Source organism: Arachis stenosperma, chromosome 1 (assembly GCF_014773155.1).
Source record: "Arachis stenosperma cultivar V10309 chromosome 1, arast.V10309.gnm1.PFL2, whole genome shotgun sequence".
In the NCBI taxonomy this organism is placed as follows: domain Eukaryota; kingdom Viridiplantae; phylum Streptophyta; class Magnoliopsida; order Fabales; family Fabaceae; genus Arachis; species Arachis stenosperma.
In genome coordinates, this window is record NC_080377.1 from 10001494 (window position 1) to 10071840 (window position 70347).

General features: G+C 32.9%; 7 protein-coding genes and 1 pseudogene across 26 annotated transcripts; 5 read left to right on the forward strand and 3 right to left on the reverse strand.

The window, feature by feature from the left end:
• The first annotated feature begins 18219 nt into the window (after positions 1 to 18219).
• Positions 18220 to 21177, forward strand: LOC130962267 (transcription termination factor MTEF1, chloroplastic). 4 transcript variants are annotated; one of them, XM_057888437.1, is made up of 4 exons: positions 18220 to 18586; positions 19156 to 19386; positions 19465 to 20627; positions 20707 to 21177. In XM_057888437.1, the coding sequence occupies exon 3, from the start codon at positions 19631 to 19633 to the stop codon at positions 20552 to 20554; it is 924 nt and encodes a 307-aa protein (XP_057744420.1). In that variant the 5' UTR covers positions 18220 to 18586; positions 19156 to 19386; positions 19465 to 19630; the 3' UTR covers positions 20555 to 20627; positions 20707 to 21177. The 4 variants fall into 4 exon arrangements, with proteins under 4 accessions (XP_057744420.1, XP_057744427.1, XP_057744437.1 ...); XM_057888444.1 differs by having other exon boundaries at positions 19156 to 19268; XM_057888454.1 differs by having other exon boundaries at positions 19161 to 19386.
• A 314-nt stretch (positions 21178 to 21491) lies between these two features.
• LOC130962259 (uncharacterized) lies at positions 21492 to 25131 on the reverse strand. Its single transcript, XM_057888429.1, has 10 exons — positions 25077 to 25131; positions 24572 to 24688; positions 24164 to 24408; positions 23710 to 23827; positions 23365 to 23445; positions 23154 to 23277; positions 22679 to 23055; positions 22429 to 22559; positions 21980 to 22066; positions 21492 to 21832 (listed from the first exon to the last, which is right to left on the reverse strand). Exons 2-10 carry the CDS (start codon positions 24611 to 24613, stop codon positions 21718 to 21720), a joined length of 1320 nt encoding a protein of 439 aa, XP_057744412.1. The 5' UTR covers positions 24614 to 24688; positions 25077 to 25131; the 3' UTR covers positions 21492 to 21717.
• LOC130962279 (uncharacterized) lies at positions 25119 to 30884 on the forward strand. Of its 14 annotated transcripts, none has more exons than XM_057888478.1 (9): positions 25119 to 25388; positions 25496 to 25550; positions 27588 to 27665; positions 28430 to 28497; positions 28606 to 28812; positions 29338 to 29379; positions 29583 to 29722; positions 30035 to 30187; positions 30556 to 30884. In XM_057888478.1, exons 3-9 carry the CDS (start codon positions 27589 to 27591, stop codon positions 30682 to 30684), a joined length of 816 nt encoding a protein of 271 aa, XP_057744461.1. In that variant the 5' UTR covers positions 25119 to 25388; positions 25496 to 25550; position 27588; the 3' UTR covers positions 30685 to 30884. The 14 variants fall into 14 exon arrangements, 13 of the variants coding, with proteins under 13 accessions (XP_057744461.1, XP_057744485.1, XP_057744501.1 ...); XM_057888502.1 differs by having other exon boundaries at positions 25121 to 25388; positions 28416 to 28497; positions 30556 to 30883; XR_009079779.1 differs by having other exon boundaries at positions 25122 to 25388; positions 29583 to 29742; positions 30050 to 30187; positions 30556 to 30651.
• Positions 30885 to 33176: 2292 nt separating this feature from the next.
• On the forward strand, positions 33177 to 35430 carry LOC130940790 (ribose-phosphate pyrophosphokinase 4-like; annotated as a pseudogene).
• A 4171-nt stretch (positions 35431 to 39601) lies between these two features.
• Positions 39602 to 46848, reverse strand: LOC130961726 (protein MEI2-like 2). 2 transcript variants are annotated; one of them, XM_057887730.1, is made up of 13 exons: positions 46545 to 46848; positions 45149 to 45203; positions 44781 to 44924; positions 44216 to 44682; positions 43497 to 43655; positions 43296 to 43412; positions 43037 to 43188; positions 42514 to 42605; positions 41479 to 42403; positions 41295 to 41379; positions 41144 to 41212; positions 40431 to 40610; positions 39602 to 40237 (listed from the first exon to the last, which is right to left on the reverse strand). In XM_057887730.1, exons 2-13 carry the CDS (start codon positions 45192 to 45194, stop codon positions 40121 to 40123), a joined length of 2553 nt encoding a protein of 850 aa, XP_057743713.1. In that variant the 5' UTR covers positions 45195 to 45203; positions 46545 to 46848; the 3' UTR covers positions 39602 to 40120. The 2 variants fall into 2 exon arrangements, with proteins under 2 accessions (XP_057743713.1, XP_057743705.1); XM_057887722.1 differs by having other exon boundaries at positions 45149 to 45207.
• A 7331-nt stretch (positions 46849 to 54179) lies between these two features.
• Positions 54180 to 59376, forward strand: LOC130964002 (mitogen-activated protein kinase 20-like). Of its 3 annotated transcripts, none has more exons than XM_057889853.1 (10): positions 54180 to 54828; positions 55769 to 56177; positions 56385 to 56512; positions 56653 to 56712; positions 57041 to 57190; positions 57296 to 57451; positions 57552 to 57763; positions 57849 to 57947; positions 58216 to 58352; positions 58465 to 59376. In XM_057889853.1, exons 1-10 carry the CDS (start codon positions 54805 to 54807, stop codon positions 58905 to 58907), a joined length of 1818 nt encoding a protein of 605 aa, XP_057745836.1. In that variant the 5' UTR covers positions 54180 to 54804; the 3' UTR covers positions 58908 to 59376. The 3 variants fall into 3 exon arrangements, with proteins under 3 accessions (XP_057745836.1, XP_057745837.1, XP_057745835.1); XM_057889854.1 differs by having other exon boundaries at positions 54183 to 54879; positions 58216 to 58373; XM_057889852.1 differs by having other exon boundaries at positions 54183 to 54828; positions 58216 to 58373.
• Positions 59377 to 60105: 729 nt separating this feature from the next.
• LOC130964039 (peroxisomal and mitochondrial division factor 1-like) lies at positions 60106 to 62631 on the forward strand. The gene is made up of 2 exons (XM_057889855.1): positions 60106 to 61032; positions 62414 to 62631. The coding sequence occupies exon 1, from the start codon at positions 60282 to 60284 to the stop codon at positions 60963 to 60965; it is 684 nt and encodes a 227-aa protein (XP_057745838.1). The 5' UTR covers positions 60106 to 60281; the 3' UTR covers positions 60966 to 61032; positions 62414 to 62631.
• On the reverse strand, positions 61674 to 63346 carry LOC130974975 (xyloglucan endotransglucosylase protein 1-like). Its single transcript, XM_057899810.1, has 3 exons — positions 63071 to 63346; positions 62401 to 62594; positions 61674 to 62079 (listed from the first exon to the last, which is right to left on the reverse strand). The coding sequence occupies exons 1-3, from the start codon at positions 63344 to 63346 to the stop codon at positions 61674 to 61676; spliced, it is 876 nt and encodes a 291-aa protein (XP_057755793.1).
• Positions 63347 to 70347: the final 7001 nt, after the last annotated feature.

Genomic DNA, 70347 nt, shown 5'->3' on the forward strand with positions numbered 1-70347 from the left:
AATTCTTAGACAAGTCCTAAGCATGCAAAATCTATCCTCAGCCAATGGTTTTGTAAAAATATCTGCTAATTGTTCTTCTGATTTAACAAATTGAATGCAAATATCCCCCTTTTGGACATGTTCTCTTATTGAGTGAAATTTCACTTCAATATGCTTAGTCCTAGAGTGCAAAACTGGATTTTAGAAATATTGATGGCACTCATATTGTCACACATTAAGGGAATATTTTCAGCATTTAATTGTAATCAGCAAGCTGTTTTTTAACCATAAAAGCTGAGAGCAACAAGAAGAAGCAGCTATATACTCAGCCTCTGCAGTGGATAAGGCCACTGTTGGTTGCTTCTTACTTGACCAAACATTTAAGGACTTTCCAAGGAAGCAACATAAACCAGAAGTGCTCCTTCTATCAACTCTGTCACCAGCAAAGTCTGCATCACAGTAACCAACTGCAGAAAAATCATTAGTCTTAGGATACCAAAGACCAAAGTTGGATGTGCCATGAACATATCTAATGATCCTTTTAACCGCAGAAAGATGTGACTCCTTAGGTTTGGATTGGAACCTAGAACACAATCCAACACTTTGCACAATATCGGGTCTAGAGGAGGTTAAGTACATAAGAGAACCAATCATCCCTCTATACCTAGTCTCATCAACATCTTTCTCATTGTCTCCTTTATCCAATTTAGAATTCGGGTGCATGGGAGTCCCATGGTTTTGGCATTTTCAAGACCAAATTTCTTAACTAATTCCTTGGCATACTTTTCTTGATGAATGAAAATACCGTTTTCAGTTTGTTAATCTGTAGCCCAAGGAAAAAATTAAGTTCACCCATCATACTCATGTCAAATTCACTTGTCATGAGCTTTCCAAATTCAGTACAAAGGGATTCATTTGCTGATCCAAAATAATGTCATCAACATATATTTGGACTAGGATAAAAGAATCATTAGAATTCTTGATAAACAGAGTTGTATCAGTGGTGCCTCTTTGAAAACCATTTTCAAAAAAAGAGCTAAGTCTCTCATACCAAGCTCTAGGAGCTTGTCTTAAACCATATAGAGCTTTAGATAATTTAAAAACATGATCAGAATGCTCTTTATTTTCAAAACCAGGAGGCTGCTCCACATATACTTCTCTATCTATCACACCATTTAAAAATGCACATTTCACATCCATTTGATATAATTTAAAACCACAAAATGCAGCATAAGCTAAGAGAAGTCTTATGGCTTCCATTCGGGCAACAGGGGCAAAAGATTCATCAAAGTCGATTCCTTCTTCTTGGTCATATCCTTGTGCCACTAGCCTTGCTTTGTTCCTTGCAATGCTACCATCTTCTCCTAACTTGTTTCGGAATATCCACTTGGTGCCGGTCACTTTCTTTCCACTTGGCCTTGGAACCAACGTCCACACTTGGTTCTTTTCAAACTCAAGAAGCTCATCCTCCATAGCCTTGATCCAAGAGGGGTTACTAAGAGCTTCCTTGACGTTTTGAGGCTCCATTTGTGAGAGGAGGGCAATGTTTGAACCTTCATTTCCCTTTCTAGTGGAAGACCTAGTTTGCACTCCATGAGAGACGTCCCCAATTACAAATTCTTCAGGATAATTCTTCAAGAATCCATTCACGAGGTTTGGTGGACTTGGAGGCAGATTCGGTCACCAATGGATTCTGTATGATGCTGTCTACAGAGTTTCCTTCAGATTCATGAGACAAAATGGAATTGTCTCTTGAATTTTCAGCGTTTGCTGTTCTGGTTCAGCTTGTCCAGAATTTTCTTTTCCATGATTCTGAGCACTTCATCATCCTTTTGAGCTTGATTTCCTGCATCACCATCTTCCAAAATGCTTTGCACCAAGTTAGTGTCACAAAATGTAACATGTATGTATTCTTCAATAATTCTAGCATCTTGATGATAAACTCTATATGCTTTACTAGTTGTGGAATATCCTACAAACAAGCACTCATAAGCCTTTGGATCAAATTTTCCCAAATTTTCTTTGTTATTCAAAACAAAACATTTGCATCCAAAGATGTGCAAGTAATCTAAGTTTGGTGGGTAGCCTTTCCAAAGTTCATAAGGGTTTTTTCAAAAATTTCCTTATGATTGTTCTATTCAGAATGTGGCAAGCCGTGTTAACCGCTTCAGCCCAAAGGAATTTTGGAACATTACTCTCACAAAGCATAGCTTGTCATCTTGTATGCTTCTATTCCTTCTTTCAACAACACATTTTGTTGTGGTGTCCTTGGACAAGAGAAGTTGTGAGATATTCCATATTCCTCACAAAAGGATTCAAACAAATTATTTTCAAATTCAGTTCCATGATCGCTTCTTATAGAAGATATTTTTAAATCCTTTTCATTTTGAATTTTCTTGCAAAAAGGTTCAAAGGCCGAAAAGGCTTCATTTTTGTGAGCAAGAAATAAAACCCAACCAAACCTAGTATAGTCATCCACAATAACTAAACCATAATGTTTACCACCTAGGCTTTGAGTTCTTGTTGGACCGAATAAATCAATGTGTAGCAACTCAAGTGGTCTTTTAGTAGAGATGTCTTCCTTTGGTTTAAAAGAGCTTTTTGTTTGTTTTCCCATTTGGCAAGCATCACAAGTGATGTCTTTGTCAAACTTTATCAAAGGAAGACCTCTTACTAAATTCTTTCTTTACAAGTTTGTTTATTTGAAACATACTTGCATGGCCCAATCTTTTGTGCCATAACCACTTTTCAGAATCTTTAGAGTGGAGACAAGCTACATTTTGATCTTTTAGTTCATCAAGAGTAAGTCCATACATATTATTGAAACGTTTGGCAACAAACATCACTTCATTTGTCTTTTCATTTACAACACAGCATTCAAGCCTTTTGAAAACAACTAAATATCCTAAATCACACAGCTGACGCTCAAAAGATTGTGTTTTAAGCCACATACCAAAAGCACATCATCAATGAAAGTAGATTGCTCATTACCTACTTTTCCAACAGCAATGATTTTACCTTTACCATCATCTCCAAAAGTCACAAAACCTCCATCATACTTATTCAGTTTGATAAAGTAAGTTGACCTTCCAGTCATGTGCCTTGAACATCCACTATCCATGTACCACATGTCCTTTTGTTCTTGGATGCTAGGCAAATCTCATCAAGATTGTTGTTTCCAGCCATGAAACAGTCTTTGTCATCTCCTTCAGATTCTTCTTCTTCATTTGAGTCATTCTCAAGATCTTCCCAAGCTGCCATGAGTACTCTCTTCCTTTCCTTCTTCCCTTTGTCTTCCTTTTTGAGCTTTGGACAGTTTGATTTGAAGTGTCCAGCCTCCTTGCAATGATGGCACGTCACTTTGCTCAAGTCCATCTTGTGCTCCTTTGAACTTGAACCTTTGTATTTGCTCTTGTTCTTCATCATCCTTCTAAATCTCCTAGCAAAAAACAAAAGTTCGTCATCTGAAATATCATCACTAGACTCACTCTCTTTCGGTTCTATTTGTGACTTGAGGGCTATTCCCTTTTTCTTTGAGTCTGTGTTTGTGTGTGTGGCTTCATAGGCAAGGAGTTTTCCTCTCAGCTCATCAGGTTACGGGACTTATGTTGTTACTCTCGGTTAGGACAGTGGCAGTGTTTTCCCACTCTTTTGTGAGGCTTCTAAGGAGTTTTCTCACTAAGGTTTGTTCTGCATAGTTTGTACCCATAGCATCAAGGTTGTTGATTATGAGAATCTCTCAAACGCTTCATCAATGCTTTCTCCATCCTTCATGCTAAACATCTCGTACTCTTTTCGCAGCATATCAATCCTCGTTTCTTTGACTTGTTTGGTGCCTTCATGTGTAACCTGAAGTTTTTCCCAGATTTCTTTGGCTGTCTTGCATCTAGACACCTTCCGGTACTCTTCAAAGCTGATAGCACAGTGAAGAAGGTTGATTGCTTTAGCGTTCAGCTCTATCTTCTTCTTATCATCTTCATTCCATTCAGCTTCTTCTTTTGGAGTCACCACTCCATCAGCACTTGTTTTTGTTGGGATCTTGGACCGCTCACAACGATCTTCCATAGGTTGTAGTCAATGGATTGGATGAAGATCCTTATCCTTTCTTTCCAGTAGGAATAGTTCTTCCCGTTGAAGAAAGGTGGTCGGTTGTTTGACTGACCTTCAGTGAGGGTGTAGGCAACTGTGGTTGTGCCCAAGTTGTTCGCCATTTGATCTTTGCTCCAAGCGGTTAAGCTTGATTCTTGAGACCTTAGCTCTTGATACCAATTGAAGGTTGTGGTAGGCTTAGAGAAGGGGGGTGAATCTATGCCTTCCTTTTACAGTTGCTGTTTTGACTCTTTTTAATCAAAGTTACAAATCTGATTCCAAATGTGGAAGAATTTCACTATAGTTACAGTATTACATACACCAATTTCTCACTCAAGTCTAGCCTAACTTGACATTGGCTATGCTAACACCTACTATTTGCTCTTAGTGCTAACCCAACTAAGAAAGGGATACCAAACAGGTTCAAAATACAAGACACTTAACTAACCTAAAGAAATCTGAAATAACTCTAGGCTTTTCTCTCAAGTGTATCTCTCAACCTTTTCACTCATGGCTTTTTCTTAGGCTTTCTCACTTTGCCTTTTCTCTCAAGAAATTACAGAAAGATAAGCTTAGAAAAGTACATTACAATCAGAAAACCATGAAGGAGATTGACTTCATCAACAGCCTCTGTGCTATGCGAAAAACCAGATTAGCAAGCCTCTGATTCAGTTCTTCATACTGGCGGAATGCACCTTTAGGTTCAAATACAAGACACTTAACTAACCTAAAGAATCTGAAATAACTCTAGGCTTTTCTCTCAAGTGTATCTCTCAACCTTTTCACTCATGGCTTTTCTTAGGCTTTCTCACTTTGCCTTTTCTCTCAAGAAATTACAGAAAGATAAGCTTAGAAAAGTACATTACAATCAGAAAAACATGAAGGAGATTGACTTCATCAACAGCCTCTGTGCTATGCGAAAAACCAGATTAGCAAGCCTCTGATTCAGTTCTTCATACTGGCGAATGCACCTTTGATTAGGTTACACTGTCCAGTTAGTTGAACTTCTTCAAAGTGCTCTCTCAGAACAAACACCTCAAGTTCACTGGTTTTCTCTCCTTGCTTCTGAATGAACAGAAAAACTTCTTTTAACTCCTTGCATGTTGCTGGGTTCTTTCCAAGGTCAACATCTTGAGCCTTGAGCTTCACCAACCACAGATTCACTTTTTCTTCTCAATCATCAAAGTAGAACTTTTCATTCTGACTTTTCCAACTTGACCGAAAAGCCATGAAGGAGTAAACAAAACTGTTTTCCAATAGTCAACCAATCTGAACCCTTGAACACCAACTTGGTCCCCAAGTTTTGATTAAGACCGTAGATACACAGCAGAATAGGGCAGATAGCAACTTTCCCTTCAAAGCCATTTTCGGATAGAGCAGAGAGTAGGGAAGAAAGGATGAAGATCTGATGCATGCAAGATGATATGATTTACCTTTCTTAAGCTTGATTTAGCTTGGGATTTCAGTTTTAGCTTCTGTGCTTCAAGCTTCAATTCTCTCTCTCTTGCTCTTTGGTTAAAGGCTTATGGAAGAAGCTCTTTCTCTTTCTTACTTTTCTGAAGTCTTGATATGACCTGATTTGAGAGGAGAGGAACGTTGCCTTGGTGGGCAAGATGGTGGGAAATTGAAAACAATTTCAAGCTTGGATCGGGTTCTTCTCTTTTTGGCCCGGTGTCTTGCTATGCTTCTTTGTTTGATATGAATGACTGGGCTTGCCTTTATTCACACTTTCCATTCAGCCCATTAGCTTTGTTTGTTATTTATTCAACTTGGGCTGCCAAAATGAAGTGTGACCTGCAACATAGCATAAATAATTAGCAATGTGAACTTATTAATTTAACCACTCTAATTATTTATTTTGCCAAAAATAATGTTTGTCATCACTAATTATTTTAGTTAATTTCTTAACTCAACAATCTCCCCCTTGATGACAAACATGATTTAAGCATAATCAAAAGGAATTAAGTTTGAGTTAGGTTTAGAAAACTCCCTTTGATTTTATGTTGCTCCCCCTTTCTTTTTCAAGATTAGCTCCCCCTGGATTCATGCTTTCCTCTTTGTTCCTGTTTATGCATTATACTTAAAGAAAGCACAATAAATAGCTATACACATTTTTTTGTTCGAGCAACATCACATAATCAGCCCAAAGTTAGTGCAGCAATAGACAAAAATTCGAGTGAACTACTAGTAGCTGCATCAACGTCAAAAATACCATCCTTACTCCCCCTTTTGTCATCAAGGGTGGACAACACAAAGGATGAGTAAAAACATCAATTCAAACCCTGCAAGGAAAGGTTAGACAGTAGTTGAAAAGTTCTAACTAAACCAAAAGTGCAGCAGTATTTAGAGTTATTACAGTCATCCAAAAAGTTCAACAGATGCAGAATAAATAAAGTTCATGAGACAAATGAGAGCAACAGCAGCAATCTTCATGAGACAAATCTCAGGCATCAGAACCATCTCCTTCCGAAGCATCATTCTCTTCAACATCAGTGGCAATTTCTTCATCATTGTTAAGGTTATCAATGAAGGTCATGAGCACAGCCACCCTATCCCTTGATTTCTTCAGAAAGTTCTCATGCTTGCTAGCTAACTTCCTTTGTTCCTTGCTCATGGCAATCATGTGATTTGATTGAGATACAAACTCTTGAGCTACATCCTTGACCACATTCAGCAGAGTGGATTTCCCAGTGGAAATGGAAGTACCCTCGGTGGAAGGAGCAGGAGAATCCTCAGGGAGACAGTCCTCATCTTCATCATCTAGGACGACTCTTTCAGATCTAGTGGGTCCTTTGTTCTGTTTCACTGAACCACCCCCCTTTAGGTATGAATGTCTATTTTCATATTTCTCATTGGTCAAGTCAACACCAAAATGCTCAAATATGCAAGTTAGAAACATGCCATAAGGAAGTGCTTTATCTTTTGTACTTCGAACAGAATCAAACATGTATCTAGCCATCAAGTATGCAAAAGAGATTTCTGTTTTTGTAATAAGGGCATATAAAACAAGTGTGTCAGCGTAAGAAACCCTTTGATATGAACCACTTTGAGGAATCAAAATGTGGTTGACAATCCGGTGTAATTGAGCACGTTCATATCCTAGGGCTTTGTGAGTGGTGTGATGCCATCAATTAAAGAAACATGTTCACAAATGTGAGCCAATGCATCAAGATAAGAAATTCCAACACCTTCATCCCACTTAACCGAAGTGTAAGCACAAGGCCCAACATCAGTATACTTCAATGCATCACTGACAGTTTCATTATTTAAAAAAATGTCTCTGCCCTTAACATAAGAATGCACACTTCCTTCATGATAAGTCATGTTCGCATAAAATTCTTTGACCAACTGAGGATATACAGGTTTTTTGATGTCAAAAAGGTGATTCCAGTCTAAAAATTCCAAGTTTGCAACAAAAGGAAAACCTTTCTTTTTCAAATCAGGTAAGTCAGCCAGAAAAGATGGACATAGAGTACGATACTTAATAACTCCATCATAGAAATCGTGGTTCATGGCAGATTTGAAACGGTGGGGGTTAAAATCAGAGTGAGATGTCATATAGTGTGATTTGTGAGCAAAAGGATCAACTTCTGGTTCTCTAACAGATGAGAGAGGAACTCGAGCTTTACCTCTCTGTGAACGCACAGGTACTGACCTTGCCCTGGGTTGTTGTGGCTCGGGAACAGGTTCCTCCGTCGCCGGACGCTTCCCTTTGGATGAGGGTGGCTTTGAAGAGCCAGGTTTTGAAGAGGCAGGTTTGGAAGGTGTTGCCTTTGGTGGTGGAGTAGGTTTGGCAGAGGCAGGGAACCTTGGAGTAGTCTTGGTTCGAGCCATGGGGTCACACCGAGGAGGAGAGGTTGGAGGAGAAGGAGAAGGGGTAAAGGTTCGGTCTTGAGATCGAGTGGAAGGCTTTGTGGGTAGTTTGTATATCTTCTCACGAGGAGCCCTTTTTGCAATGACTTTCTTCCTCATTTTGGTTAAAATGATGGCTTTGATGAAAGAGAGATAGTGGTGTGAGAGGGAAGAAACCGAAGGGTTGAGGAGAAGTTATGGAAGAAAGAGAGGGAGTGTTGGTAACCGTACCCAAAAGCAAATTTCTAAAACCATGCAACTGCATCACCATTTGAAAAGACTTGACACGACATGACCTCATAAAAGAAAGATTTTATTTGATTTTTAAAGATAAAAAAATAATTAAAAAAATTGAAAACAACAAAATTAACCTGAAACCTCCCTTTTTGGCCAAATTAAATTTACTAGAAAACCTTTTGGGCCAAAAAACATTTAGTGAAAGCCTTTTATGAAACACATAATTAAAACAAAACAAACAAGATTGTGACATTCACATTTGGGCCTTGAAGTGGTATGAAAACAATGAGACACATTTGGACCACTCTTAATCTGAATATTGAGGTTGGCCCAGATTGAGATTCACTTGAAACAAGCCCAGATCACATTGACTTGATGGTAACGTTCATCACTTGCCCGGAATTGTCTCATGCCTGTTTATGAGACAAAAAGCTCCAGCAAATACATCAGTATTTTTCAAATAAGGAATCATAACTCAAAATTCTTAGACAAGTCCTAAGCATGCAAAATCTATCCTCAGCCAATGGTTTTGTAAAAATATCTGCTAATTGTTCTTCTGATTTAACAAATTGAATGCAAATATCCCCCTTTTGGACATGTTCTCTTATTGAGTGAAATTTCACTTCAATATGCTTAGTCCTAGAGTGCAAAACTGGATTTTTAGAAATATTGATGGCACTCATATTGTCACACATTAAGGGAATTTTCAGCATTTAATTTGTAATCAGCAAGCTGTGTTTAACCATAAAAGCTGAGAGCAACAAGAAGAAGCAGCTATATACTCAGCCTCTGCAGTGGATAAGGCCACTGTTGGTTGCTTCTTACTTGACCAAACATTTAAGGACTTTCCAAGGAAGCAACATAAACCAGAAGTGCTCCTTCTATCAACTCTGTCACCAGCAAAGTCTGCATCACAGTAACCAACTGCAGAAAAATCATTAGTCTTAGGATACAAAGACCAAAGTTGGATGTGCCATGAACATATCTAATGATCCTTTTAACCGCAGAAAGATGTGACTCCTTAGGTTTGGATTGGAACCTAGAACACAATCCAACACTTTGCACAATATCGGGTCTAGAGGAGGTTAAGTACAAGAGAACCAATCTCCTATACCTAGTCTCATCAACATCTTTCTCATTGTCTCCTTTATCCAATTTAGAATTCGGGTGCATGGGAGTCCCCATGGTTTTGGCATTTTCAAGACCAAATTTCTTAACTAATTCCTTGGCATACTTTCTTGATGAATGAAAATACCGTTTTCAGTTTGTTTAATCTGTAGCCCAAGGAAAAAATTAAGTTCACCCATCATACTCATGTCAAATTCACTGTCATGAGCTTTCCAAATTCAGTACAAAGGGATTCATTTGCTGATCCAAAAATAATGTCATCAACATATATTTGGACTAGGATAAAAGAATCATTAGAATTCTTGATAAACAGAGTTGTATCAGTGGTGCCTCTTTGAAAACCATTTTTCAAAAGAAAAGAGCTAAGTCTCTCATACCAAGCTCTAGGAGCTTGTCTTAAACCATATAGAGCTTTAGATAATTTAAAAACATGATCAGAATGCTCTTTATTTTCAAAACCAGGAGGCTGCTCCACATATACTTCTCTATCTATCACACCATTTAAAAATGCACATTTCACATCCATTTGATATAATTTAAAACCACAAAATGCAGCATAAGCTAAGAGAAGTCTTATGACTTCCATTCGGGCAACAGGGGCAAAAGATTCATCAAAGTCGATTCCTTCTTCTTGGTCATATCCTTGTGCCACTAGCCTTGCTTTGTTCCTTGCAATGCTACCATCTTCTCCTAACTTGTTTCGGAATATCCACTTGGTGCCGGTCACTTTCTTTCCACTTGGCCTTGGAACCAACGTCCACACTTGGTTCTTTTCAAACTCAAGAAGCTCATCCTCCATAGCCTTGATCCAAGAGGGGTTACTAAGAGCTTCCTTGACGTTTTGAGGCTCCATTTGTGAGAGGAGGGCAATGTTTGAACCTTCATTTCCCTTTCTAGTGGAAGACCTAGTTTGCACTCCATGAGAGACGTCCCCAATTACAAATTCTTCAGGATAATTCTTCAAGAATCTCCATTCACGAGGTTTGGTGGACTTGGAGGCAGATTCGGTCACCAATGGATTCTGTATGATGCTGTCTACAGAGTTTCCTTCAGATTCATGAGACAAAATGGAATTGTCTCTTGAATTTTCAGCGTTTGCTGTTTCTGGTTCAGCTTGTCCAGAATTTTCTTTTCCATGATTCTGAGCAGCTTCATCATCCTTTTGAGCTTGATTTCCTGCATCACCATCTTCCAAAATGCTTTGCACCAAGTTAGTGTCACAAAATGTAACATGTATGTATTCTTCAATAATTCTAGCATCTTGATGATAAACTCTATATGCTTTACTAGTTGTGGAATATCCTACAAACAAGCACTCATAAGCCTTTGGATCAAATTTTCCCAAATTTTCTTTGTTATTCAAAACAAAACATTTGCATCCAAAGTGCAAGTAATCTAAGTTTGGTGGGTAGCCTTTCCAAAGTTCATAAGGGGTTTTCTTCAAAAATTTCCTTATGATTGTTCTATTCAGAATGTGGCAAGCCGTGTTAACCGCTTCAGCCCAAAGGAATTTTGGAACATTACTCTCACAAAGCATAGCTCTTGTCATCTCTTGTATGCTTCTATTCCTTCTTTCAACAACACCATTTTGTTGTGGTGTCCTTGGACAAGAGAAGTTGTGAGATATTCCATATTCCTCACAAAAGGATTCAAACAAATTATTCAAATTCAGTTCCATGATCGCTTCTTATAGAAGATATTTTTAAATCCTTTTCATTTTGAATTTTCTTGCAAAAAGGTTCAAAGGCCGAAAAGGCTTCATTTTTGTGAGCAAGAAATAAAACCCAACCAAACCTAGTAGTCATCCACAATAACTAAACCATAATGTTTACCACCTAGGCTTTGAGTTCTTGTTGGACCGAATAAATCAATGTGTAGCAACTCAAGTGGTCTTTTAGTAGAGATGTCTTCCTTTGGTTTAAAAGAGCTTTTTGTTTGTTTTCCCATTTGGCAAGCATCACAAGTGATGTCTTTGTCAAACTTTATCAAAGGAAGACCTCTTACTAAATTCTTTCTTTACAAGTTTGTTTATTTGAAACATACTTGCATGGCCAATCTTTGTGCCATAACCACTTTTCAGAATCTTTAGAGTGGAGACAAGCTACATTTTGATCTTTTAGTTCATCAAGAGTAAGTCCATACATATTATTGAAACGTTTGGCAACAAACATCACTTCATTTGTCTTTTCAACAACACAGCATTCAAGCCTTTTGAAAACAACTAAATATCCTAAATCACACAGCTGACTTATGCTCAAAAGATTGTGTTTTAAGCCACATACCAAAAGCACATCATCAATGAAAGTAGATTGCTCATTACCTACTTTTCCAACAGCAATGATTTTACCTTTACCATCATCTCCAAAAGTCACAAAACCTCCATCATACTTATTCAGTTTGATAAAGTAAGTTGACCTTCCAGTCATGTGCCTTGAACATCCACTATCCATGTACATGTCCTTTTTGTTCTTGGATGCTAGGCAAATCTCATCAAGATTGTTGTTTCCAGCCATGAAACAGTCTTTGTCATCTCCTTCAGATTCTTCTTCTTCATTTGAGTCATTCTCAAGATCTTCCCAAGCTGCCATGAGTACTCTCTTCCTTTCCTTCTTCCCTTTGTCTTCCTTTTTGAGCTTTGGACAGTTTGATTTGAAGTGTCCAGCCTCCTTGCAATGATGGCACGTCACTTTGCTCAAGTCCATCTTGTGCTTTGAACTTGAACCTTTGTATTTGCTCTTGTCTTCATCATCCTTCTAAATCTCCTAGCAAAAAACAAAAGTTCGTCATCTGAAATATCATCACTAGACTCACTCTCTTTCGGTTCTATTTGTGACTTGAGGGCTATTCCCTTTTTCTTTGAGTCTGTGTTTGTGTGTGTGGCTTCATAGGCAAGGAGTTTTCCTCTCAGCTCATCATAGGTTACGGGACTTATGTTGTTACTCTCGGTTAGGACAGTGGCAGTGTTTCCCTTTTGTGAGGCTTCTAAGGAGTTTTCTCACTAAGGTTTGTTCTGCATAGTTTGTACCCATAGCATCAAGGTTGTTGATTATGATTGAGAATCTCTCAAACGCTTCATCAATGCTTTCTCCATCCTTCATGCTAAACATCTCGTACTCTTTTCGCAGCATATCAATCCTCGTTTCTTTGACTTGTTTGGTGCCTTCATGTGTAACCTGAAGTTTTTCCCAGATTTCTTTGGCTGTCTTGCATCTAGACACCTTCCGGTACTCTTCAAAGCTGATAGCACAGTGAAGAAGGTTGATTGCTTTAGCGTTCAGCTCTATCTTCTTCTTATCATCTTCATTCAGCTTCTTCTTTTGGAGTCACCACTCCATCAGCACTTGTTTTTGTTGGGATCTTTGGACCGCTCACAACGATCTTCCATAGGTTGTCAATGGATTGGATGAAGATCCTTATCCTTTCTTTCCAGTAGGAATAGTTCTTCCCGTTGAAGAAAGGTGGTCGGTTGTTTGACTGACCTTCAGTGAGGGTGTAGGCAACTGTGGTTGTGCCCAAGTTGTTCGCCATTTGATCTTTGCTCCAAGCGGTTAAGCTTGATTCTTGAGACCTTAGCTCTGATACCAATTGAAGGTTGTGGTAGGCTTAGAGAAGGGGGGTTGAATCTATGCCTTCCTTTTACAGTTGCTGTTTTGACTCTTTTTAATCAAAGTTACAAATCTGATTCTGTTTGAACTTAGCAGCGGAAATTTATGAGACAATTTATTTTTGTCTCATGAATAACAGAAAACAGAACATGACAGAGAAGAAAAAGCTAACACCAGCATATCCTGGTTCGGTTGCTTTGTGCTATGCAACCTACATCCAGTCTCCTCCCACAAATGTGGAAGAATTTCACTAGTTAACAGTATTACATACACCAATTTCTCACTCAAGTTCTAGCCTAACTTGACATTGGCTATGCTAACACCTAACTATTTGCTCTTAGTGCTAACCCAACTAAGAAAGGGATACCAAACAGGTTCAAAATACAAGACACTTAACTAACCTAAAGAAATCTGAAAATAACTCTAGGCTTTTCTCTCAAGTGTATCTCTCAACCTTTTCACTCATGGCTTTTTCTTAGGCTTTCTCACTTTGCCTTTTCTCTCAAGAAATTACAGAAAGATAAGCTTAGAAAAGTACATTACAATCAGAAAAACATGAAGGAGATTGACTTCATCAACAGCCTCTGTGCTATGCGAAAAACCAGATTAGCAAGCCTCTGATTCAGTTCTTCATACTGGCGGAATGCACCTTTGATTAGGTTACACTGTCCAGTTAGTTGAACTTCTTCAAAGTGCTCTCTCAGAACAAACACCTCAAGTTCACTGGTTTTCTCTCCTTGCTTCTGAATGAACAGAAAAACTTCTTTTTAACTCCTTGCATGTTGCTGGGTTCTTCTTCCAAGGTCAACATCTTGAGCCTTGAGCTTCACCAACCACAGATTCACTTTTTCTTCTCAATCATCAAAGTAGAACTTTTCATTCTGACTTTTCCAACTTGACCGAAAGCCATGAAGGAGTAAACAAAACTGTTTTCCAATAGTCAACCAAATCTGAACCCTTGAACACCAACTTGGTCCCCAAGTTTTGATTAAGACCGTAGATACACAGCAGAATAGGGCAGATAGCAACTTTCCCTTCAAAGCCATTTTCGGATAGAGCAGAGAGTAGGGAAGAAAGGATGAAGATCTGATGCATGCAAGATGATATGATTTACCTTTCTTAAGCTTGATTTAGCTTGGGATTTCAGTTTTAGCTTCTGTGCTTCAAGCTTCAATTCTCTCTCTCTTGCTTCTTTGGTTAAAGGTTATGGAAGAAGCTCTTCTCTTTCTTACTTTTCTGAAGTCTTGATATGACCTGATTTGAGAGGAGAGGAACGTTGCCTTGGTTGGAGCAAGATGGTGGGAAATTGAAAACAATTTCAAGCTTGGATCGGGTTCTTCTTTTTTGGCCCGGTCTTGCTATGCTTCTTTGTTTGATATGAATGACTTGGGCTTGCCTTTATTCACACTTTCCATTCAGCCCATTAGCTTTGTTTTGTTATTTATTCAACTTGGGCTGCCAAAAATGAAGTGTGACCTGCAACATAGCATAAATAATTAGCAATGTGAACTTATTAATTTAACCACTCTAATTATTTATTTTGCCAAAAATAATGTTTGTCATCACTAATTATTTTAGTTAATTTCTTAACTCAACAAACCTGTTAGGTAACTTGAATTTGTCCTTAATGTAAATTCTCTGGGTAGTAAATCAATTTTTCATTTCTTAAGAGATTTAATTGCTGCCAGAGTTTCCTTTTCATGAGTGGTATATCTCTGTTCTGTTGGAGTAAAAGTTCCTGAAATATACCTGCAAAGTAATTCCTTTGGGGGATATTTAAATCTAGTTTTTTTCTTGTTCCAAGCTTTTTATAGCTTTCTTAGCTTTTAGACATCCTGACCAGGTTGAAGCATCTGTTTCTACTATTAAGTAGTCATTTTCTTCTGGAATATAAAGTTCTGGAAGTTTTTCACAATTCTTTAATTCTTTGAATTTGCATACTATCTTTTTCATCCCATTTCCATTCTTTTTTAGTACTTTGGAAATAAGCTTTTAGTGTATTCTGTTATTCTTTAAAAATCCTTGATCAGAAATATAATTTATACACCCTAAAAATCTTTATAATTGTTTCTATCTTCTATTTTATTAGGAAATAAATTTACTTTTTCTAGAACATTTGGTTGAAGTTTTAGCTTTCCTTGAGTGGATATAATTAATCCAAGAAACTCTATTTCTTGTTTTGCTATTCTTGCTTTCTTTTTGCTAAGAACTAATCCTTTTTCTTTACATCTTTCTAAAACTATTAATAATTTTTGAAAATGATCTTCTTATCCTGTTTTGTAAAATTAGTATATCATCAATGTACACTAAAACAAATTCATTTAACTCCTTTAGATTTTCTTCCATAAATCTTTGATAAATACCTGGGGCTTGTTTTAATCCGAATGGTAATACATTCCATTCATAGAGCAACACACTTGTTGATTCTTTTGTTGGGCAAGTAAAAGCAGTTAATTTCTTTGTTTCTTCGTCTAAACGAAGTTGCCAATATTCTGATTTTGCATCAAGAGATGAAAACCAAGTTGCTCCTTTGATTTTTTCTAAAATAGAATCTTTTCTTAGAAGTTTATGAGCATCACCAATAGTTGCTTCATTCATCTTCTTATAGTTAATAACCATTCTTCGTTTTCCCCTTTTAATTTCATTATTGTTTTCGACATAAAAGGCTGGAGCCGCGTGAGGACTTTTACTTAATCTTATAATTCCTTTTTCCAAAAGATCTCTACATTCTAATGAGAACTCTTCTCTATCTCTTGCGGAATAAGGAATTTTATTTGGAACATTTATCTCTTTTGTAGGGTTTTAATTTAATGCTTACTAATTCGTTTTTGTATTTTTAATATCCAAAGGATTTTCAGCAAATTTCATCCTTCTATCTTTGTTTCAAGATTATTTTTTGGAATTTTTATCTGAAAGTAAATTTAAATAACATGTCTCTAATATAGAAAATATTTTAAATTTTAGAATCTTATCTATAGTAGTGGTTGGTTTTTATACGTTTCGATTTTTGATTTATTGAAGAATCGTGTGGAGCTTTTAAAACTATATATGTTAATTCTTGAATGAATGGATGATATAGCTTTAAAAAGTTATTTCCTATGATAAAATCCATTCCAGAATAACATATATAGATGGAACAATGAACCTATAATTTTGAATAAAAATTTCAGCCATCTCTGCTTTTTGGTCAATTTTATGTATTGATTTGTCAGCTATTCTAACTCTTAATGGTTTCTTTAATTTTTTCCAATCAAGTTTTATATTTGAACTAGCAAAGCATTGTGTTGCTCGAGAATCTATGAAAGCATTTATAAACTTTTCTGTTATTTTATAGTAATAAATGTGGCATTACTCAATCTCTAAGTCTGTTTCTGAGACATATTCAAAAATATAGTCTAAGTTATCATCAGATTTCTCTAATGGTTCCATGAAACAAGACTTAGCAATTTCTATTTGTTTAGTAAGATTCTTTTATCCTTTTTTTGGACATTCATTTGCATAGTGTCCTTCTTCTTGGCAATACCAACACTTACAATTTTTTTTTATTTGGGCAATAGTTATTTTTTGTCTTTTGTTTTTATTGTTATTTTCCTTCCTAAAATACCTCTTTTTTCTCCAGTTTGGATAGTATTTTCTTTTCTAAATTGATATTTTCTTTTTCTTTGAAGGTTTTTATTAAGACCATATTTTTGAGGTATCTCTTCATATCCTGACAGCAGATTCTAATTATATTTGCAAATCTTTTTGAGTCGCTTCTTGCATACAACGTTCTTTTATTTCCTCTCTTATTGCAGAGGTTGCTCCACCAAAATTATTTTCAATTGTCCCTCTATTTATTTCTCTTATAAATCTTCCCATTATAAATGCATTAGCAGGATATGGAAGTTTTGTTATATACATACTAAGATAATGATTTTTATCTTCTTCTTTAATTTGTAATAATGTATTCTATATTCGCATATAAGATTCCACATTACATAGATCATATATCTGAATATTAGCTAAATGGTTTTTGCTTCTTGATATTCTTTATTATAGACTTCTTGTCTATGATCTATAATATTTTTTCCAAAAAATTCTTTATATAGAATCATCATTATATATAATATCTTGTCATAAGCTGTTGTTTTTGTTGCTAAATCTTTTATTATTTGGTTTTCTATTGATGTCATATAATCTCTTATAGTTCCTTTAGTATGAAACCCTATGTAATTCCAAATATCCCTTCCAGACAAATCACTAAGCTTTGGATTAGTAAAAGCTTCTAATAAAAAGGAATTCAACCAATTTTCGAAAATTTCTTTTTCATTCTTTTTACAGTCTAAATCAAGCATTCTTTCTCCTTCTATTTCCTGGATTTTAGGAACGTATTTTGATGGTATTTTTGTATATTTTGAGTCTTTATTTATAAACCATTTTTTAAAAGCATAATTATCAAAACCTGTTTCCCATTTAAATTGAGATTGATTATCTTTAGATGTTCCAGCTTCATTTTTTACTTGTATTGGAATTGCTGGTTCTTCGTCACTTGAATAATCTAGGATGTGTTCTTCATTTTCTATATTTTCAGAATTTACTAATTATTCTTTCTATTTGAAATCCTTGTTCCATAATATTATTTTCTTGAGCCATTTTTTAATTGTTTAAAAAGTATTGTAACTTCTTCTAATTTTTCCTCAATATTCATAATTTTAGTGGTGGTTTTACTTTTAAATCTGTTATGTTGATTATATTTTGAAAATTTTTTTCTTTAGGATTCTCTTTTTCCTTATTTCTTTGAAATTTTATGGATACTAATATTTCTTCAAGCATATCTACTATAGAATTTAATTGTGGGTTAAAAGTATGATAAAGATGTGGGGAATCATTTCCATGGTAACATTTCTTAGAAATTCCGTGTGAAAAATAAGTTTTTTCAGGTTTTTGAAGTCCTTCAATAAAACTTATAGTAAAATAAAAATTTTGAGAAAAATTATTTTATATTGATTTTAAGAATTCGGTGTCATTACAGTTAACATTAGTTAAAATCATTAATTTTTGATCTATTAATTTTGATAACTTAATTATTTCTTCTCTTAAATCTTCTAATTTACTTTTTTCCATTAGATGACGCTTTTGTGAAGAGTTACGGTTTAAAGTGAAAAATGTAATTTTAAAAAATATAGTGTAAATAAATCTTTAAATCTATATGACTTTGTGATCTGTATACTAAAATTTACCTTATTTAAAAGATAAAAACAATAATATAAACATGGAAGTCGATTACTCCTGTAATACATCAAATAGCATTTAAATATATTTTGTTACGAAACCATTTAATGATTTGATTTTTTGCGACCATCAAATCCGCCGCAATAGAGAAGGAACTGGAGTGATATAGTAAGGGTACGGCTACGGGAGTGAAGAACCTGAATTAGGGCACGACTCAACCCTTGTCCAAACACCACCGTCACCAGCCTCAGAGCTCCTCTGTTCGACTGCTTCTCGGTGCTCCTCTGGTCCAATCGAACTGTTGACTGTCGAAGATGCTTCACAGTGCCTTCTTCTTCTTCTTCCTCTGTTGACGACGACACCAGCGCTGGCTTCTCAGTGACTTCTTCTTCTTCTTCTTCGGCGCTCCTCTGGTTCTCAGTTCTACCACCATCAGTCAGCCACCGCCTCTGCTCAACTGCCCCTTCCCCTGTTCCCAAGCTCAGGTAAACCTTCTTTTTTATTTAAAAAAAAAATAATTAATGTGGATATTCTAAACTTCTGATTGGAGTTCTGAAATTCAGTTTACGGTTCTGATTCTTGTTCTGATTACCACCAGGAAACTGATTATTTGCTCTGATTATTACCTGTTTTTTTTCTTATTTGTTCTTATTTTAATTGATGTGGTTATTGTTGATTTTTATGATTATTATTATTATACTTTATAATGTTGGAGTTGTTCTGAACTTGTTATTATAATTTATAAGGTTGATTTGTTGTTCTGAACTTGTGATTATTGTTGATTTGTTCTCTTTGTTTGGTTCTGATCTGTTTTGATTTTAATTACGGATAATGTTGATTTGTTCTCCATGTTTGGGTCTGATTTTTTCTGAATTTAATTAAAATATATTCTGATTATTGTTGCTTTGTTCTCCTTGTTTGGTTCTGATTTTAATTAAAACATGGCAATGCTTAATTATTGGTGATTTGTTGCTGAATACCATCTTGTTAGATTTTCTTTTTTACCAGCACTGTGTTCTTCTAATGTCTGTGCATTGCTATTGATGAATTCAAGGGCAGCGGAGAATGAAGTTAGAGACAGGAAGTCTCAAAGATGGTAGATGCAATGATGGAAAAGAAAAAGAGAAGGTTCACTTTCTGTGCTGATAAAGTGATTATGCTGGTCGTGTAAGTTGACACAGTTACACAACTATTCACAGATACATGTACACATATATTATTTGTTGTATCTTGTTGCTCATTTGTTTTGAGGAGATTATTGAGGAGTTTGAGAAACTTGAATTAGGTATGCAAAAAAAAAATTTGAAGTTCCTTTCGTAGTTTATGCTTTATAATTTATATTGATTTCTTTCTTTTGTTGTAGAAACTTGTGCAATTAAACAAGTCTAAGTCAGTTTTTCTTTAGCTGATTACCGAGAAACCCAGCATGCAAGGGGACAAGTTAAAACGTCACGTCGTTTAGTCAGATTCCTTGGAATTGGATTATAGAAACAAACGCACCGTTAGCTCCATCGTCCTCCAACAACACGATGACGATGACAATTGTACCCTCCCTTCACTTCTTGCTCCCTCAGAACCCAAAACCCTTCCAAATCCCTAATTTTATGCTGAAAACCCACTACACCCCTTTTAATTTCAGACCCCAATTTTCCCGGGAAACAAACACCCCTCCTTCCTCCACCGACCGCGGCCTCATTTTCCAGGAAAAAGTTCAGTACCTCGAGAATCTCAAAGTGAACCCACAGAAAGCCTTCCAAGTAAACCCTAACCTCCGATCCACACCACTTTCCACCGTCAAATCCGTCGAGCAATGCCTCTCTTCCATGGGAATCCACCGCTCCGCCATGGGAAGAATCCTCGACATGCTCCCGGAGCTTCTCAACCGAGACCCCGCCACGGACCTCTATCCGATCCTCGATTTCCTCCTCAACGACGTCGGTATCCCTTACCCCGATGTTCACAAATCGATCTCGCGGTGCCCTAGGCTCTTGATCTGCAGCGTGGAGGATCAATTGAAGCCAACCCTAAAATTCCTGATGAAATTAGGGTTCACCGGTTCGAATTCCCTCACGTGCCAGAACACTGTGCTACTTGTTTCGAGCGTGGAGGGAACGCTCGTTCCGAAGATTGAGTTCTTGAAAAGCTTGGGGCTTTCGGAATCGGAGGTTAATTGCATGGTTGTGAGGTCCCCTGCTTTGTTAACCTACAGTGTAGAGAAGAATTTGAAGCCTAAAGTTGAGTACTTTTTGAATGAGATGAATGGAAACGTTTTAGAGTTGAATCGGTTTCCACAGTATTTTTCATTTAGCTTGGAAGGGAGGATTAAGCCAAGGCATAAGGTGTTGGTTGAGAATAGGGTGAAACTACCTTTACATCTTATGTTGAAGGGTGATGATGGTGTTTTCTATGAGACACTGATTAATACCCGATTAAGAAAGCTTGATGGAAGGTAGTTGTTGTAAATTGGTTCTTGGTGAGAATGGAAGAAGTATCATTCTTTTTCTGCTATGAATTGACAGTATGAAGGTATAAAATATATGTGCATATTTGATATAAATCAATCATGTTTTACCTGTTTACATAAAGATTTTTGAATTGTTCACAGCATGGTTTCTCATCAAAATGGTGGTGGATGGAGAGTGGATCGGCATGGCTTCATCGGAAATAATTTTCGAAAAAATGTTGGAAATGCGACGAAAGCTTGGCCATTTAAATCCATACTTGTTTGGTTTGTGTTATACAGATAAGAGGACTGCTTGTTATTTGATCAGAAGAGCCATGATCGATGGATTCCTTCCACTTCCTCCACTCTGTAGCCAAAAGAAAAAAGAGGATAACAAACGTATCTTTTAATAGTTTTGCTCAGAATATAGTGTGTAGTACTTTATAATATGTGCAATTTTGATTGTCTTTGTGATTATGAAACCAGAGATATAATCTTTTTGTTAATAATACCTGCTTAATTTTCTCCGACATTCACTGTCCGAAACTATATTGAAGGATGTTTGTGGAATATTTCAGCGGCGATTTTTGTGTAATATTATGCATGATTTTATTGGCTGCATCTTTGAGATGATGTTAACAGTGACTCAAGTCCTTGCCCATTATTAGACACTAGATTGAATCAGTGGTGTTCATACTTGATCAAGTTGTATCTTAGTGTTGAATAATAGAGAAATAGAGAGAATTGAGCTCTGATGAATGGTAGCCTAACTAACTTAAGGCTCTAACTAGTTTGTTAAGTTATACTACTAACTATTACAAGCTATATTTGGTACCCCCCTAAGTTGGAGGATACAGATTGTATGTTCCTAACTTGGCCATAAGGAATCAAGCTTTTGCCGCCAATTCTGCCATGAGAAATTCTTGCATATTAATAAAGGCAAAAAATAGTGCAGCTTGAAGCACATTTTTGTTAAAGAAGGACCTGTCTTTACACAACAGTACCTTTTTCAAAGTAATGTGGACAAATGAATTTCTAATTCTACCATCAATGATAAATTGCTTAATTAAATCCCGTAATCAAAGAACTGCCCTGGATAAAAATAGAAGGGAAGTTCCATTTGAACGAATGATTTGAATGGAAGCCAAAGGGTGGTGTTGAATGTTACTGGTACTACTCCCCAAGCTTTCTTTTCTTTAACTTGGCCAACCTTCTTCTCCGTTCTCTTTCCTCTTCCTCCTCGATTAACTTGAGTTGTTCATCGTCCTCTTGTTTAGCGATTAAGGAACTGCATGTGTATAGCACAAAATCAACAACCATAAAGAAGTGACATTTGGAAATATATACTGAATAATATACACACATTTACCAAGCAACAAACTAAAGCAATACTGATAAAGTAATAAATAAAAATGTTCAATCTGGAAAAACATACCTCCTCCTTTCTTCCTTTAAGATTTCATCGAAGCCCGCCTCCATATTATCATCATCGTCTTGGTCGGCAAATTTGTTGGGGTTGTAGCTGCAAACGATCCACCAAACAATTATCAACAATTTCAAATTAGTAGTAATGCGAGAAATAAAGACAAACAATAAAATTTGGTTAATTCTCGTTCCCTAATCCCAGTTTATAAGCACCATAAAAGAAATACATTGATTAGGTATTACAACAATCAAGATTCATATAAACATTTGAGTATGGCTTCCTGCATCAGCAAAGTAAGAATATCAAAGCCCCTATCCCCCCTTATTCACAGAAGAGGAATCAAGAAATAGGAACATTCAGCTACTATAAAACCTCAAATGCTTTTTTCTTGAACTGAAAACAAAACTAAAACATTGTATAAAATTCAAGATTATCTTCACAAAACAAATAAACCTTACTTGAACATTGATCTAATCATTCTACTGATATCCATGTCGTCCTCAACATCATCAGGATGCCGTGTTGCGACCTTTTTCTTAGGACGATAATCTTGTGAAGCAATTGGATTTTGTTTAACTGGTTTATTATTCTGTAAACCAAGTAAATGTCTAATTCCATTAAGAATTTAAAGATAAATTATATGAACAAGATCAAAGCAAAATCCCATAACATTGATATGTGTCAGTGTTCACAAGTATATAACACCACCTGTGGTTTTGATGATGCCACTGATTGTTTTGGTATCATTTTAAGCTTATTTGGTTCTCGTGCGTCTTTCCTTGGTTCCACACTATGCCCAGGAATAGATGAATGAGTGGCCTTTGGAGGAAGTGGTTTCCGGAAACCATTTGTTGTACCAACAGACATCTTTGAAGGCACTTTTGGTCCAACCGGCCGGCCTGGTCCATTCGCGCTGTTTTTACCAAGCTGTCTTCTAGAATGTTCTGATGTTGTACTAGGTTTGCTGCTGGAACTTGACTTATTATTCGGTCCTGGTTTAGGTGGCAAATGGCTAGTCATAGAACCCGGTCTCAGTTCAGTCAAAGGTTGTTTACTCCTCCCCGGAACCTGAGCCGGCCGTCCCTCTTCAACATCAGCAAAAATCCTGTATAAGTTTCCTCAACTACAATAATATATTTTAGTGCCCACAATGCAACCCCACATTAACAAATAGCCAATATACCCGAATTTCGTACAGAGACTTTCTGAGGTTGAGTTGATTTTGAAGGAGCTGGAAGCTCTGCATCATCGGATAAAAGAAAGGAATAGTCTCTTGTATTTTTTAGTTTTTGGGCGTTTACCATTGTCTGCATGGACATGAAAAAGAGTCATTTAGAGCAAAGAAGCAAAGTTACAAACTTATACAAAAAACTTTAAACAGATATTAACAAGACCTCTGTGTGTTTGGAAGGCCGAGGTGAATTCTTAGATATAGGCTTTGAGCCTCTGTTTGATACTTTATTTGGGTTCTTCTTCTGCAAACAAGATCATTATGAAAAACAATGTACTTAGCTAAACCACAACTCAGAAATGTTTAGACAGAAAATTAAAGTTTTTAGGCTTATCATACATGAACTCATTCTAATTAAAAAGCATATGACTGTGCCCAATAAAAAGATTCCAAAACGTATTAAAAAGGAATTATAATAGCTTGAATTGAAATTATTAACATCATGCATAATTTTATAGGAAAGATGGTAAAGAAACCAAAACATAGATTGTGATTTGTGAATACATACAATGTGATTGGGGTTGGAAACCCTAGGTGCCAAATGCTGGTTTTCTAATAATGACTTGCTCTCTTGGATTACCCTCTGTGCAATAACAGGTTGAGCAGGGCCAAAAAAGGAGCCATAACTGCAATAAAAGATGGATAAAAACAGTGAGAGATCAGGGATTTTGTCACATCATAGATAGATAGCACTTTCAATAACAGCGTGTGGTTCAAGAATCTCACATTACACAGGATCCGGGAAGGGGCCACAAACAAATGGTGTAATACTTTAATGTAGTTCAAAAACAAGATAATAAGGAGGGAAAAAAAAAACTACTTATCTTAAAAGATAATGAGATTATGTCCCTTAAAAAACAGCCAAATTTTATCATGCAAATCTATTAAACAAACAAGATACTTAGATACTTCATCAAATCAATGATGTAATTCCTAAAGGGACTGTGCATTGCAAGACTCACTTATCATAAGGCAGTTTGTTACTCTTTCTGTGATCGGTCGAATCCGTGCGAGAAGCACTACTACCAGTACCAGTACCCTCCCTCTTCATCTGCTTCCGAATTGATTCTTTCAATTTCTGCCTCAACTCAAGGTACTCAAGCTCCTCCTTCGTCGGCTTCCGAGGCTTTTCTTCTTCTTCTTCTTCCTCTTCATACTCTTCCGCACCCTCACCCTCGTCATAGTAATCATCATAATCCTGTAGTTCCTGCAATTAGGGATGATCATAACTCATGAGCCAGAAATGCAGCCGGAAAAAAGTGCTTAAACGAACACAAGCCTAATAATCAGAGGGTCACAGAAAAAATAATCACAATATATTTTTTAAAAAAAAAACGTGAATCTTGAAACCCATAAATTATGGATCTTACATCTCTATCATCATCATCATCATCATCATCATAGCCCCGCATTGCCGCTTGAAGTACAAAATCAACCAATTAATCAACAATGCAACAGTAATTGATGGAAGAATGGTTGCATGCTCTCTGTTTGCACCAATCACACAAAGCAATTCAAAAATTAAACTTTTTTACGTTAGACATAATCCAATACCTTGGTGAACACAAAAAAAAAAAAACCTTTTAATATGAAAAACAATAGAACCAGGATTATTGGGTTCATAAACTCGTTAGAAACTCGAAAAATTAAATTACACAAACCAGAAAATATGTATTGGTGATTGATTTCCACCGAAATTTCAATCATTTCAGAAAATCAAATGATCCGCATGGAGAATAATTCATATCAAAATGCATGGTAGTAAAGTAGCAACAATTTAAAAAAATTAAAAAGGATTTAAAACGATGAAGGAACTGAAAAAAAAAAAAAAACCGAAAGTGGAAGGGAAAATGGGAGATTATGAAAAGAGCTTACATTGTATGATGATTGATCGATTGAGAGTGATCGATGAAGCGAAAAAGAAAGGGATCTGATTACAAAGGAAGCTCCGTTTATTGAATTCACAGTTCTATTTTATTTATTTATTTTAATTATTTTTAATTACCGTAACCATTTTTTTTAAATAAAATACCAAATATATCCCTACCTTCAAAAACCCCAATTCCCTTCTTTTCTTCTCCGCAGCGTTCACTCCTTCTGCTCTTCTCTCATCCCTCAACTACCGCCACCGCCACCACCACTAGCCACCGTATTCCTCTCTCTCCGGCGGCTGCTTCGGCAACATCTGTATCTTTTCCATATTTGTGTTTATTTATTTTATTTTGTTTTTAAATTTCTTCCACTTTCATTAAGGATTGAATTGAATTCTATTCCATTTTGTGTGTGAATTTCAGGATAGAAATCAACCATTTTCTCACACGGAGCAAGGAATTCTTAACAGTTTTAACGGTAACTTTCCACTCTTTTCATAGCCTTTTCACTTTGCTGCTGCTTTTTCTCTGTTACTTCATGTTAATTCCCAAATCTTGTATGAAAATATATAAAGTATACACTTAAATAGGTCCCCGAGAAATTCTAGATCGGACAATTTGTTTCTCAACAAATTTTCATTCTCTAGAAGTCTGATTGTCTTATGATAATAATTTTTTGGGACTTAATTGTATTAGTGGTTTATTTGTTCAACACTAATATTAATAATATGATTGAAAGCGGAGGGACCAATCTTTCTCGAGAACTTCCAGAGTAATAAAAATTTGTTGGGACCAAAGTGTTCTGAAATTCGTTGGACCAATTTGGATGTTTACTTGAGAGAGATATATATTCTCAAGTGCCTAGTGTTTGTTCTTTGATATATGTATTGTATTATTTATATTCATTCCTTTTTGATACATGGTTTTGGTTCTAATTCCAAATCATACTAATTAATAAGCCAACCTAGTGTTTGAGGAGCAGCAGCATTAACAAAAAGCAAGAATAAAATGACAACGACGATGACACTTTTGAAAGACATTGTGCCTTCAGCTCAGAACAACATTAACACCAAATTCATAGTTTTGGAGAAAGGCAATGCAACACTGGAGGGCCAGAACAAGTTATGCATGGCTCTTGTGGCTGACGAGACTGCAGCCGTTCATGTTCAGCTTTGGGGAGATGAGTGCAATGCTTTCGAGGGTGGCGACATAATTCAGCTGACCAATGGCATCTTCTCCTACCAACGCAACCACCTTGTGCTAAGGTCAGGCAAGAGAGGTAAGATGGAGAAGGTTGGAGAGTTCAGCATGGCGTATGTTGAGACACCAAATATGAGTGAGATTCATTGGATTCCTGATCCAATGAATACTAGCAAGTATATCCAGCATCAAGTTATATCTGTCCACTCGCGCATGTTTCCTCCCATTGCCTGAGACTAATGTGCTATATGAGGTAGCATAGGTGTAATGGATTAGAGTGTGATGGTGAATCAATGCTCTAATAACTCCCTTCTTTAATATCTATCTACTGCACTATAAATAGGTGTAAATTTGGTCTCACTGTTGTTCTGAGCTAGAAGCACAATGTCTATAAGAAGTGCCATTATCATCATTTTGTTCTTACCTTTTTGTTACTGCTGCTAGTCAAACACCAGGTTTAGTATGATTTAGAGTTAGAACGTAAGCCATGTATCAAAGAGGAATACATGTTTCAGAATATTATTGAGTAAAATATTTATTGAATAAACTATTTTTCCATACTTATAGAATTTGTTGGTGAAAAGGAATCATTATTGAAGATGTGTTTTTAATTTCTTTCTGTCAATTTTATTTTATATATTTAGAAGTCAATTTAGATTTATTATTTACAAAAGTTTACACCCATCCAAGTAAATTATATTTCTCTTCATTTTTGCTGGGTTTAATTTCTCGACTCTAATGTTTTTATAAAGAGATGTTCACAAATCTATTATACAATAGTTTAGTTTAATTTCATGGCTTTATTTAGATTATTTTGATTTTAGCATATGGTAGCTTTAAAATATTTAATTTATACTATACTGACTAGATCACTTCTCATGACATGATATTACCAACCATCAATGTGATATATGGCCTGGTAAATAAATTTAGTCATGCGCAACACAATTCGAACTCAACCCATTCAATAAATGTTTGACCCTGTTAAGGTTTTTTTTTTTTTTGGGGGGGGGGGGTGAATTTAGGAATTATGATAATTTTTTAAGCTCATAAAAAGTTAAACGGGCAGGCCATTTAAGCCTGCAGACTGACTTATATGAGCCAGACGCCCAGACGTGTAAAACGTGCTGTTTCGTTTACGAACGTTTATTTGTTAGCCTTCGGCTTGGAAATGTTTTCAGTTGACAAACAAATTTATGCACAACTCTTCTCTAAACTGATTTGGGTTTGGTTTACATATTATGAAAATATGAAACATTACATGAAACTGTTTTTTTAGTTTTAACTTAAAACACATTTTGTGTCTGGAATTCAGAATGGGTAGCACAGAAGATAATCCAGTTTCTCACCTCGATCAAGAAATTTTCCACAAATTTAGGGATTTCATGACAGGGTAATTTTTCACTCTTTATAGCTTCTTTGTTTCTTTGATATTGGTCTATTGGTAAGTATCTGGTAGTTTTATATGCTTGTATATAAAAATAAAGCCTGGTTGCCATGGTTGACTCTTAAAGGATTGAAAAGTTACTTGGAACAAATATTGGGAATAATATTTCCCTTTTCATGAATGCAATCTTACAAGAACAATAGTATTTTTCTTGTGTTTCCTTTAGCAGTTTCAAATGAATAAATGAAATCCATGTCTAGATATGTAAACTAATTGAAAGAAGAATTTCATTTGGATACAATACAAAGCATATGTTATTGTTGCTTTGTAGTTGTTTTAATTGCTTGAATAACCAAGAGGATCAACAAGTTTGAGGGAGGTTTCCCACATAGTTCATTGTAGTTGCCGTAAATTTTTGTCTTGTCATCGTAATTTGTGTTGTAATTCTCCACCTACAAACTACATATTTCCTAACTAGTAGCCACAGTTTTGGACATGCAACAACTACAATGATTGTTAGTCCCAAGGGCTGCTAGAGGTGGCAATAACTGTCAAATGGTGGAGGTAGTGGGAAATAGAAAGAGTGCATCATAGAAAAACTTTCCATCATGGTATTTCTTATGATTTGAGACAGTGCTCGACCTAATACACAAACATATATCTTTTCCCCCTGTTCTTTAGGAATTGGTGCTATTTTGTGGTTTCTTTCTTTCACCATCAGAAAATATATCTATGCAATGTTATGTGTCTCAACAGCTACCCAATGATAGGATTACAAAGATTGATGAGTTGGGAAATGTAGGAAGCAAGCAGCTGTCTGGATTTCAACAAGCACTTGGTAGTTTTACACAATTATGTTTACCATCTGTTAGTTAGGAAGTGTGAAATAATAATTTTACTTACGTATGCTACATGGTTGTTTTGAATTTTCTTTATCAACATGTAGAGTTTATCCGGAGACCTCCTATAGATACCAATTCTATATTAGTTGGCAAGATAATGGAAGCTAATGGAACAACAACAAAAAAACAACAACAAAGCCTTGTCCCACTAAGTGGGGTCGGAATGGAAGCTAATGGAACAGATAGAGTTAAATCCTATGTCAACTCTGGTTGCAAGAAACCCAATGACAGTGTCAAGAATGTAACCAATTGTAAGTATGGCTCTTGCTTACCCTTGAATGACGATAAGAGGAATTCTTCTTGTGTGCACTTATAAGCTGATCATACATTTTGCAAATGTATGCAAGTATTATTTCTTAGTTATTCAAGAATCTGTGCAAGTTCTGAAAAAGAAGTATTCTAAATTCCATTCACAAGTTTCGTTCCCATTAAATGATCTTGCTTCGCATGATTAACTCGGTTGTGCTGGCATTTCTTACTTGCTTGGTTCTAGACTTCTCCATTCTCATTCCTTTTTGGTTTCCATCTAATTTGTTTATTCACATTTTTTAGTCAATTCAAGAAATTGCTACTCTAGTCCTTGTAAATTTTGATTATTATAACTAGAATTGGACATATTTTATGAATTTTGTTCATTCAATAGTAGACATCTGTTTGGAACATCAATTTTATTTTTGGTTATCGATTCTTGTTTCAATTTCTATCCACTTTAGTGCTATTGCTATTATTTGTGCTGATTTACATTGGTTTTGACATGGCAAAATTGAATATTGAAGTGTGCTCATGCAAACGGGGACTTCTTAACCATATAAGCGAAGGTGTGGCACTACTGAGGCTTATTTTTGTTATGTGATTGATCATTTGTCTTGTTATAACTGTTACTTCTATTTAACAAGTTGGCCTATTAGGCCTTTTGTTTTTGTTTATCCTGTCTTTTCAATGTTCACCTTAGCTTATGTTCAGCATTTGTCCTTGGTACAAATGGATGCTGCTGCTATTCATTGTCTTCTCTGTCTTGCAGCCAAGGTAATAATTAATGAGCTTGAAGGTTTATTGGGAGACGTAACGAGTGCCATACAAAGTACACATGGGAAATTATCTACCTTCTCGGATATTGAGTTTGGTGTTGAATTGAATGATCAGGCAGCTTCTGATGATTTGGTAATACTTTTTATTTGAGAGTGAGTATTGATTCACTATCTTTCTGGGTTTAGCTTTTTACCCACATAACTTCAAATTTTAAGACTTGATAGTAAAATTTCAATAACGGAGCCTCTCATTTGATGTTTTCGCATGATTCGGTTTTGCATGATCTTTCACCATTAACAATCATATAGCACAAGGCAATTTTCCTCTTTCTCTGCTTTGTCAGGAAGATACGCATCTTCACTAAAATTCATGCATCATTTACATGTTACTGATACAACTTATACAATGGAAACTATGGGGATGTAGCTCATTTAAGAATGGTAGTTATGTTTTTCTCAGGAAGAAATCGTTGGCTTCTCACATTCTCAAAATACTGATTGCACAAATACTGAAGAAAAGAAAAGTACTGATGTCACACATTTTGCTTCTCTAATGGCTATCTTATATGGTATGGTCAAGCAAGACTATTTGATGCAGGTAAATGATCTCTTTTGTGACCTTAACAATTCATATTTAAATTATGGAAAACCTTTATGTTATGCACCACTTGTTCCAAAAGTTTAAACTAATAGGAAAATATACATAAATGATGATTATATACATGTCCTTTTTTATACACGACTTTTTTTTTTTATTTGTGTGAATTTTGCATAGTCTTTATTTTATTTGTCATGTGCTGAAATTTGTTTTGTTTTAGGATCAACAAAGATCGAACTTTAGACTTTTAGGTTATAAAAGCTGATACCATATTATGAATCTACTTATCTTAAAAGATTAAGCTGATAAGGGGAAGTACATATTTAACATCTTATAAACTCTTTATTTGTTTAATTATATTGATGTAGGAAAAGATAGTTTCTGCATTAGATCTCAAGGTGCCATCAGAAGAGCTTCAAAGCTTCTGTGAGATGTGGTCTTGGCGTCCCTTCATAGATGATGACATTATGCATCAAGCTTGGAAACTTATTCCATGATTAATGTTTTGTCTCTTATTATTCTTCATTAGAATACTTTGTTATTAGGCTAGGTACACTTGTAATGATTTGTTATTGATGTTATGTCTTTTCAACTTTTGTCACATTTTAGTTTAACATGTGATTTTTGAATGGGCTATTGTGATTAAAAAATTATCAATGTATTAGTTAAAATATTTTAAAGTATTTTTTTATCCAAATGTTACGATCAGTTTGTTTTATTTTCATTTATATTGTTTTTCACTTTTCCTTCCCCAAAAATCCTTATACATCAATTAGCAAACTTCGAAATTTAAATCTGTACACATGAATGGATCCCTACAAATGCTAATTTTTTTTAATTGATTTTGATTATGAAATCTAGTCACTAAGCTTAGCAATGCTTGAATCTATTCAGCATTAGAAGATTGGGCCAGCTGAAAGAATCTCTTGTGTAAGCTCATCATTAGTTCCAATCTTGTAATTTGTGAAGGTTTCAAAATTATTCTTGAACAATCCAGCCAGCTTCAACAGTGTTCCTTGGTATGCATCTTTGTCTTCCCACTGCAGTTGAACAAAATCTCCAATGTTATAATGTTATTGTGACATTGATTCAAGAATGTACTCTTTTTTCTTCACAATGATAGATACAAAAAAATGGAGTTTTTGGTGAGCCCTTATCTTCTAAGGGTCATGTAATTTATACTTCACTTTTGAATTTTTTAGTAAATGCTTGGTATATTACAAGCAGGATCTTTCATGTTTGATAGTATTATATATTTGTATAAATTCGTATTTGTACTATATAATAGATGCAACTTTAAATTATGTGTTTTGAAAAGAAACCTTTCCTTAGCGTTAGCTCATGTCTAAATCGGATTGTGACATATCTGTACTTGTATTCTCTTTGTATTTTGGTATTTTTGTGTGTGATAAATCTTAATGACTAAGGCATATTTATAGATACATAAAATGACACTATTCCAACAACTAAAATACATTTTCAAATTCAAAACCCAACAATATAAAATTCAATCCACCAATGTTTAAAAATAAAAACCATCAAGATTGAAATTTGTTGTATTAGATATATATAAACAACCATATGTTATAAGAATTTAATTTTGGTATATTATCAATATAAAATAATTTTATGTATGTATTTAATTATGTAATATAAAAAACGTTTTATATTATTAGTTCATAAAAATTAAACTCATGTTATAATACATATATTTAATATTCCTCTTTAATGTCTATTATGGATAATTGGATATGTTTTGTTAAATTTTTCTAAAAAAATTCAATAAAAAATTTAACGAAAAAAAAGAATACAGTATCTTTTTATAATAAATCGTCCACGGGTTATTTTTTTGACATATGTGCCTCGAACGATTAATATAATGGCTGATAAATTGGCCAAAATGAGATTTTAATTTATCCAAGTATTTTTTTAATTAATGATTGGTTAATGGATCGCTACATGCACAATATAATATTCGAATTACGACACTTGCTTAAATTGACGAGTGAGCTAACCACTCAATCAATTTAAATTGATTAAGTCACTTATCATTAAAAGCAAGAGTTTAATTTTGATATATTAACGGTATAAAACCTTTTACACAATCTTTTATATAGTTGTACAATCAACCAATTACAATTATTCTCTTGAATGACTATTTATGCAGTCAATGCAAAAAATAATTATTTTTATTAATGTGACATTATGTAATTGAATATACATATAAAATAATTTTTACATCAAAATTAAATTCTAAAAAGTGAAAACAAACTCACCTTAAATTTTTTAAAGATATTTTAGTATTTACTATTTACATATCATTATTGGACATGAATTACTCCTTATTTTTATTGTATTTATCGGCCCTATTTTAATGCTTTTGAGTTTGTTTGTTGTTTAGTTAGATTGATTGACCGGTTGTCCATATGTAAATAAGTGAAGAAATTTTACTTAATCACTAATTTTGGATAATATTTTGCACTGTGGAATCCTAGTTTAAAAAGTGAAAATATTATTATTCAACTTTTTTTATTTCTAAGTTAATATTTTTTAATTTTTAAATTTATTATTTTTTTAATTAATTATTTATTAAAAATACTTTTTAAAAAATTATTTTAAGAATAACAATGTAATATTCACATATATTTTCTATTCCAATTTAATTAGAATATGTTTAAGTTCAACCTAATACGAAAAATATTAGGAGACTTATTATGCTTTTAATAGAAACAGAAAAAAAAATTTAACTTATTAAATCAAATATATAAAAAAAAATCCTTTACCAAAACAGAGTCATGTAAGAAAAAGACTGAAAGATGGACCCGACCCACCCGTTTCTTTCATTTGATTCCGTGTCTTTCGGAGTTGACTAATTGACTATCCTACCAACCAGAAAACCCTTTTTCTTTTTTTTTTTCTTTAATAAAAAAAGAAACTTATTTTGTTGTTTTGCTGCTTTTTGTTTTTTTTTAAACCCCTCGCTAAATTCTCTTCCTGCTTTGTCTTCACGCTTGGCTTTGTTGTTTGTTGAAGCTGAGAAAAACAGAACAAGAAGAAGAAGAAGAACAAAAAGAAGAAGAACAAAACGAAGAAAGCAATGGTGAAGTGCCCGAAGAAGCACGTGAACTTGTTCTACTCCGTTGACTGTGAGGAACTCGCTCGCAATGTTGCTTCTCATTCATTTGACCACGTCACTCTTCAGAGTATCAAATGGAGGTAACTCAATTACTATACTCTCCTTCTTTCTCATTCGTTTGAATCTTTTTATTTATTTATTTTCTTGCTTGAAAGCTGAAACTATTCATGGATTGTGTATTGGCTCCTATTCCAGTAATTTCAATGGTAACTGAATATTTGGATGAGCTTTCTTGAAAAGAAAAAAGAAAAAAGAATCATGTTTTTTAATTAACTGAGATGATGAAAAGAAACTTTGATTAAAAAAAGAAAAAAAAGGAACTGATTGTAGGAGTTCTTTAAGCTATCTAAATTCTATAGCTTACTTTAGCATATTAGAAGAATCATGTTATTTTATTCATTTATTCTTTTAATTAACTCTATTTGGCATCTTTGATCCGAGAAAAGCAAGCAAATCCAGCATTAAAATTTACATTACATGAACAAGCTTCCATCAAATCAACCATTTATATATTGAAACAGTGAATGGTTCTGATTGGAATTGAGTTTCACTGATGTGACAGTGGAAACTACCTCTTATATGAACAATAAAATGTAGAAAATAAAATAAATGATATATTGATCTGCATAAAGCCATAAACTCAAGAGTCTCTAGTTCAAATACAAATTCATTCCCAGTTTCTCTGAATTCTTGCAAAACAATGAACTACCTGTGTATTATTCCCTCTCATTTTCTCATCTATGTTCTTCACTTCATCCCAGTTCTCATTTGGCTATGCTCTGAACTTAACAGAATGAACATTCATTTTATTTCAGATTTTGGCTTATTAACAATGTGTATAGTCTTTACTTGTCTTCCCCTTTTAACATATGTTATTATGTTTTGATGTTTCTTCACGCGTCGTTTAGGAAAAGAAGATTCAAAAGCTGACTAATTTTATGGTTCTCCAGGTCTTTTGCTGATGGATTTCCAAATATTTTTATAGAAAATGCAGAAGAGCTCCGAGGTCAACACGTTGCTTTTCTGGCATCTTTCAGCTCCCCAGCACATATCTTTGAGCAACTTTCTGTTGTGTATGCACTCCCTCGTCTATTTGTCGCTTCGTTCACATTGGTATTGCCTTTCTTTCCAACTGGATCCTTCGAGCGAATGGAGGAAGAAGGAGATGTAGCAACTGCCTTCACCCTTGCAAGGATGTTGACAAATATTCCGATTTCAAGAGGTGGCCCAACTAGTTTAGTCATATATGACATTCATGCTTTGCAGGTTTGTGTACATAATGCATTAAAAGGAATTCATTAGCTTCACTTTTGTGGTCCTTTAATTATGGTACTTATGGATTGTTATTAAAGTTATGTTTACTGTTAAATACACTATCCAAAGAATGAGTGAAGACACGTCGACACCATCCAATAGAATACATGGCCTAGATGGAATCAAAAGTACAATTTAAGAGTAGTGTTTTTGCCCAAAACTACTTGTTCACTTCAGATGATCATGATATTCTATCATAATGCTATGTTTATGCTCTTCACTTAATTTCTCATATACTTTTGAAGAAGATAGCAACATTGCTCTCATTTGTTTCTTATGATGTTCTAGTAAACTTCTCATTCAATTCAAATACCATGAATTTTCATTAAATTTTATTTATGACTTAAATATGCAGGAGAGGTTTTATTTTGGAGATGAGGTTTTGCCCTTGTTTGAGACCGGTATTCCTCTCTTAAAGCAACGCTTGCAACGGCTTCCGGATGCCAAAAATGTGAGTATTTTGTAATCTACATTACTTCAAAATCTTACTGCCTTTGTCTAGCGATCAAATTATGATGTTAAAACAGTTGTAATTTCCAGGTAGTTATAGCATTTCCAGATGATGGTGCTTGGAAGAGGTTTCACAAGCAGTTTGATAGTTTCCGAGTGGTGAGTCTCTTAGTATCTATCTATTTAATCTATTCTGTAATTTTTTTCCCAAATAGATTACCTGAAATTTGAGGTGGCAGGTAGTATGTACAAAAGTTCGTGACGGTGACAAGCGGATAGTTCAACTCAAGGAAGGCGACGTCACCGGTCATCATGTAGTAATTGTTGATGATTTGGTTCAATCTGGAAGCACCCTGGTTGAGTGTCAGGCAAGTTATTTCAATTTGCGAATTGAAGATGATTATGTCAATTTTTTTTTTCTTTTTGTATGTTCTCATTTTTCTTATGATTCTAGCTTAGCAACACCATAAGCAAAACTTAATGTCTATATTAGAATCTTAAACATGAATGCATGTGTCTGCATCTATTTGCAACTTAGCAATTAACATGTATCTCCTTTTTATCTTGCTGGTTTTACTCAGAAAGTTTTAGCACATCAAGGTGCAGCAAAGGTGAGCGCCTATGTCACACACGGCGTATTCCCCAAGCAATCGTGGGAGCGATTCACTCATAAAGACGGTTAGTCCCAACTCCCAAGCATAATATTTTCACATACTTGTACATTTCTCACACTTGGATACATGTTTTGATGGTATTGCCGTCATTCGCTTTCGAATTTTGCAGGAGCCTCGGATAATGCTTTTGCACACTTTTGGATCACAGATTCTTGCCCTTTAACTGTGAAAGCTATTGCAAACAAAGCTCCTTTTGAAGTATTGAGTCTAGCAGGATCTATTGCTAATGCCCTACAAATATGAAGGCAAATTAGGGAACTAATAATAATATTGGATAGAATATTCAAGTTGGTGATAAAGGAGATCCTCAACTTCAATTTTTTTTTTTCCTGTTTTTACATTACAATAACATGCTTTCATCTCTGCTGTAACCTTAGCATGGTGAAACCTGTGAATTTAGTTTCTATTATGATTGTTCTCTAGCATAAAAGCAAGACCTATGCATAATGCAAATTAAATCATCCAAATTTTGCTCTGTATTACTCATCAACAGGCATTAATTTCTTTGTTCCTTTGTGGGTTAAAAAATAATAATAAATATGTAAGTGACTGCAAAAAATGTATGATTCATAAACACTATTTGGCTAAACAAAATGGAAACAAATGTAATACTCTAATGTTAAAAATGGAAAAATATTTTGTCACAATGTATTTCAACTTCTTCTCATGCAAAGAACTAACATTAATCTGGTGATGTACTTACACAAAGGTAGTATTTGTTGAAAGTGATGTAATTGATCAATTGATTGACAGATTCTAAAGCTTAAGTTGATATATGACATGAAATCAAGCCATTTTTTTTTTACATTATTCTATGTAACAACACAAGTTAAATATAAATCTGTATTTAACAACACAATTGATATAAAGCACGGGAATGCATGCGGCTTGGTTTTAGTGGTGAAGAAGCTTCAGAACATTCTACTGATGAAGATCAACCGCCGCAAGTGTTGGTCATTGAGGTAGAAGATTCACCACAAGTCTCTTCCGATGGGGTAGCTTCTCCGCAAGCCACTGAAGCCAGTGATGAAATTCAACCGCAAATGGTCATGGACGAAGCTTCACTACAATCTACTGCTTAAGCATAGTGCACGAAATTATATATCCTTTGAGAAATATTATGAAATATCAGAATTTATGTTTTTGACATTCCGTAATTATAAATTCAATTCCTTTACATGCTTTATCCCATATTTTTAAAAATTTATAATTAATTAATTACTAAAAATAATAAATTTTGATAATCCTATAGTATTTTTCATCTTCTAATTGTATAACTAGTGTGTTATAAACCCACTTGTCGCAATCACAATAAAAAGAGCGGATAAAATATTTGGTCCATACTCAAGTACATATTCAACACATATATAGTATACATAAGGGTGACTTCTGTGGTGGTTTGTGGTGGCTAAAGTTGGCTATAGTTGATTGACCAATAAAATTAGGACACATGGATGAAAAAAAATAGCTGATATATGATTAGTTTTAAAGAAAATGCGATAACCCAAGAAACATTACTATAATAGTAGAATAATAATTACAGGTCCATCAAAAAATGATTCTGGAACTGTAATTACTATTCTGCTATTGTGGTAATATTTCTTGAGTTATTGTGTTTTTCTTGAAACTAATCATACATTAACTAACTTTTTCATCTTGTGTCTTAATCTTATTGGTCAGTCAATTATAGTCAATTTTAGCCACCACAAAACATGATCACCACTTTTTTTTAAACCAAATAAAAAATCGTCATCATGAAATAGCCTTTGATATGTATGCTTTAAAAATGTATGAGTATTGGTCAAAATATTTAACATTGGGTAAGCTTCTTATCTTTTACTTCATTCTCTACCTCTTCCCTTCTTTTGGAAAATAGTGAGAGATTTCAGGAGAAAATTTAGCATCAACATTTGATACTTAATGCTCAATAGATATTTATTCATCTAGTAAATCTACCTCAACAACCTCTTCTAATGTAATTTGCTCCATGTTTTGGTAGTAGTCTTTAGATTTATCTTTTCTTCCTGTCTTTATGCTAATTACTGAACACCACTGTCTGTATGTTTAAACTAAGATAAAAATCTTTGTTTACATAAACTGAGAGCATATCTTGGAGTCCCATAATTTCTTCCATTGTTGAGGTAGCTTTACTAGATGGATAAATATGTATTGAGCATTAACTATCTAATGTTGATGCTAAATTTGAATTTTATTTTTATGGAATCAGACAATGCTCAAATGTTACACCGGAACAGCTTGGTTTATTACTTATTCTCTTTTTCCCTTCCAATTAGTCCCACACATCTAAAAAGCAGAACATAAGTTCATTATAATAATATTGGTAAAGGCAGCATTAGAAGCACCCTATACATTTCTTGGAAATTTCTTCCAAACAACCATGAAACAACCTATTTTGACTCAATAAATTCAAATATTCCAAAATTGACGAGGCAAGAAAAATATGGTGCGCTTGAACAAGCAAGAAAGGTTGTGGAGATTGGTAACCGTTGCTTCAGCTCTAATTGGATTGATCTGTTATGCTCTCAGCACCTCCTTCAATCATCTCTTCGGTAACTGGAAACCATGGAAGATCATTTTCTACACTCTCTTCAGTTCCGTCACTTTCGTCGTCGCTCTTCTTGCAAAGGATTGGAAAAACTCAACAATTCTTAGATTCTTAGCACGAAAGTGGCAGCGCTTGAGAATTCTTCGGTTCAGATCTGTGACTACGTTCTTGGTTATGCTATCCACCACCGTCTTCTCCTTCTTCTCCGATAGAGCCACCGCCATGGTTGCAAAACCAGATGCATATAGTGTGGTTTCGTCCATTGCTTTCTCCACCATGTCGCTTAGCTTGTCAAGGAATGTCCCCTTTGTATTTGAGGAACTCATGTATTTTTTTGTGGGAATTTTCATAGCTCAAATGATGAAGATTAAGTTGCTGTTGGGATTTTCAGTTGGAACAGTTATTAGCTTTTGCTTTGTGATTCTCCATTCTCATGTAGATGCTCGTGATCCAATAGAACGTGCTGGGATCCAAGATCAGCATCCTCAAGTGGCCATTGATCTAGAAAACCACGCAATCACTAACACCGCTGCTGCTCCTTCAACGGTTCAACAACGACCGGTGGCGACCGATGAGGACGAAGGTTCTCCATTCGACATCACGGCCACCAAAAATGCCTCGATTGATCGGCTCAAGCAGTGGAGGCAAGCGGCACTTGCGCTAAATGCTTCTCGCAGATTTGCTTACACCTTGGACTTGAAGAAAGAAGAGGAAAGGGAACAAGTAATGAGAAAGGTTCGAAATCATGCACAAGCAATTAGGAATGCGTATCGTTTCAGAGCAGCCAGTGAAACTGTACAACCCCTTCTTACCTCATCTGATGATGACGACGACGAAGAGGAGGAGGAAGTTGAAAAAGAAGAAGAGAAGCTTCAGTGAGTGCAGCTTTTAGAGAGCAATGTCTCTTTTTCATGTAAACAAATGCATCTGTTGTTTAGTCTGGTAGTTAACTTACTAATCCGCTTAAACATGTGTCGGAAGTTCAAATCCCGCTCTGTGCATTCAGCAACTTTTTAACCAACAACAAACTCTTAAATAGAACTCACATTCACTCACAGGCGGATTATAGTAATTATGAATGCAATTAATTGGGTCTTACCCTGTTACTACTTACTAAGCCTCTTTCTAGGATTAAACTACATCACATACATGGCAGATGTAGGTAGTTGTAGGTGCTTATTCTGATGAACATGGTTTTAAGATGTTCGTATCATATGATATCTACACTTATTTTACCAAATTTCACGATATTGATAGACTAAGGATAAACTCCAGAGAAAAATAAGAGGTTCTTCAAGGATATTCCAACATTTCAGTGTATCCAGTAACAATATTCTAGATGGCTGATCTAACATAAGAATAAGGCAAAGAAACTGGTTCACATATATACATACATGCACAAGTAATTTAGGTTTCATGACAACATTGACAAAGCTAATATGACAGTACCTCATTTTAATAATATACACATTAGTCAAATCTGCAAACTCTGGCATGCAAGCTGACAAAGAAATGCCATCTTATTCTCTTCCACTTCTAATCACAATTGATTTCTCTACACACAAGAAACTGTTCCTTGCTGCTTCCTCCATTGATGATTATTATGAAATATTGACACATTCAGAGTCTCCAGCAGCTGAAAGCTATGCTGCTTCTTCACCTTTGTACACCAACTTTTTTGTTCTTTTAAATCAATTAGCTTTGTACACCTTAACATTGCCCTATGCAGTTGTTAGCATTCCCAACCCCCATTTATTATTGTGGCTAGGAACATATAAATAGCTAGCAAATGGTTAATCTTTTTCTAGTTTCTCGTCCCAATCGCCCTTTGGGCTCTCCAATAAATCACCTGAGTAAGACCCGTCTGGTTGACGAATACATATATTCAAATTGCTGGACAGAAAATTCTCCTGGATGGTAAGAGAGAAACAATCAGAAAAACACTTGAAAAAAGCAATAATTGATCAATATATAAATTAAATCATTTCCAATTCTAAAGTCTTAATGACTTTTCACAATCAAGTTTGCAAGATGTATGTATAAGTATAAGATCAGGATCAATGTGTCCGGCCTCTTAACAACTCTATTGTCGTCAGAAGTTACCTGATCATTCGTCTCTTGGCCCTCCGAATGAAAGAGAATTGGCCGACACCGCTTATCCTCATTCATTAAGCTTGAATTCTGAAAATGTGTCACAAGTGCAGCCTTTCCTTGTATCCTTGCATACGCCAGTGAAGCAACTTTTTCGCTATTAAACTTCTCCCACTTCTTCCCATTAAATGCCTACATAGACTTTCATATTAATTTTTCTCTAGACCATGACAAGTTAAAAGTACTTGCAAATTACAAGAGTGTCTGCATCTATTTGCAACTTAGCAATTAACATATCTCTCCTTTTTATCTTGCTGGTTTTATTCAGTAGCATTAACAACATCTTTCACAATCTTTGCTTGAGTTAAATAAAGAATAGAGTGTCGTATACCTCTAGCAACAATCATAAAACCCTTAGTAAGCTTTCAATTATCACGAGAAAATGAGTTATCTAAGTCTTCATTACACAACTTACTAATAGAAAGTAAGTTCAAACGAATATCTGGAACAAGCTTCATACGCTTCAAAGTCAACTTGGTACCAGTTAAAAAACTTTTAACCTTGTATTTATATTTTCGTTGTTAAAAAGAAAAGAAATCAAATATTTCATACAGGGATGTGTTAAACAATGCCCGTCACGTTAACAAATCCTTGCATCACAAACAATGCAGAAGAAAGTTAATTATTTAACAGACAAATAGAAGGTCATGGCATAGATTTTAAACCTCATAGAAAGGAATGATGTGTGAAGGAGACACCATATTGATAAAGGCATAACCCACATTACACTTGTTCTGCAAGAAGAAATAGACAATAAGTCAACCTGGCCAAAAGACTCCATTATCGTTGATTAAAAAAATTATTGGATTCATATACCTTAAAATCAATTGGCAAGTAGAGAAAGTCATAAGCACCCCGGTGATTCTCATCAATTGCAGCAAGCAGCATCTTCGATGTGTACCTTAAACAATCACAATGAGCAAAACTCATTAATAACTGTTCGTATTAAATTGCTACAATAGAAAACACTTGACTAGGATACTTCTTTAATTGTTCTCACTTGTTAGGAATATTTTTAATCATTAAAGTCGTCCTTGTATCTTCACCACTGAGGATTTTATCAAGATCAAGTTGGTACAGCTTCTTTGAATCAATTGGGTTTCCACTATTCTCGGGTCGCCTACTTCGAGACATGCCTTCAGTGTTGGTTGCTCCTGGTCCAGAATAAGAACTGCTTCCGAGAAGCAAAGAACCATGCCTAGGCAGTGACAGCATCCCGAAATTAGGTGAACCATTTTCAGCAGTATTTCCTGAAAGGCCAGCAGAACCACCTAAAGATGCATGACTGCTCCTGTTCATCATAAAACTCCTGTCACTGAGATTTAAATTCCCAAATCCAACTGGGCTCATTAAAGAAGCATCGGGTGATTCTGGGAAGTAGTTAAAATGCCTATCAAAATGAAGGCCAGATGGAGCAGATCCTATATGATGATGGGGCTGGGAACCAAGAAAAGAACTGCGATGACTTGAATATGGAAAACCCTGCCTTTGGCCACTAGAAGTAAATGGATGCCCCAAAGAAGACGAAGACCAACCAGATGTGGTTGAATGCTCAGTATAAGGAGTTGGGCTCCCCCAAAGAAATTGAGGGCCAGACAATGTTCCAATACTTGATGAGCTTGAACTTGATTCGCCAAAGGAAGATATAGGCCTAGGACTTGCATTCACTTTTTGCTCAGGAAAAGACATGGAATGCTGAAAAGCTGTTCCTTGCATTGATCCAGAGTTCAAAAATATCTGATTTGCAGCCCTTCCAGGGTCCTTACCAATCGGCGCAATCTTGTTAGATGCATGTGGGGAAAGAATTGCAGCCAATCCAGAAAAATGGTTAGTATTGACAGGGCTGGCATGGCCCAAACCAGGCGACTTGCTAAATGAACCTAGTTGATTATGCTCAACTGGACTACCAAAATGTGCCCAGTTACCTAGCAAGACAATTGCACGAGATATTTTAGCTTGTAACTGAAGGTGCTTTTCTAAAACGATATAGCTACAATGGCATTTGATTAATAAGACTGCAGTAAGAGTTGTTTACCGGGAGGAGAATTGGCCACAGGTGAACCTACTTGATGTCTAAAAGTTCGAGCTTCATCTTGCTCCAACTCTTGACTCAGTTGTTGCATCAAGCTAGCAAGAAATGCATCATTATGTTAGTCTTTTATAATTTATACTATGTAAATAATAAAATTTCCATTCACAAAAGATATAACAAATTGCTAACGAGTTAAAGCCAGCTTATCTGAGCAGTTAATTTAAGAGTAGAGTAGATTATTTCAAACATATTATCACATTTTATTTTGTAGTCAGTTAATTATCCAAAGTTTTTCTCCATGAAAACAACTTCAATTAACCAATCAAGCTGCTTGCAAGCAACTAGCTAACATCTCAAGGGATAAATAGTAATATAACGTAATATGCATGGGTCTACCACTTTTGTGCAATCTTTCAACCCTATCATTACTTTTCTACCATATACATGAGAATAAATGAAATAGTTGACGAACAAACTTATGTTGGAAAAAGAAGTTCTGAACAGCGAAAGATAAATTACAACTTACTTCCTACGTGCTCCGCCGGGGCGACTGGGTTCAAGTTTTATGCGTTTCCCAGCAATATCCCTTCGATTTAATGCTTTAAGAGCTGCTTCTGCCGCTCTAACATCATAAAACTCAATAAATTTATGGTGCCTCTTATGCGGTGTTTCCCTAATCTGAAATTTCATCACAGAAAATTACTACCAGCACTGGACAAACTTTAGGTAAAGACCAAGTAAATGCACAAATGAACAGGTAAACATATAAGCAATTAAGCTTTTACCTCCTTGACCTCTCCATAAGCACCAAAAATTAATCGAAGGTCCTCATTTGACACTGAAGGATCCAAATTGAATGCTACAAGGGTTCCTTGATTAATATCTTTCTCTGAGGGGTTATCCTGAAATCAGCAGACGAAACACGTGTTACACAACTGTAATGTCAAGGATAATCATACCTTAAGATTTATGCTCTAAAATCAAACCTTGGGAATTGAAAAATGAATATCAAGTTTTCTTCGTCTCAAGGGCTTGTTTTGTAAGGCACGCATTGCAGTGCGAGCATCTCGAATGTCATAGTAAGATATCATCACAAAGCCTCTATGCTTGCATGCAGTGTACAAAGTTCTGATATCCCCATATTGCTATCAAATAAGAAAGAAAGAATAAAGAATTATCACAAAATAAAACAGAGAAATACAAGATCTTCTGACGTTGTATGTAAATAAAAAATTAATAGTTAAAACATAAACTATTTAAACTCTAATCAGAATTTTCTCATAACAATTCTAATAGGCACATGCTCAAAAGGTCACTAAAAACAAAGAAGTAAATCAAGCCTCTCCAAATAAACCCACACCTCTCTGTTTCTAAGTCAGAAACTTCTGCTAATTTTACGTCCCCCAAAAAAAGAAAAAATCTACTAATCTGCCTCCCATTTTGCAGAAGTATAATTTTGGTAGGGGATGAAGGAAGCAGTTGAGGACAAAGATTAAAATGAGACAATTGGCTCATGTATTACTAAAGCAAAAGTATAATGATCAACACATTCTGTGTTAAAAAATAAACATTGAAGGATCGGCTTAATGCTCAACAACTCAATTAGTTATCTTAAGTCATAGATTGAGTATATATATGCAGCTAAAGAAACAAGGGCTGAATTACATAAACAATTATACTGAAGCATTAGGTAAATGTACAATACCTCAAATAAGGTCCGTAATTCAGAGTCCTCAACATTACTATTGATGTTTCGAACAAATAATGTCCTTGATGGATGCTCTCCATAAGGATGCTCACCAGCCACCGTTCCCATACCATTTGGGATTGAATAATGACCAATACCATTTGAAGCAACTCCATCTGAAATGCTTAGCTTTGACATGCCAACATTAAGACTCTCTTGGGGTTCAAAGTCCATTTCGAACCCCCCTCCACTGCCAAACAGATCATTATCATCCAGATCCTCCACTTGGCTTGGCAACCTACTAAGGTCGAAATCGTCCATTATCCCAGCTAAAAGCTCCTCTTCATCAGGAAGTATGTTTCCAACTATATTGGCTTCAAAATCTTCAAAAGGATCATTTTCCTCATTCTCTTTGTCCACTTTATCTATCGTTAGCAAGTTATCATCAATAGGTTGGCCATAACGTTCAGAATCAGTCAAATTTACTGCATATCAACAACAAAATAGGACGAAGAAAAATGTTCTCAATAATTGCTCTAAACTGTTCCAATTTATGATACCAAAAGCATAATCTCAAGCTTACACTTCTCATGTGGAAGAACAGGTAGTGAGCTGGAAAACAAGCTAACATCATTTGAAGCATGAAATACATTACTCTTGTGCGGTATTCCCCAAGCATTGCTTTCCACCTTTTTTGGAACATTAAGTGAAGAAGTCTTAAATGAGCCTACAAAATCAGCAAGAAAACTTGTTTCATAATCATTCTCTACAGATGAGTGTATGTATAACTATTGAGGGTCAATTTGGTACTGTAATTAGTTAATACGGAGGTAAAAAAACCCCATATATTAGATTCACAAATAACCTAACCAAAGAAGTCTTCACATCTATTTTTACCCCATATATCAAACTCACCCTAACTACAAAGTACGAAATATGAAGAGGAAGTACCTGCAACACCATGGGAGGACAAAGAATCCCTATATTGTGTCTCCATTTTCAGCTACTGCCTAGAAAACATAGTGAGATGAATGAAAAGTAGACGACTTCTTAATATCAATGTTTTGATAAAAATTGCCATACAGAGATAAAAGTTGCCACAACCATGAAGTGTGTACCATAATTTAGTCTTTCAAATACAGGAAGAGGTCTTTTCGTAGTTCTACTCTATCTTACATAATTTCGGTTTTCCTAAAGAGCCCCAAGGGAAAGGTAAGAAGCAATAATTTGGATACCATATAATATAATCACTAATATATCTACCAAGTTGAATTAACCAGCAATCATACTCAAGAATTCTGTTGGACAAAATAGTCCTACTTTGGAATGCATAACACAGAAGGAATAATTATTATTAGCCAAGCAAAGATTATTCCTTGGTTGGTTCGGTCACATGTTACGAAAAACAGAACACAATAGCAAGTCAATTGTAACACTTTCCTCCTACCCGTTAAAATATTCTTTCTATCCTTTAAGCTTTCAAACAATAAAACTCGTACCCTTTTATCTTTCCCTATAAAAGAATCATCAAATGAAGACGCCCACACCAGTACACCACTACCCTTTTTCTAGTACCAATTCCATTCATGTTATTCAAATCATTTCAAACAAGCTCTCAATAATTGTGACTAGGTAAAAATTTTTGACTGACCAGAACAAAAAGCAACAGATTCTATATCTATTAGCACATATAGGAAGGTAACAAACACAACAGAGATCACATAAAAGATGCTTTGAAAATTTAAAAGCCAAATCATTCCCAAATTGACAAAGGACCATACAATCAAATTAGTTCCAAAATCCAAACACAGTCTACCATCAACCTTTGTCACAAGATCACCAGCATAGTAGCCATAAACGCACAACATTAAATACCAGTAAAGATAAACAAATAACAGATATTAGAAATAGCGAATATTCAGCAGATCATGCATTGCAAAAACAGGTTAAGACTACACCCTACAATCTACATAGTCAACTTATGGTCAAAAAACAAAAATTGCACAGTCAAAATTCTTCAACTTGACCCCAAAAAATTTTTAAAAAATAATAAAAAAAACTACAGTTACTCTCAAATTATGCCCCCACCACCACTAAGCCCCAAACTATAGTAACACAGTTCGTCATCATCAGAATAAGCTTTTGCACCAAAGCTAACCGATCAAACACAAAAACAACTTCAAAAAGGAGAAGAAAAAAAAGGCGCAAAATTTGAGTCAACTATCTACTTAAAAATCATAAAAACAGAGAAATTTTGTCTTTTTACTATTCGTTAAAAAAAGAAAAAAGGTGAAGGTACATGAGAACTAAGGAAAAATTAAAAAAAATAAAAGAAGAAAGAAAGTACCTTTTGTTGAAAAAGAAGAAAAAGGAGAGAATATTGTTGTTGTGCTAGAAGGTTTTCTAAGATTAGGAATGTTATTGAGAGTGGTGCTTGTTGTTTGAATGAAGAAGAAAGAGTTCGTGTTGATCACGGAATATTGAAGGGAAGAGAAGTGAAGTGAAGTGAAGAGAAAGAGTTTCCGTAGAAGCAGAGAAATTTCATCCTTATACTCTTCTACTTCCTCCTCTATCGCCGGGAAAGTAGAGAGCGAAGGAAATCAGCAGTGAGAGAAAATTTTCCCGGAAAATCAGTGAGAAAAAGGAACGAAAAAGAAAAGAAAAGAAAAAGAGAAGAAAGAAAAAGGAAAAGGAAAAGAAATAAACAGAAAGGAAAATGATTGGAGGTAAGAAAAGACAAAATTAACAAAGTAAGCAGTTCTTAATATATTTACAATTCAACTAGGTATCCTTTAAAAATGATACAATATTCAGCCTTTTATTACATTAATTTAAAAAAATTAAAACAAACACATTAAAATAGATTTCTTGTTTTCTTTTTTTTAATTTAAATACAAATCTACAAAAACCGGATTAACTAAAATTCAAATTCAAAATTTAAATTTAAAGCTTATAAATCCTAACAAATCTCAAATATTTTAAATCAGATTTTCATCACTAGTAAAATCTTCCTTCGTAAATATTCAGAACTGCAACGCTTACCCCTCTTCATATGTGACCGTTTTCGTCTTCTCCCGCGTTGCGCACCTCCTCTGCGAGGATCTTCTCCTTCGGCGAACGCGCTCCTCCTCGCGACGTGCACCTCCCTCGCGACGCGCACACACCTCCTCCATCGATGGACTCCTCCCCATCCCTGGTGTCCTCCCTCGCACCACGCACAACCGCCTCCTCCTCTTCCTGTGCTTCTCCTGTCTCCTCTTCTACATCGCACTTCTTCTCTGTCTCTGGCAAAATTTTAAAAAAATTTGGTTGAGTTCATTCATGGAGATATGTTATCCCTTTTTTTTCATTTAATAAAAGGTTATATTTTTTCAATTTTTGTATAATATTAAATATGTCTATGTTTTATTTTTTTAAATGTGTTTGTGATTTTAACTCATATATTTGATTTAGAAGTTGTAATATTAACTTAATTTATATGTGTTAATACTTAATTTTGGATGTGTTTATGTTGCTTATTATGTTTTTATGTATATATATAAAATTTTTTACGTGAGTTTTGGATGTGTTGATAAAATATTGAAAGTGCATTCTTATAATATTAGATGTGTTTACATTGTTTACTATGTTCTTATGTACATATATTAAGTTTTTTTACATGAGTTTTGGATGTGTTGATAAAATATTTAGAGTACATTCTTATAATTTTGGATGTGTATTTGAGTTTAACTTTTTCTGTGTTCAATATGTAATTTAGAACTACAATAACAATAATTTAGATGTGTTAATACATAATTTTAAATGTGTTTATGTTGTTTATTTAATTTTAGATGTGTTTTTGACATGAGTTTTAAATATTTTAAATAAAAAAAATAATTGAAGTGAGTTTAATTAATTTTAAAAACTTCACTGATTTTTTTAAAAGAGAGAGAGTGTGAACGAGAGAGAGGGAGAAAATAAAGGAAATACTTTATTATAATGATAAGAACTTAGAGATTTTTTAGTTGATAAAGTTTAAAATAATAGTGGTTCCTTAAAAATAGGAAATATAATTAATTAAAAAATTAAAATAATAAAACATTAGATTTAAAGGCTGACTAAAGGCTGATTTATGTTGTACAAGTAGCATTTTCCATATATTTAATGAGATAATTAATAAATAAAAATCTTTGTAAAATATAATATATTTTGGAATTCGGATAATTTTATAATTTTAAGAAACCATGGTGCCAAGCAAAAATGTTTTTTTTTTCCACCGTAATTAAATTTGATGCATTTTTAGAATTTCAATTTCTGACCTTTTAATTAAGTTATTGGCCATCAAATTACACCTACATTATTATTTAATCTATATTATATTATTAATTTATTATTCACCATTAAATCGCTAACAATAAAGTTATAGGGTGAATTGGAAGAGATTTTTGAAAAAAAAATATAAAGGTTACTTACTTATACTAAACGATTACTTATTATTGATAATCACTACTCATTAATATTTTTTATTTTCTTCAGTGTTTTGTTTTTGTTTGAAAATTTTATTGACTTTTGACAAATTCTAATACAGGAATAATAATTATTTTTAGTCGAATAAAATTTTCAATCTTTAATTTTAAATATTATAAATTCACTCGTAATTACCAATTTTTTTTCTCGGTTGCAGCTAATAAGATTCGAATTCGAGACTTTTGAGATGAGAAGGGAGCGGAATGCTGTGTAAATTATGATTCATTGGCCAATATAAATACGAATGCTGTGTGAGTTATGACTCACATATCCAGGTTCTTCGGCTTGCACTACTTTTTTTTTTTTAATCCCATGTTTCACACACCCACACAACACACTCACACACACTACATGAATACTATGGGTTCTTGAACATCCAACCTCAACTGGAATTTAAACCCGAATGCAACTTGATGAGAGGCGTAAAAATCCTCCATCAGTGCCAAGCCTCAGCTGCGCTTGCACTGCTTATTTTATAGTAACAATCAGATTGGATTAGTGATGGCCCAAATAATTATGTGCATTGCCTAAAATGAACAACAGAGAAGCCCATTTTAACATCAGTGCAAGGCCCAAGATGGGATGATAGACAAGTGTATATAGTCTTTTAATGACCCAAAAAAAAGTGTATATAGTCTTCTGACCAAAAAAGTATAGACAAGTGTATAGTCTTGGACTTAAACAACGGGACCTTCATGCTTTTGGACACTGGCAGTATTATCTTTACCTGCGAGATAAAAAAAAATTCACTCATCTCTTTAAATAATTGTTAGAACTTAGAAATTAAATTTCACTTTATATATATAATAATTTATTAATAAATAATAAATATTTAAATTGAGTTTAAATTTACAACGAATTAATTATTTACCTGTCAAAGTTAAGAAACATTTGAAAAAACATTGCAATAGGAAATTTAGTTTAGTAGTTTGCAACTCTTATTATACTCTATCATCTTCACAATTCCATACATAATATCATTGACATTAAATAATGAAAAAGGTGGATTCATAACTAGTTGTCACTTTAATAACAATCACATAATTATGTAATAACTCCGCTACGTTATCAACAATATATCTGCTAACTTCTGTCAACTCTTATTTATAATTGTATTTAATGAAAGTGTCTTTGTGAATGTGTCTAATAAAAATATCTTTTCCATAACTATGTTTAATAGAAGTGTCTTTATAGATATATTTTTTAGATGTATCTCTTTATATATGTGTTTAAAATATAATAATTAATCATTGTTAGCAAGAAATTGACGGATAATATATTGATGCCCTGTACTTTTGCATTATGTAATTTTCTTTTCCTTTTCCTACATTGAGGATAAAGTTGATTTGAAAGGGTAAGTACCAAATTATTCTATTACGTTTAGGCTCATTAAATGATCATTTTGATTAGTTAGGCTTTACTACTATTTATTTGTAATCTATGTGTGAATAATCAATTTATCACTCAAGATTTAACAATTTATGAATTCTAAAATTAGTTTTTTAACCCTCACTTTTTAGAGAATTTAATATATCTATAGTTAATATATAATTTGAGATAAAATTATCATAAAAAAAATTTGCTGATATTAGTAGTAAAATAATTGGTTGCTAGTCGAATTCTCTATGACATAACATACCTATTTTTAATTTAAAAAAAAGTGTTATTCTTAATAATTAAGTATCTCAAAAAAAGTTTAACCAATTTTCCTTATTTTTACTACTCTAATATATAAAAAAGAAGTGTTCTAAGTGAACTTTGTTTTTATTGAATTAGTGAAGGAATTGAACTCAGCATCTTTATTTCCCCACAAGATTATTATATACTATAGTTTACTAGTTAAATTCCTAATCATCTACCAATAATGTAAAAGAAGTGGGTACCATTTCACTTTTGAAAGTGTGATTCACTTTCCTTGATTGTCTCATATTATTGGCACATATATATGTTGGGGTTGGAACGTTATCATGTATTCTTGTGCAAGCATCGTAATTGTAAAGGTAGGTATATTATTATGGCAAATGGCCAATTATGAATTTATCAAACTAGTTATATTATGCACGTTATGATATAGAAAAAAGGTAACATCATAAATAATAAAGTTATGTATATCCCGTGGATAATGAAACTTGTACTATGAGCTAGAAATTGCTAGATATATATATGGAACCTAATTCATCCACTCATATTATCGAAAAATGGAGCATTTATTTTGGTGATGTGTTTTTTTTATTTATTTATTATTCATTGAACTTCTAGCAATGTGTGTAAGCCACAAACTTTGGTGATATATATATACCTTTTAGGAGTTATGATTTATGAATGATATAGACTTGTTTATTTCAAATATCTTTTTCACACAATGAAAGCTTTCATTTTTCTTTAATATGCACTAATAAAATATAAACCTTAAGGTGATATTGATTGGTATCATGATATATTATGGGCCCTTTATTTATTTGGATTAAACTAAAGAAAATTCAGATATATAGGATATTTTTTTTTAAATGACATATGAGCTTTGAATTTTTTGTATATCCGGCTATTGATTTTGTTGGAGAATGTAATTAATTTAGCATGGCTACAAAGAATTACTAATTAAAATTTTAATGAATTTCAAATAAATTAAATTTAATTTGCTAACTTATTAGTTGCACCATTACTTTATAGCCGTAGCATGAAATTTTTTATTTTTTAAACACTTTTAAAATTAAATGAGTTTGGTGATTTGAAATTCTCAATCCTACTATATATACAATAGTTTGTCCTTCTTTTCCTTTAATTAGGATTTGGTATCCTTTTTGTTCCCCCTTCCATAGTTCCATGTATATAGCTTTAGATATTAGGATCTATGAATTTGCAAATGCTCAAATCTTAGCATAGTTTTTTTTTTTTTTTTTTTGACATAAAGCATAGTTTATATTAGATATATGGTATATTCCATGTATATATAGATAGATATAGATAGAAGGTTTGGATTGAATGGAGGGCCAACAAAATAACTCAAAAAGCGCTTAGCCACACCATATGGCGGACTCAAAAGATATTTTGAAAGTGAAATGTGGTACACGTAATAGTTTCATCCTTATTTTTAATTATATTTCTACATTATTATTATTATTATTATTATTATTATTATTATTATTATTATTATTAATCAATACCAATAGGCAGTAGGCAGTAGGCAGTAGCCAGTAGCTTTAGCTTGCTACTCAAACCATAATTTATTAATTTCCCCCACTTTTAACTAAAAAATACACATATATATATATATATATATATATATATATATTGTAATTTTTATCTTAAAATAATTAATAAAAAATAAAAATATTTTTTTATATCATAAAAAATATATATAAAATATTACATAAACATCATTTTTCTTTTAATTAAAATAAAAATTTAAATACAGTTATTTTTATGTGAAATAGTTAATAATTAAAAATTATTAAATAATAATTTAATTAAATTTATTAAATTATGTAACAATTTTTTATTATCAATTTTATATATAAAAAATTATAACGTGAATTTTTTTAATTAATTATATGATAAGATTAATTAAAAAAGAGGTAGAATCTCGGGTGGTACCACAAACTTTTACATATAGACAAAAAACAAATGATAAGATGATGATAAGTGAATAACACAATAAGGTGATAACATTACACTGAAACAAGGTACAATTACTCCAAACATTTTGGCACTGCCACGTGGCCCACCTAACTATCACGGTTAACCTCTATAAACTTGCCACGTGTTGAACACTCCCGGTCCCACGTCACACTAAAATTTTCTTGTTCACAAGTTTGTAATTCACAGATGGGACAGGAAATTCCAAACCAAAAAAAAAATGCTAGTAAGGTATTGTTAATATATTTTTCTTTTACAAAGGTTGGTTTTAAAACTTTTACAAAAAAGTATATAACTAAATGATGATTTAAAATATTTTTATGTTAATGATATTTTTTATGATTCTAAATTAATTAAAGGACAGCAAAACTAAGTTAATTCCTATAATGTGATTAGGTGATATTTGGGATGGATTCTCTTCAGTTAAAAAAATTAAATATTGTCTAATATTTAATCTAATTCTTTATTTTTTTTATTTAATTTTAGTCTCACTTAAAAAATTAAAAATAAAAGATCACACTTTATTCTCTCGAATATTTTTTTCACTAGAGAATCCATTTCCGGTGACACCTAGAAAATTTAGTTCTTATTACTTAAGTAGTTAATATCTAAAATGCTAGTAGTATATGTTTAAATTCAACTCAACACTTTAGTCTTAAACTTTGATTATGCTTATGATAATAAAGAACATTGAATATTAATTAAATAAATTAATTTTACTCCAAAATTTTATTTAATATTTAATAAATTAGCTTAAATGATGATCTCTGTTATATAAGTACTTTGACTAATAAGCCTTCGAGCGAATTAACAATGTATCATAATTGAATATGTTCTTTATTATTAAAAGTAAAACTACAATTATTTCCACTTAATTATATAACACACACATATAACACACACAAATTCCCAGACACACTGATAATAACATGAGGAAAATAATGGAGTGCAAAACTGCAAATGGACCCGAATATTTAAATGTTTAATTTAATTTTTTGCATTTTAATTTTCGTCTGCATTCCTTTTTTTTTACAAATGTACAACTCTTTGCATCTTAATTATGCAATTTAACCTTCTAAATTTCATTAATTCACTTGAAGTAACTCATCAAGAGGAATCATATATGCTCTTTAAAATAAAAAAATCCAAGCAAAAGTGCAAAACACGCTCTTATACATTTCTCAAAATAATCCATACGTAAATAATTAATTTAAATAGATCAAATGGTCAATTCGTTTAAATAAATATCGAACATTCAAATTCTATTTTATATATATATATAATAATTTATTAATCAATAATAAATTTTTAACTAAAATTTAAATCTGTAATAAATTAATTTAAAAAAATAATATATTAATTTTTAACTTTTGATATATAAATATTTAAATTTATAAAAATTTAAAAATATATTTAAATTTTCGATCTCCTTAAAATTTGAACATATTATGATATTAATCTTAATTTAATTTATTTTATTTTAAAAAAAATTTTATATGTACATTTGTACCGGCCAAATTAATATGACTAGAGTTATATTTAATTTTTTTATTAGATTTAACAAACACAAATGAATAAAGAAATTGATTTATTTATTTTAAAAAAATTAAGAATTTAAATATATTTTTAAATTTTTAAAAATTTAAATATTTACAAAACAAAAAATAAAAAATTTATTTATCTTTTTCTTATTAATTCTTGACATGTGAAATTAGTAAATACCGTGAACAAACAAATACGCCAATTTCGTATAAAAATACCCTATCCGTAGAGAGTATACATGCAGCACTAAATATACGTTAAGGATAAGAAGATACACAAAAAAGGCACCAACCTAGATTTAAGGCTTAAGCCTCTCAATATTTTATTTTTCACGTATCTCTATTTTCTCTCTCCTCTCCCTGTCGGTGTACACAGATCTTGCGCACTTCCAACGTTCTTCTTCTTCTTTTTGTGTCACTATTCTTCTCATTTCGGCTTATTCACCTGCAACAAATCGTGGGTATCACTTGGTTTTTAAGTTCAATCAACGAAGCTATAGCGCTGTGTTTCTCCCACCTCGGGATCTTTGGTGGGGTTGTCAGAAAATTCAAAAAAATAAGGACTTTTTGTTGCCAAATTGGAAATTTGTGGCTTTAGAAATCTTGGTTCTTCCAAAAACTTGGTGAGGTTGGTGTTTGTGGGATTTGGAGAAGAGTGAGCGAGTGTGTGTGTGTGTGTGTTTAATTGTTTATCAGTGATTCCATTTTTCTTCTATGTTTGGTGAAGAGAAGGATAATAATAATAATAATAAGCTGGGATTGTTGTTGTGGATTTGTGATAAGGAGAGAGGGTAGGTGGGGATAAATGTGGCTGATTTGAATGGTCAAAGTTTGAATTTTTTTGAAAATTCTAAGGTCTTTGTTTTGTTCAGTTTGTGCTTGATCTTCAAGAGGTGTCAATAATTTTGTTGGGCTCAGCAGAAAATGCAGCAAGATCACAGGAAAAAGGTGGATTTTTTTTCAGCTCATCATTTCTGAAAATTGTGCAATTTGAGATTGGTAAAGTAATCATGATTTAGTTCATAACTTATTATGTCATCAATGAATCTATCAGGCTTATTTATTGATCTTTGTGGTTGTGATGATTGGTGAGAGTTATGATGAAGGCACCACCCTAATGAGATCATGAAGATTATGTTGGAGAATGGTGGTTACTGAGAGTTATTAATGCGTTGATTTTGTTCTTAACTCTGTTAACTTGAGACTCATATTTTTTCAGTTTTAGTCCTTCATGTGGTTTGGTTTCTGTATGCATCTGTTACTAATGAGAGCATAACGGCATGGTTTGGCAAGATATTTTTTTTTTCTTTTTTAAATAATCTTTTCTGCCCCTCTTGATTTGTGATTTATGCAATTTGTCTCAGTTCAAGATTGAACTCCTAATCTAAATGCATACAGTATCAGATCAGACTTTTTGTGATTGTGTGATATTATTGGTATTTTAGTTTCCTTTGTCCTCTGTTAACAAATCAAATTTTGTCTTCTAATATAATTCCTTCTTATGGAGGCAATATGTCACTTCATGTTTATTATCTGTTTGCTTGATTGCTTTATTTCAATCTGTGTCATACTAATAATCATAGTCCTATAAATATAATTGAACTCATCTTTTTGTTGAGTTTTTGAATCTTTGGTACTATGATAATTCCATGATTTGACTTTTATGTTAACATACGAATTTGTATTATGCCTATTGATTTTATTGATGAGTTCTGAAATATGTCTAATGTAAATTTATCTTTTTAAGACAACAAAGCAAATTCAAGTTTGTTTCTAATTTATATTTCTACCTGTGATCTAATTTCCTTTTTGTATTTATTTGATGCTTTGGGGCCAATTTGTAACTTGTTTTACACCATAAAAGCTAACTTTCCTGATTTTGATACAGAATTCAACAGAGATGGATTTTTTCTCCGAATATGGTGATGCCAACCGGTACAAAATTCAAGAAGTCATTGGGAAAGGAAGTTATGGTGTTGTCTGTTCGGCCATTGACACTCATACAGGTGAAAAAGTGGCGATTAAGAAGATTCATGACATCTTCGAGCATATATCTGATGCCGCACGTATCCTCCGTGAAATAAAGCTTCTTAGGCTTCTACGACATCCCGATATAGTTGAAATCAAACACATCATGCTGCCACCTTCTAGGAAGGACTTCAAAGATATTTATGTTGTTTTTGAGCTTATGGAGTCTGATCTTCATCAAGTCATCAAAGCCAATGATGACTTAACAAAAGAGCACTATCAGTTTTTCCTTTACCAATTACTTCGAGCATTGAAGTATATTCACACCGGTAATTATCCATATGTAGCTGTGATTATTGATTTTGGGTGTTTTTGTGCTTATTTTATGAAAAAAGTACTTTTGAATATATATATATATATATATATATATATATATATATATATATATATATATTGTCTTGTAAGTTTCTTAGTGATTTTGTTGATATTGATTTCAATATTGCCTATTCTAACTAATAATTTGCTACACAATACAGCAAACGTGTATCATAGAGATTTGAAGCCAAAGAATATACTAGCAAATGCAAACTGTAAACTTAAAATTTGTGATTTCGGGTTAGCTAGAGTTGCCTTCAATGACACACCAACTACTATTTTTTGGACGGTACGCCTTTAATACATCTCCTTTATACCTTTTTTTTCGCGACCAGCTTTGCTTTTAATTCATTTATTTATCTAAACTTATCACTTGATTTGGAAAGTAGGGACTGATGTTTCGAGCTTTGCTTATTGCATGTTGTGTAGGATTATGTTGCAACAAGGTGGTATAGAGCTCCGGAGCTTTGTGGATCATTTTATTCTAAGGTATGGCATTTCTAGATTCTTTTGGACATCTGTAGAAATTGGTGATAGTATAAAAATGCCTCTAGTCTACTTACCACACCTTAATTTAAATTGCGTTACGCCAATGATACATTTATTTATTTGGTTATTACTTAAGATTGAAGACTGTTATCATTATGTTTTGTCTTACTAATAGTGTAGTCATATATGCATTTGTTTTCTTTGCTTCTTATGTTGAACTAGCGCTTTTGTGTTCATTTTGATATTTTTCTGGTTGGCCTTGGATTTTGAGATTTCTGCAGCTGTAACATTTTTTTCTTTTTTTCTCCTTTTGTAATTCTTGGTGCAGTATACACCAGCAATTGATATATGGAGCATCGGGTGCATCTTTGCCGAAGTGCTCACAGGAAAGCCACTTTTTCCTGGAAAAAATGTTGTCCACCAGTTGGATCTGATGACAGATCTGCTTGGGACACCCTCACTGGATACCATATCACGGGTAACTTTTTCCTCGCAGTTGTGCATGAAACCATCTATTGCACTATGAGCACAATTCTGAACCAAAGCTTACAGGCTTGCATCAAATTTTTTGCGTTGGATGCAGGTACGCAATGAGAAGGCACGGAGATACCTTACTAGCATGAGGAAAAAACAGCCTGTGCCATTTGCACATAAGTTTCCTAATGCAGACCCTTTAGCGCTACGACTACTAGAGAGATTGCTGGCTTTTGATCCGAAAGACCGACCTACTGCTGCAGAGGTTTGTGACATTGTGACATTGTAGATCATGTATAACGATCTGTAATATGTTATCTTGACCTTCTTTCTTGAGATATATAATGGTTTTTTGGTGTCTTCAGGCATTGGCTGATCCTTACTTCAAGGGACTGGCTAAAGTTGAGAGAGAACCGTCCTGCCAGCCAATCACGAAAATGGAGTTCGAATTCGAAAGGCGAAGAGTCACGAAGGAGGAAATTCGTGAGCTAATTTTCCGTGAGATTCTAGAGTATCATCCACAATTATTGAAAGACTACATGAATGGAACAGAGAGAACTAATTTTCTTTATCCAAGGTTTCTAGTTTCTTCATTGCATTTCAACTGTTTTCGCCATCTTTTCTCTTTTTCTCTCTTGATAGTTTTTACAATTTCTGTACAGTGCCGTTGATCAATTCCGGAAGCAGTTTGCTCATTTAGAGGAAAATGGTAAAAATGGACCAGCAGTGCCACTTGATAGAAAGCATGTTTCTCTTCCAAGGTAATTCTAATCTATTGTTGCAATTTCTCATTTGCATTTGTTAGGCATTTTATGCATTGCCATTGTAGTTGTGGTGTAACCATATATAAAATTGAATCTTGCAGAATTATAATCACTAACTAACCTAGTGCATCATAAACCAACATTATCTTCGGTTCACCGCAGCATTGTCTTTGTTTGCATATATGTTATGATTATGAATGTTTAAGATCAACAAGGAGGCATAGTCAGATTTTCACTTCATCATGCTCTGATATTATTTTGACAGGTCAACAATTATACATTCAAACATTGCACCCACCAAAGAGCAGACGAGTATTGCTTCCTCGAAAAACCGGCAAACAGCTGAAGACTATAACAAGAGCTCGAGAGATACAGAAATTACAGTGCCACGGCCAATGCCAGGTGCCCAAAGAATTCCACTAGGTATAGATTTGTTATCATTGTTCCTCTTAAGTAAGTTTATAGTTTTACATGCATGATTTATAATAAGTTATACTTGCATTTATATTTTCAGCAAAACCTGGTAAAGTTGTTGGGCCGGTTGGACCGTACGAGTATGCGAGTGTTGTCAAGGATTCTTATGATCCAAGAACATTAGTAAGAGGTTCTGTGGTTCCTTCTCAACCTGTTCCCACAGCATACTATTACCATAGTTCTAGCACCAGTAATCGACCGGTAACAGAAGCCGATAAGGGCGTTCCTTTGCAGGCAACAACACATGGTCAACAATGTGGAGTTAATGCCAAGATAGCGCCCGATATAGCAATCAATATCGACAAGAACCCATTTTTCATGACGCGTGTCGGAGTGAACAAGCTAGAACAAGATGATCAAATAGCCATAGAAACAAACTTGCTGCAATCTAAGGCTCAATATGGTGGGATTAGTGCTGCAGCTGGAGCCACTGCTCATAGAAAAGTTGGACCTGTTCAGTATGGTATGACAAGAATGTTCTAACTTCTAAGTAAGATTTCAAAATATGGAAAGAGCAATCCCTTGTAGAGCAAAAAGAAAAGTTCCCCCTCTAAATTGAACTGAATCTCTAAAGTGAGAAACTTAACTTTAAGGTGGATATATTCTTATTTTCTCACTTTAAGGGGTGTTCCTGAGTTGGGGTTCTGGAGAGAAAGAAATGGAACCGTTCCATTCTTTCGCTTCAGAAATCCAACTCAGAAACACATCCTTAGGGAGAAACTATACAGTCTTTAAAGGAATCGTATTCGTATCCGCGGAGAAAAATGCTAAGTCTCTTGTGGTTTGTATAATATGAGGGATAGTAAGGGCCATAATGAGGCAATGCTTTCCCTATGAAGAGCCAGCATTCTGTGGTTAAAAGTTGTAAACTTTGGTTACAATTGTCAGCAAACTGTAACTATGAAACAGAATCCTAATTTGCAAGTTAATCCATACCATTCTATTTCCCTTTCTTCTTATTTGCCTCCTTGGAGTGCTGTTGATTTCAAGTGAGACCTAAATCTCTTGGATGTTTCTATCTCTGGAAGATTAATGAAGTTCTATGAACTTAACACATCAAATTGATTCATTGTCAAAGTAACTTGTATTGGTAAATTATGGATACATTTGGAATTTCAATGTATTGATATAGTTAGTAGTGTGGACCGACAAGATGTCAAACCTATGTTTGTCAACAGAATTTTGCTTTAATTTCTGTTGAAATGCTGTGTGTTTCGTATAGACAAAAAATAAATAAATAAAAAGATTTTGTTAACGTATATAAAAAAGAGTTTATTGAAAAATATTTTTATATTTTCATTTTTCAATGTATTGAACTTGTAAAAAACAAAAAGTTTTTTTTATTATACTCTTAAAATATATTATTAAAGTAAATGATAGTTAAATAAAAAATATAAAAAATATGTCTGGATAAAAAGAAATTGAAGATACAGCTTACAATTGTTTCTTTTTCATGCTTATCAAAATATACAGAGAGTAGCATATAAAATATATATATATATATATATATATATATATATATATATATTTTCTCTTTTTTTTATGTGAATTGTTATCTTTTTATGTATCGAAAATAAAAAATTCGCATTTTTTAATACTCGAAAAATAAAAAGTCAAGAACTTAAACTTACTACATTACAGTTTCCTCCGTCATTTTTTTTCTTTTTGATTTTCTCGGCAACCAAACGCCGAGTTTTTTTTTTTCCGATCTCTGATATATCACTTTTCAATCGTAAGAGCGCTCCTTCGCGTCGCCGCAGCAGAATCCGTTCGTTTGCAGCAGTTGAAGAATTCGTGAAAATCGTGATCGATCGAGAAAACGCATCAATAAGATAGAACGAGATCGACGATGCTAAGATGATGGAGGCGGAGCCGGAGATTGCGGCGGTGGCGAAGGTGGCGAGGGCAATGACGCTTCGCCGCCACCATTCCATGTCGGACTTGACCTTGGAATCGGTGCCGGAGGTGGCGGAGATTATAGAGGACGAGGTTCAGGATGAGGCGGAGTCGGAAGCCATAGCGGAGCTGCGGAAGCTTCTAGAAGAGAGAAAAACTCTGGCTGAGGTTCTAGAGAGAGAAAGGAAGGCGTTGAAGCAAGAGAACGCGCGGAGTGAGATGAAGGCGAGGGAGCTGGAGCGGAAGCTCATAGTCACAGAGATAAATGAGATCAAAGAGAGAAGCAAGAGATTTAGGGTTGAACAATCGCTGATGGAGAAAATCCATGAGAAATTGGGGGAAATTGGGATCCTAACGGAGAAGATCGAGAAATTGGAGAAGGCATTGAGGAATTGCGAGGAGAGAGCAAGGTGCATGGAGTGGGTTGCGATTGGTTTGAGAGAGAGGGTTAGGGAGGCAGAGAGAGCGATAGGAGTGGCAGGGCTTGATGGCCGCAGAGGTTCTCGATGTGGCGGCGAAGAGGAGGAGTTGGAGTTGCCGCCGTGGCCGGTGGTGGTGAAAGGATTAGGGTTAGCAGGAGCTATCAGTGCTGCTGTGGCTGCTATGATCTATTTTTGGTTTGGAAGACACAAATCTAGAAGATGAAATGCATGCATCCATGCATGGTTGCATGTGATTTGATCGAATTCAAGAATTTCAACGAGCTCTCAAAGTAAGAAAATGTTTACGTTCAATCCTTTGAAAAATGAGAAACATTCTTATATTCATTCTTTTATTGCATAGTGAACTGATTTACTCTTCAAAATGAATTGTAGAACTCTAGTGTTAAAGAAAAGTGCTTAGATGTGCTTATACATAAAGAGAAAAGTGCTGGTTTTGTTTCATATGTAGCATTCCACACTTCAATTTTGTAGTATTAGTTGTTATTTTTCTTTTTTGGTCATCTTCTTGCAATTAGTGTCAAGTGATAATGGAGTGAGCTTTTTAACTTCTTGTACTACATACATTTATATAGTATGATTACTGAAGTGGATAGTATTTAGTATAATAGAACTATAGAACATACAATTTTCTTCTTGAAGTACCTGATAGAGTATGATTGGCAGTTGATTTTTTATATATACGTAACATGATTGAAAAATATTATAATTTTTAGAACTAAATATACTATATTTTAAGTATAAAATATTGAGCAATAATACAATTTAAAAGAGTAAAATCCAATATGATCCTCTTTTGATGATATAAGTATAATATATATATCCCTCAAACACCAAATAAAGGATTTAGTAGGCTAAGAAAGTAATAAATTGATTCCCCAAAATTCCCATTTTCCTTAAATTAATGTATTATTTATTGATTATTATCACTGTGTGCAATGTTGTCCCTACGGCATTCAAAGGGTAATCCATGAGCATAACGCCTCAAATCACGGCAATAGTGATAAACAACCCACTTTGAGTTAACTTGCTTCAACTTTTTCTTGTTTTCATTGTCAAGACCTCTCTTCATTGAAGCACCAAAACCCTTGCAATCTGCTATGCCTTTCTTTGGAACACAAGCAGTGCCATTGTAGTTCTTGAACCTTGCTATAAATGGTGCTTGTGACAAGTCAATCTTCACTTGGCCCCATCTTGTTGCCCATGCATCCCCATTCCAGAGTGTTGTGTACAGCCTCATTGGTTGCTTTGTTGGGAATGGAACACCGATTATTTCTTTGTTGTTTATCACTCTGATTGGAGTGTCGTCCACCCAGAGTCTGCAATCCCAAATACACCACAAAACAAGATATATATATATATATATATATATATATATATATATATATATATATATATATTATTGTATGAACTAATCCACAAATGTTTATATTATTAGAAGATGAAGTTGCATGAATGGAAATTAATGTATAGTATTTTGTTAGGTAGAAACTCAGAGGCACCTAATTTAATATGAAGTTGATAGTTGAGAATAGTTAAATGATTTGATAGATTTAACTAAATTATCATCAAACTTCTCTCAACTATTAACTTCACATAAAGTTAACTGCACTTGAGTTTTCATCGTTTAATTAGCTTACATTATGCGGGCAGGGCTCCAATCAATGGAATAGGTGTGATAATCTGCTGTTGGATCAAACCAAAGATAGTATTGAACCTCACGACCCCCAACACCGTTTGCAAACACATTTGTTGATAGCATATATGGATCTCCGGTTAAGTTCCCCAAGAACTCAAGATCAACCTCATCATGGTGATCTCCTGTGGAGCTTAGCTGCATGCACGCACCATCAACATCCACATTACATGTCAAATAATCAAAACTAACATATGGTAGTGCTACACATAATTCATCAAGAATCTTGAGGCTATATATGTTGATGTGCTACACGCTTCGAGTATATTTATATTAAAAAATATTATTTGTACGCTAAAATCAGTTATCATAAATTTTATATATAATTGTAAATTACTTTTATTTGTGATTATATCCTTATTTAATAACTTTTTCGATCAAATTCTTACAAAATTATACTTAAAAATAATTATTTTTTAATATTCTTGTATGGAACAAGAATCTAATCACAAATTTTTGTAAAATATGAAAGGTTAATTATAAACTTTTTAAAATATATGAATTTATTTACAAAATTGATAAAACTACAGAAACCATCACTTTAATTAGTTAAACCTTTATATAAATATGAAGGTAATTAAATTAGGAATTAATGAAAAGAAAGAAATACATACATAAAATGCAGTAACAGTTCCTGCAGAGTTTCCTCCAACAAGCTTGATCTTCATGTCAAATCTTCCAAACAAGAATTGATCCTTGGTAGCAACCCCAGAACCAGAATATTTATCCATTGCAAGGGACATGCTTTGTCCACCATCAGAAATCTTAACCCTATCATCTCCAAATAGAAGGTCAAAATCAGTGTTGAAATTCCCACCGTATGCAATTGTGCTGAACCCTAACAACATACAAAGAAGGAGAAAATATGAACCACCCCATGAAGGAGCCATTTTTTTTAATTTATAATTCAATTTTTTTTTTGGAGAAATTGATTATTAGGGGAATTATTAATGATTATTTATATAAAAAGTTTGTATGAAATTAAAACATTTGGGGTGTGACAAATTGTTGCAAATGAAGGTGTCTAATCTGTCGAATACAACCGCAATGTTGCTGTTGCAATTGCAGTTGCAAACAACAATTTGAAAAATTGAAAAAAATTGTTGTTTCTTTTTGTTTTGTTTAACAAAGATGACGGGAGGGATATGAAGATAGTTGTTGGTGTCTCTTGACATTTTGACGTTGGACAAAGAGTCAAACCTCAAAGTTAGGTACTTCCTTAAATAGAAAAATGCTAAACTATGATTATATTCATATATTGTTTGCAATAAATAAGAATAATTTTGTCTTCCTTATACCTAATAATTAGGTATACATGCACATGCATATATTAAGAGAAAATCTATGTTAAGAAACCGTTTAATAGTTGTACCACCTGGTAAAACATGAGCTTGCTTTTTCAACGAGGATACATTCTTTTTTTGAAAAGTCTAAGGACCAGCAATTTTATTGCATTTTGGCCAGCATGTAACCAGCAGAGAAATGTGAGTCATTGAATGAAATCTTACATCAATCTCACACCACCAAATCATCATTGATGACTACCAATCACAAATGTTGCTGGCGCCCTAGCATTGTTCTTTTTTTTTTTTCTTTACAATTATCAAAAAATTTTACAAATATTCCGTATTAACATTTAATTTAGTTCATTTTTTTTTATTTTTAATCACCATTAGTAAAAATATTAAAGTGACAACAATTCGCCAAAGTGTGGTGTGTTATGTAACATGTCAACTTAGCATAAAATTACCATATAAAAATAGATAAAACATTTTTTTATTTTAATAATTAAAACCCATTAAGAAGTTGACTTCAGCTGAAAAATAATTATTGGGCCACAACTAAACAAACACACTCATTTAATTTTATTTTAATTATTTTTTTACTTCTTTTTTCTACCTCCAAACATTATAATTTCAGCCATCACTGTCCTTGGTCAATTGCAAAGTCTTTATTATACTCTCTGAATTGACCAGTCATCTTTTATTTTCGCTATTTTAAACGAAGAGTGTTAGAGGTTAGTAACTTTTGTGATTTATAACCATTAAATAGTCATTTAGGCACAGACCCATGTTTAATGGGGGACACTTGCCCCGGTGCCATTTGATAATTTTTTAACTAAATATATATATAATATGCCCTCATTTTAAATTTTAAATGATCCAACTACAAATAAACTAAGCCCAATTATTAAAAGTCTAAGCCCATTTTATCTTTTTATGATTTTGACTATTAGTTAACCTAATTAAATTTAGTCTTCTTTTGTTTTCAAATTCTAGTCATCACTCATTTATTCTCTTAAATCATTTTTTTAGGTTCATATTTTCAACCTTCTTTTTCTATTCCTTGCCTAGTGGTCATCTTTTCTTCATCAAATGGTAAATTTTAAATTCTCTATTTTGTTTTATATAATTCTCTATGACTATATGTATCTTCTAATTTCATTATTTCTCTTTTTGATATTTTCAATTTAAAATTTTAATTCAAACAATTATAGTTTAGGTATTAATCTATTTTTTTATTCTCTTCATGAATTTATATATTCTATTTTATTCTCAATTTAGTGATCCTTATTATTTATTTGTTTATCTTTCGTTCTATTTTATTATATGTAATTATATTGTATATAATTTTTTTAAGTGAATTGATCAATTTACTAATTTAGAATATATATATTTTTATTTTTAGAAATATTAATGAAAAAATATTTCAAAAAGAAGCTACTACTAGAATCTAAAGTCACTCCATTAGTCTCTTCTGATAAAAAGAAGTTCTTAGAATTCAATGTGAAAAGTTTGGTAGCTGATCCTGGACAACGACCCGACCCAAAATTTCAAATTATGATCCAAATGACAGAGATGAATTAATATATTAAAAGTTAGCGGCTAATGTAATTTTTAGTTTTTTTTTTGTATTTGAATAGTTAATGTGCATTTTTATATTTTTAAATTTAAATTAATATATATTTTGATAGTAATATGTATTATTTTTGCCCTCAACATAAATTGTCTGGGTCAGTTACTGTAGCCATCAATGATGATTTTGATGTTGTAAGATTGATGTGAGATTTTATCCAATGACACACTTTTCTTTACTAATTACATGCTGGCCAAAATTTAATAAAGTTATTGACCCCTAAACTTTTCCATTCTGAATTCTAAATTCTAAATTTTTAGTCTTAAATTATAAATCTTAAATCTAAAATTTTATACCTTAAATTAATTTATTTTGTTTAATTTTCAAATAATGTTCTTTCATCTGAGTTTTGAATTTTATTTAATTTTTTTCATTTTAGTTTTTTTTCTCCCTAATTATTGGTTAATTTTCAAATTAGTTCGATGGAATGATGTTGAATCCGTACTTTTTGTTAAATATGTACATATTAAACTTATTAATGGTTCTGTTATCTAATAAGGAACATAAAATTTAAAATTGTTGGAAATAATTATTTAAAATTTAGCTATAGAGCTAGAGAGTATAATTGGCTCAGTAAAGAGTAATTGAGTAAAGAGTAAAGACCCTATTTGTCCAATTTGTCTCCAAAATTTAGAGACAGTGAAACATTTTGCTGTTCTCGTAGGCCTGTGGACTGTAGTAGAGTTACCATGTTTGGATCTCAAACTTTAGCTTTTGCATGTTGGGCCCAATAAATATTTCTATATACATATACAAATTATACACACAAAAATCTATATCGATTTAGTAGTTAATTCACTAGTATGCTTAAACAAATGTTGAGTATTCGAATCCTACTTTAAAAGATACCGTCCATCTTCCAGCTACATATATCTCGTTTACAAGATATGTACAAAATTATCTCGTTTACGAAATAAGAGGAAGATATTTATTTTGATAAATATTAATTGTACATATAAATATTTTTAAATTATTTATTTTGATAATTATTATATTTAATTTATTTATTAAAATAAAAAATCCCTATAGATGGTGTGGGAATAACATTTTAAAACGATAATTATAGATGGGTGTTCTTCAATTTAAAATGAATTAGTTTCAATACTCGATTATATTAAATTACTAATAGTTGGTGCTTATTATAAAGCTTTAAGAACTTCTTTTTCCTCCTCTTAATTTTTAATGAAATCAATTAAATAAATTATACAATATATTACATAAAAATTGTACATATAAAAATATATAAAATAAAAATACTTTAAAAATCTTTAATTTATATGTAAATTTTTTATTTTATTTATGTATGCACCATATAAATAAATATATTATCATTTCAAATATATACGCAATATAGAATATTATTAACACATTATATTCACAATTGTTCTCCCAGACAATACTTTGAAAATTAAAGTATGAGTAATAATAAAGAGAAACAGAGGTCCACTTAAATAAAAGTTCAGGCCTTTAGCTCCTAAAGCCTTAAACAATGGAAAAGAGAGTCTGTAACAACGGAAAGTAATAGGGATGTGATAATGGAATTAATATTAACATAGATATATATTCATAAAAACCAAAGTAAAATGACATTTATAATTAATTTATTATTTATCTATATATTTATGTCCAAATGAAACTAAAATGTTGTTTCCTCCTTTCTTAAATAAGTGTCTACTTTCTAGAATTTTTTTCTTCCACAGATAAAGGTCCATTAATTAGAAAACCAATAGAGCATTGTTTTTGTATTTTATAGTCATAGCTCTAAATTAAGGGATAGGATGAAAGAGAAAAAAAACAGTAAAATAATTATTGATATTAAGAACAATTATGTAATTTACTTTTTAATTAATTTTTATAATATAATTCCAGCACATTTAACTATTTTGTTATTTGTGTAAAAACTCAAAACTAGACAATTAGTATTCGAGAATGGATGGATGGAATAATAGTATTAGTAATGTAGTGAAGTTTCAAAAGCTTTTACTTTTCTAACAAGTAGTACTCTTAATAGAAAATGTAAAAGGAAAAAAAGAGTTAATTTTTAAGTATTTTTTATATATGTATTTGGTAAACAAGAAAAAAATAAAACTTTTCTTTTTTAGTTTACTCTCTTAACCAATGTTTCTAAATTTGGTAATAATTTTGAGAATATCATTAAGAAAATTATTAGTAAATTATTAGGAGTCCTAATTTATTTTTGTAATTATCCTCTTAGTTCTTAAAAAGGTAAGAATTTAAATGTATATTTAATTTTTGAAAATATCAAAACAATAAAAAAATCAATTTTATTTAGAATAAAGATGATAATTTAGAACTTTAATTTATATTTTTTTTAGCAAAACCCTCATATAAATTTAATAGTGAATATCTATTTCGGTCTCTGATAATTTTTTTTTTTTGAAGGATTAAGACTCTATGAAGTTTTCAATAAAAAAATATATATTTCAGTCATTGATATTTAATTTTATGAGACTAGTTAGTCTATTTGTCAATAATCTCTTTAAAATATGTTTATATGACACGTTAATTATTAATATATCTTCTATTTAATTTTTATAAATAAAAATAGTTTAAAAATTATTAATATTTCTTAGTTTTACACAATAAATTCAGTCAATGTATTTAAAAAAAAAGTAACAAAGAAGTAAAATAAAAAAAACTAATCAACCCTAACAATTACTCCTAAAAAATGAGATTCCCAAAAAAAAATTGTCAATTCTAATTAACTTTTACCAGATAAATCAACAGTTTTTTTTTTTGTGACTGATAAATCAAAAGTTTAATATACTATATAATCTTATTCTATTATTAATACAAAAAAATATTAAGGACTAATTAATTTCACAGATCTAAAAATTAAGTGTCAAAAAAAAAATTTTTTTTATCAAAGTTTTCGTTCTCTTTCCAGGTAATTTAGGAATTTTTTCTTTCCTTGTAAATGTTAATGAAAGAAGGGGTGTGATCTAGTGTGAATACGTGACACAGAAGAATGAATTTGTGTTCAGAAATCACAAATAAGAAGTGATTGAGTTGTTATTCGGAAATAAATGAGAATTGCAGACATTAGGTGAGATTGCACAAAAATGTTGGGGTGAGAAGTAAATACGAGTTGAAACTTTGGTGCCACTCTTAGTAATCTATTCAATCCCTATCAAATTCAAACCTTCCATTGACTCATCTTTTATTAGCTAGGCTTCCGTTGGACTCAATTATTATTATTTTTTAATATTTTTCAATATATATATATATATATATTATTCTTAAAATTTGACAAAATTTTTATAAATATTCTTAATTTTTATTTTATTTTAAAAAATTTTAATTTGTATTAAATATACTTCTGACAGTTAAATTTTTAAAAAAATTAAGACTAATCCAATAATAATATATAAAAAATTATTTTTAATTTGTTTGTATTGATGATTGATCTTATAAAATTGTTACTGAATTGGTTCTAAATTTTTTGAAAAATTAGTCAATAAAAATATTTGACGCAAATCGAAAATTTTTAAAATAAAATTAAAATAAAATAAAATTTACAGAAATTTTTAATAAATTTTACGGATAAAAAATATATTTTAATATATATACATGAACTCAGGGTACCTTTTTATTTTCTTAAAATATATCTCTGATTTTTTTTTACCACTTTATTTGGATGATTGTAAAGTTTAAATACGAGGAATTTAAAATCATGGATAAGTTTGGTATGATAGAAAAAGATTGGGCTTCTTACAGAGAAGACAATTATTAGTGACAGCCCATGCATGCATCAACATAATTTATAGGAAGTTTGGAACTGGCTAGCTATATATAGGAAAGCCAATCTGGTTTTGTTTAACTTGTTTTTATTTATTTATTTATTAATTTCGGTGGGGTTGGGTAGTATATTCTATTGGCAAACTAAATCTGTTATAGATTTTAGATCATGTGAAAGTCTAAGACATAAATACTAACTATGACCTGATATGTACAAACATTTTTTTAACTAAAATTCAACCAGATTGATATAAATTCAACAAAAACAAAAATGCATGTCTATTATGTAATTTTTTATTTAATTTTTAGACTTCTTTAGCATAAAAATTTAATTATAGAGCATATATAAATTTTTATACGCAATACAAAAAATTTTTATGGATATAAATTATAATACATAAATTTTTGTACATAACATAAAAATTTATTTAATATAATATATAAATTTATCTATATTGTGCACCAATTTTTTGATGCACTAAAATTTTTATATTGTGTATCAAAATTTATATGCTCAATATTTTTGCTGAACATATACAGAAAAAAAAGAACAAAAAATAAGAAAAAAGACAATAATAAAGGAAGATAAGAAAAAAAGAGAAGAAAAAAAAAGGTGCGACTACGACGACGACATTGAAAAAAGAAGTGCAAAAAAGAAGATAATAAAAGAGGAAGAAGAAGAAGAATCAATTTGGATTGGTTGAGTGGTCAGTTTACTTGTCCACTTAAGTAAGTGTCTGAGTTCGAATTCCACCTTATTGACCAGCGACAGACCCTTAAATAGAGCTCACATCCATACTTGATCCAAAATATATTTAGATGTCTAGTTTTATTAAATACTAAATACATAATACAAAATAATATTGACACATGAAAAAAGACTCTAAAGAAAAATAAAATAAAATTTTTGGTCTTTATACTGTTTAATATCAATAAAGACTTTTTTTAAGGGTGTCTATGAACGTAATAATTTTATATATATATATATATATATATATATATATATATATATATATATATATATATATATATATATATATATATATATATATATCATTCATTTAAGAACAGTGGATTACGTATAACATATTTAAAAAAAATAAAAAAATAAATATTTTTTATTAATATTAATCAATATTTTTAGTTAATGATTTATTTTTATACTATTAAGAATTAAATTTTAATATTTAGAATTTAAAATTTAATACTTAAGTCT

Coding starts and splice junctions, on each gene's coding strand:
- LOC130974975 (XM_057899810.1), bottom strand. CDS start 63,346: ATGGCTCCTTCATGGGGTGGTTCATATTTTCTCCTTCTTTGTATGTTG. Junction 62,595..63,070: donor GAACTGTTACTGCATTTTAT/GTATGTATTTCT, acceptor GCGTGCATGCAG/CTAAGCTCCACAGGAGATCA. Junction 62,080..62,400: donor TGGAGCCCTGCCCGCATAAT/GTAAGCTAATTA, acceptor TTGGGATTGCAG/ACTCTGGGTGGACGACACTC.
- LOC130964002 (XM_057889852.1), top strand. CDS start 54,805: ATGCAGCAAGATCACAGGAAAAAG. Junction 54,829..55,768: donor AGCAAGATCACAGGAAAAAG/GTGGATTTTTTT, acceptor ATTTTGATACAG/AATTCAACAGAGATGGATTT. Junction 58,374..58,464: donor TGCCCAAAGAATTCCACTAG/GTATAGATTTGT, acceptor TTATATTTTCAG/CAAAACCTGGTAAAGTTGTT.
- LOC130961726 (XM_057887730.1), bottom strand. CDS start 45,194: ATGGAGACACAATATAGGGATTCTTTGTCCTCCCATGGTGTTGCAG. Junction 42,404..42,513: donor TGTGGCCAATTCTCCTCCCG/GTAAACAACTCT, acceptor TTGTCTTGCTAG/GTAACTGGGCACATTTTGGT. Junction 40,611..41,143: donor ACATCATTCCTTTCTATGAG/GTTTAAAATCTA, acceptor AAGTCTATGTAG/GCATTTAATGGGAAGAAGTG.
- LOC130962259 (XM_057888429.1), bottom strand. CDS start 24,613: ATGCGGGGCTATGATGATGATGATGATGATGATGATAGAGAT. Junction 23,446..23,709: donor TTTCCAACCCCAATCACATT/GTATGTATTCAC, acceptor TCTTGTTTGCAG/AAGAAGAACCCAAATAAAGT. Junction 23,056..23,153: donor AGTCTCTGTACGAAATTCGG/GTATATTGGCTA, acceptor CTGATGTTGAAG/AGGGACGGCCGGCTCAGGTT.
- LOC130962279 (XM_057888478.1), top strand. CDS start 27,589: ATGGGTAGCACAGAAGATAATCCAGTTTCTCACCTCGATCAAGAAATT. Junction 27,666..28,429: donor TTTAGGGATTTCATGACAGG/GTAATTTTTCAC, acceptor ACCCAATGATAG/GATTACAAAGATTGATGAGT. Junction 29,380..29,582: donor TCTTAACCATATAAGCGAAG/GTGTGGCACTAC, acceptor TCTGTCTTGCAG/CCAAGGTAATAATTAATGAG.
- LOC130964039 (XM_057889855.1), top strand. CDS start 60,282: ATGATGGAGGCGGAGCCGGAGATTGCGGCGGTGGCGAAGGTGGCGAGG.
- LOC130962267 (XM_057888437.1), top strand. CDS start 19,631: ATGACGATGACAATTGTACCCTCCCTTCACTTCTTGCTCCCTCAGAAC.